Source organism: Physcomitrium patens, chromosome 2 (assembly GCF_059467195.1).
Source record: "Physcomitrium patens ecotype Gransden chromosome 2, ASM5946719v1, whole genome shotgun sequence".
NCBI classification, from domain to species: Eukaryota; Viridiplantae; Streptophyta; class Bryopsida; order Funariales; family Funariaceae; genus Physcomitrium; species Physcomitrium patens.
The window spans coordinates 13,442,107-13,514,195 of NC_143411.1; the positions used below are offsets into that span (position 1 = coordinate 13,442,107).

Here is a 72,089-nt window from a genome sequence, read left to right on the forward strand (position 1 = left end):
ATTTTGCCACGTCATTATTGATGATGCAGCGTTTCTAGCATATCAGAAGATCATTAGCTTGTCACATGCTCTGCGGTTTGTGGTTGCCAAACTAACACAAGAGTAGGTTTAATGATTAGCACTGCTATCTATTGTATATTTCTTGAGTTTTTTAAAAAAAAAAAAAAATGAATTTATGTAGCTCGAGTTTAACTACAATTGAAATCACTGAAGACTTGCTGAAAGTTTTTATCTTGATTTAGGCTTAGTATAGCAAACTTGCTTTGTATACGTGTTTATCTCATACCTCGTCATCTTTTGGTGTTTTTCTTGATTCAGTCATATTTATGTAGAAGAAAGAAGCAAAATTACCAAGTTCAAAAAAAATTGTTAAAAGATAAAATGTTAAGGTTATACATGTGAAATTAGCATTAGAAATAAAATTTTCAAGTTTTTTCAATCAATCAACTTTTCATTTTTGATTTGATATTGTATTTCAATAAAGTATTCATGATTATATTTTGAACAAGTATGCATTTTGTACAAAGAATACTATAGTTAAATTACATAATATTAGAAGATATTTTTTAGGGAGATTAAGTAGATAATGAAGGTTACATGATTTATTTTGTTACATTGTATAACTTTTCTAGTAGTTAACACACTAACAATGTCATAATTAAATCCTAGTGAATCTAAGATAATATAAAGGTCTTTCTAGCAATTTTCTAGTCCTAATTAATTTAATCAATTTCTATTGGCATTTAGTACAATCAAAAGACATTTCTACAACAATGAGATAGTTGGAGTTGGTCTCTTATAAATATACATTCAATTAATATCTAAGACAAAAGATACAAGTAGAAAAAATATAATAAACAACCTATTCTAAATATGTAATTAGAGACTAAGCAAAAAAATTCATTAACATACAAAATTCTAGTCATTGAGTTAGTAAACTTATATTCTTATTGCAACTAGCTTCATATTTTTTTTATGACATTTAGTAAGTTTTTGATAGTATTAATTTGGTTCAAGAGCATTTAATGCACATATCAAATGTTCACAATTTTAGATGTTTTTTTTTTTCTTCATCTTATTTATTAGTTATATTATCTCTATTTTTTCTGAGATTCTAATGAATCTACTATCTACAACTTAGATTGATATGTTTGCAATGTAAAGATTTTGAATCAAGCTTTTCTTTATTATGATATGATATTTAAAAAATTATTGATAGTATTGATGTGACTTAGGAGAACTTTTTCTTATCTCCAACATTTGAGGATATTCAATAAATTATTAATAATATTAATTTTATTTAGAAGAATTAAATGTAAGGATTAAATAAATTTAATTTTAAATTATTTTTTCTTTATCTTATACATGTATAATATTTTCTTTGTCATTTTATTGGCTTTTAATAAACCCATTATCCACAACCTTATACAATAAAGATTTTGTAGCCAACTTTGTCTTATTGTGTTATAACATTTGATGGATTATTAAAAATATTAATTTTATTTAATAATATTAGATACTTCTACTTATCTTTAACATTCAAGAACATTTGACATATTACTGTTAGTATTGATTTTGTTTAGAACCATTAAGTGCAAGTAACAAATAATCATAATTTCATACTATTTTTTTCATCTTATTCACAAGTTGTGTCATCTTTGTTATTCTTTCAACTTTTAATAAGCATGTTACTTACAATCTAAATTTTTCATAATTGCACTATAGAACCTTTGTAACTAGATTCTCATTTAATTCTTTTTAATAAAGGCTTGTAGTTTACAATCCTTACTACAATTTTATATATCTATTTTTAATAAATTTTATAACTTTAAACAAAGTCTTATCTATCAACTTTTATTCATCAACCTTTACAATAATATCTCTTCCTAAGTCTATTCAATGAACATATGGAAAATATATATTTTTATCTAACTTCAATGTTTTTTTGCCAGAATTTCCAAAGCATTTAATAAGTATTTAAGTTTTTTTTTTTTTTTTTTTTTTTTTTTTTGACATTATCACAATTACTTTTAAGCTCTTAAGGACTAATTTTAATTAAAATTTCAATAAATGATAACAAAAAATGATTATTGCTTTAAAAAGATAACTAAAATATTAAAATTAATGCATTATCATTAATTGTAAGTAATATTAAAGATAGAAGGTGTGATTAGAATGGATCAATTTATTGCAAATATTACAATATATATATATATATATATATATATATATAAGATACAAATTACTTCAAATTTTTATATTCATATTCTTAAGTGTCATATTGGCCAATATCAATTGTGTTTCTTATGTCAGATAGAATTCTAATATCATAAACTTGATTTTATCAATATTAATATTAATTTGGTGTAGATTTCTAATCTTTCACTTCACAAGAATCTCTCCATCTCTTCAATTTGTAATGTAGCAAGTTAGAATGAAGTAGATTTTAAAATATAAATAAATAAATAAATAAATTGCAATTTGAATATTGTTTTTGTTGCTAGGTTCTGGGCAGTACTGTGCTGGGCGCCGGAACCAGCTGGGCTACAGTTGCAGTACAAGAGTGGGATATAATATTGGGCGGTAGTGGAGCTGTAAGGCGGTAGAGGGGCATAGAATTGGAGCATGGGGCCGCGGTGATGGGTGATTAGAGGTTGCGGTCAGGGAGTGCAAAATGGAGAGGCAAGGCTGAGCTGCAGGGGTGCGGCGACGAGTTACTGGCTTGGCTTACAAGGCGACGTTGGAGGATCGTGGCAGGAAGCTTAGCTGCGACAACGAAGGCACTAGAGTGTAGATTGCAGGAGCTCTTGCAGCGCAGAGGCACGAAGTGGGTGCGACATTGGGCAACACAGATGTACGAGACATCACAAGGTGAGATTGAGCTGCAGGTCAATTACGAAACATCGTGACGTGAGATTGAGCTGTAGGTCAATCACAGATTGTGGCTTGGAATTTCAGTGTATGGTGACTATGCAAGTAGGCCGCTAAATAAGGCGGGATAATACAAGGGCTTTTGTAAAAGGTGGTGCGACGCGCTATTGCACACCAAAATTTTGTGCAAAATAATTTGGATCTGCTACGGTGAGCAATGGCTAGCGATATTTTTGTGCCGCTAAAAGCGTTAATCCATGGTCTTAGGTGAGTCACGGTGACCGGGTTGCATGGTTACAGGACTCCGTGATCAAAAGTTTTACGATCACAGGACATTTTGCAGTGACATGGCACTACGGTGACAGGGCTCATTGGTGGTAATAGGACCATGGTCATAGGGTCTTCGGTCAAAGATCTAGTGCGCGATTATAGGACATTAGTTATAAAAATTAAAAAATTAAAAAAAAATTAAAAATTAAAAAAATTAAAAAATTAAAAAAACATTGTCCAGAATTCTTAAGTGTCAAGTTTGGAAACTCACTCTAAGTGCATATGGAGTCCAAATTTGATTATTTTTGAGTCAATTTTATGTATAAGAGGCTCAAGGAATCCATTCACATGCCTAATTTTTGGAGTGGAGGTCATTTGGAGCATTGAAGTGGCATTTATTAAATGTTAATTGCTTTTTAAGTGAGTTTTGATTTTCTCTCACTTCTCCACATTTTATTTTACTGCAATTGTCTTTTATTGTCACATGTTCTATAATTTGTGACCATCAATTGCAAGCAGGCGCCAATTGCTTTGTTTCACTTTTGATTTTTGTTTATGTGTTATTAGAGATGAAGATCTAGTGGGGATTTTTGGATTTCATTTTTAGTACCTTCTCCTAATTGTAAGTATTATTTCAAGAGGTTTTTTGTAGTTACTCCATTTTGAGTTTGTACTAGTTTGTATTGATAAGCATATTATAGGAATGAAATCAAGTTAATGGCTAGTGAAATCCTTTTGTTCGTAGACATGTTGGATTTGTAGTGATTTGGAGGTGATTGCTGATGAATTAGAAAACTCAGTCATTTTGCAAGCGCACGTTGCCCTTTTAGCCTTTAGGTAGTTGTGAGTATTCAAGTAGTTCCTTTTATAGTACATAGTAAAATTCAACATTATTGATTACCTTCACTAGTCTACTTCGATAATAACTGCATCAAGCAATTTGGATTAGGTATAGATATTAACAAGATTTTTTAGCTTATTTCAATATTCGATACCACTTGGAGGCCTTCGGTCTTGGAGATGGATAAATTTTATGAGATGGAAGATGATCCTTGCAATATGATGAAAGAAAGATTCTTAGGAAGAATTGAAGACATTTCTTTGTTAGATTGGAGACTTAGATTTCAAATATTGATGAAGGAGAAGTATCAAAGGTCTCCTACTTTCAATGAGTGGTATGTCTTTGAGCTCTTACTACAATACTTGGAGCATGAGAGCTCCAAATCTATGGAAAATGGAGTGGAGAACACTCACTTGAATTGCATCTAGTGGAATATTATTAAAAGGTATGCATGGAACTTATTTTAATTCTTATAGAGAATACTATCTCAAGTTTAATGTCTATAGTAAAGAAAGAAGATCCAATCCAAAGAAAAGTTGGTACATCTTTAGAAGATACTAAAGGAAAAGAAGTAATTACTTCTTTAATCAACACTCCAATTACTTTATATCACATGGCTCAAGCAATGAAAGCAACTTTATCTGCAATGGGAGAACCACAATCATTTGAACCTCTTCAAATATTTAGTAATTACTTATAGAACAAGTATGGAGGTTTTAGGCATAATCAAATACAACACATTCAAGACTTTTGCCATGAAAAAGGAGATATTCTACATACCATATATATTCATTTAGCTCAATTTGCAATAGAGTCGAGAGGTGTGTTTGCTGAGAGTCAACTTTTTAAGATTTTTTTTATCTAATATTGAGAAAAAAATCTTGAATTTAGCCATTCCAAGAATTGTTTTCAATTATGTTTGGAAGGCAACATTGGCACAAGCATTTGTATAAGTTGAAAAATATGATAAGGTACTTTGTCAATATGATACTACTAATATAGTAGCTTGGATGATGGATGTATCTAAGCCCAAGAAGGTTGCAACTGCCATAAGTAGCTTGACAAAAATTCAACTTGAAAAGACTATGCATTATTGGAGGTGTAATAAATTTGAACACATAAAGAATGATTCTAATTATCCAAACAAAAAGAAAGCCTTATACATAAAGAAGTCTACGCCAAAAATTAAGATGGCTAAATTAGGAGATAAATATAGGAAGAAGTAATTGAAGTGTATTCATTGTGATAAGCTTAATCACAATGAAGATAATTGCTTCATATTACATTTGCACAAATGACATGCTTTGAATAAAAAAAAAAGACTTAAGAAGCTAAAATTGATGAGCTAGAGAAGAGATTCAATAGTGTCGCCTTATTAGGGGAAGTCATTAGATCTCATATGACTTCTAGAAGTGGAACAAGTTCTTTTTTTTGAAAAATAATATGTTGAATGTATTAGAATAAATAGTGGTTGTACTTGCTAAACATACCCAAAAAAATTAAGAATATAGTACCTACAATAAGTGAGATATTAGAATCTTTATCTAGCCATTGAAGCAATTGTAGAGATTCTAATACTCATGTGTAATTACTTTTATCATTGGACCTTGCAGATATTAATTTTATAGCAAAGCCTTTTATTTTGACTTCAACACAAGATGAAGATATTAGTGTTAAAAATACAATACATACTTTGATTTACAAAGTATTGAATATGCCTTTGTTTTTTACTATTGACTTCTTGGCTTCAAAAGTTAAACCAACAAGGATTTTTTAATTGGCCAGTAAAATGTTGGAAGACAAAGTACCCATGTCATTATTATAGAGAGCTCAAGCAATAACAAAGCCTTCAACATAAAAGAATTTAGTTAAATTACAAGCAAAACTTGTAACTAAAGCTATTTTTATATTTGATAAAAATCACTTGAAGGCCACAAATTGTCACAGACACAGAATACAGACTTGATATCTACCAAGAAGTTCAAGAAGAACTGGTAAGAACTAGATTAATCAGATGAATACAAGAACAACACTAGAGAGGTGAGTTAGAGCTCCAAGAGATGTGTTGTCGAGACTGAAGAACTCTTCAGCCTCGATCCCAATATATACTCCTATTTAGGAAGCTTCTTAAGCAACTTCTACCAACTAAGAAGCTTCTAGAAGGTTCCAGAGACTTGCTTCTAAAAGGTTCTAGAAACTTATCTCTAGAAGGTTCTAAGGACTATGTCCCTAACATCTTCTACTAACTAAGAAGCTTCTAAAAGGTTCCAGAGACTTGCTTCTAGAAGGTTCTAGAAGCTTGTCTCTAGAAGGTTTTAGAAACTTGTCTCTAGAAGGTTCTAAGGACTATGTCTCTAACATCACCCCCTCCTTTAGCTTCGAGGTCTCTGAGAAGCAATGTTGTTGTCAATCAGTACCAACGCAAGAAAATGAAGATCTGTCGCATAACGTCTGCTATGAACTTCAACTGTTGTTCACGAGGTAAGTGGTTCATCGGTCGTTGAAGCCAACGGTAGTGGCCCAGTCCTTCAACTTCTGACCAAGCATAAACTTCCGTATCTTCATTGTGAAATTGTCCTGCAAATATGCCTTCTGGCTGACCATTGTAAGCAGACTTGGACTCAAATACAATCACCAGTGATCGGTTACTTGGTATCTTCCGTCCTCGTCGTGGTGCAGGTGGTTCTTCATCTCGGGGTTGCCTTCGTGAACTAATTGGTTGAGATAATCTGACTGGCATAGTATCTATCTCTTGGCTATCCATATCAGAAGACCAAACTATGGTTACTGAAAAAATTCTATTTTATCTTGGAAAAAATAACTACATCAACTACAAATTTTGGTAGTGCTCTCCCCCTTTCTTATATTCTTGGGTGAGCAAGCTTCAGAAAGAAGCTATTGTCGAACCGGCTTAGGTTTATGAGGATGTTGTTGATGAAACTCTTATATCTTTTGCGACGCATTGGCGAGATTTTCAGTTGGCTCCCACGTTCGCTCATTAATGTCGTAGCCGCACCAATGAACAAGATACTCCAACTTGCCCCACCTTCGCCGTGAATCCAGTATCTTTTCAACCTCGTATTCCTCGTGGTTCTTGATCTTAATACTAGGTGGCGGACATTGCACTCTTCCAGGAAAAGATGACTCTCGATAAGGCTCCAACAAAGAAACATAAAAGACTGGATGTACCTTTATAGAAGCCGGTAATTCCAAACGGTACGCCATTGGATTGATTTGCTTTTGGATGATAAATGGTCCCAATCTTCGATAGTCCAACTTATCACATGGTCGCTTGGTCTTGATATTCCGTCGAAGAAGCCATGCTTTATCTCTAATTTTGAAAATAGGTGCTTGATTCCGAAATCTATCTATAGACTCCTTGTAGGATTCTTGAGCGGATTGTAATTGAAGCTTCAACGTATTTTGAAGCTCTGATAGTTGTTTCGCAAATCCTTCAACTGCTGGATTGTTATTTGTTGATGGACTCAATAAATCAAACTTTGGATGATACCCATAGTTGGAAAAGAATGGTGTGTATTGAGTCGACGCATGGAGGGTGTTGTTATATGCAAACTCAGCTAGCGGCAGATATGTGGTTCAATCGTCTTGCTGATAGTTGATGCTGCATCGTAAGTATTGTTCCAAGACTTGGTTCACCCGTTCCGTTTGACCGTCAATTTGAGGATGAAAAGCCAAAGAAAGCTTGATATCCACCTTCAGTATCTCAAAGAGAGATCTCCAAAACTTTGATACGAACTGGGTTCCTCGATCTGATACGATATCATCTGGTAGTCCATGATATCGATACACATTATCGAGAAAGAGTCTTGCTGTGACTTCACTAGATGATGCCTTCTTGCAAGGGACAAAGTGTGCCATTTTTGTAAGCTGATCTATCATGACAAAGATGCTGTCAAATGAGTTCGATGATGGCAGGTCCATGATGAAGTCCATGGAAATTGAAGACCATGGTCAACGTGGAATTGGCAATGGCTGTAGGAGTCCATAAGGGCGATGCCGAGGATTCTTGGATCTTGAACAGATGTCGCAGGAGATGACAAAATCTTTCACATCCTTCCACATTTGGGGCCACCAAAAATCTCAAGAAATAAGCTCCAAGGTCTTGTTGAATCCAAAATGTCCTGCAGTTGGAAAATCGTGGCGAGATTGAAGAGCTCGGAGTCGTGCTGGTCCTTTTGGGATATATAACCGCTCTTCAAAGTATAAAAGATCTCCCTCCACCTTGAACTTGTCGTCATTGGCACGCTACTTAATATCAATGGCTATTGAATCTTCAATGGTTAAGGCATGAACCTGATTTAGGACGTCAGCATCAATTGGCATAATAGTAACGCAAAGCTGAAATTGCTCTAGCTTCAACAATGTCGTACATTGTTGATCAAACGCTACTTTTCCAGCCTTTGGTATAAGATACGATGTCCTCGATAAGGCATCAGATAGTCCTTGCTGCTTTCCAGGTCGATAAGTGATAATAAAATCGAACCTAAATAGCAATATACTCCATCGAGCTTGACGTCGATTTAGAACTCGAGCCGACATGAAATACTCCAAATTCTTGTAATCTGTGTATACGGTCACTGGATGTGCAGCTCCTTCAAGAAAGTGATGCCATTCTTGGAAAGAATCCACTATAGCAAGAAATTCCTTATCGTGGATCTCATAATTGATTTCAGCAGCAGAGAACTTTCGAGAATAGAATGCAACTGGATAGAGCTTCTTGTCTTCTCCCATTTGTGAAAGTACAGCTCTCAAAGCAAAATCCAAAGCATCAGTTTCTAAATAGAAGGCCTTTGTAAAGTCTGGATGTATCAAGATTGGAGCCGTAGTAAATGCAGTCTTCAGGTTTTGAAACGCCTTCTCAGCTAGAGGTCCCCATTCCAGCTTATCCTTGCATGTCAACCGAGTGAGAGGAGTAGCAACTTGAGAGTAATTCTTGATAAAGATCCGATAGAAGTTGGCAAAACCAAGAAAGCATTGTACGTCTTTAACCGTCTTTGGAACCTCCCAGGACATGATTGCTTCCACCTTCTTGGGGTCCATCTTCAAGCCTTCCGTAGTCGCAACGAAACCTAGAAACTCCATCTCTATTTGGTGAGATAAACACTTCTCCAACTTGGCATATAGTCTTCGCTCGCGTACTTTCTCCAATACCAAACGAAAGTGTTTTTCATGTTCTTCCTCATTTTTGGAGAATATCAAAATATCATCCAAATAGATGACAACAAAATCGTCAAGGTACTCTCGAAAAATGTCATTCATCATATGTTGAAAGACCGCTGGAGCATTGGTAAGACCAAAGGGTATGACATTATATTCAAAATGGCCATACCTTGTACGAAACGCTGTCTTCCACTCATCTGCTTCCTTGATTCGTACGAGGTTGTAAGCTCTCCTTAGATCAATTTTTGTAAAGATCCTTGCACGTCTAAGTTGTTCTAAGAGACCTCAAATTAAGGGTAACGGGTAACGATTCTTCTTTGTTACCTTCTTGAGGCCTCGATAGTCCATGCACATCCGCAACGAGCCATCTTTCTTTTTCACAAATAAGATGGATGCTCTAGCTGACGATTTTGAATGATGGATGAAGTTCTTAGCTAGATTCTTGTCGATGTACTTTTGCAACTCCGCCAATTCCGTTTGCGATAGATTGTAGATTGGGCCAAAAGGTGATTGTGCTCGTTCTTGTAAGTCTATGGCGCAATCATATGGTGGGTGTTCTGATAGCATGTCGGCATTCTTCTTTTGAAACATATCTTTAAAATCTTTATATTGCTCCGGTATACTTGTTGTCGAGATCTTCTCCCCGGTAGTTAGAGCCGCATAAATGACAAACGGTGTGCCTTCCTTGGACGATCTTATAAATGTTCTTGCTCCAATAAATAAAGATTTTTCTATTCGGGGTTTTCTACTAGGTTTGCTCTTGGGTGGTTTTGTGGGAAAGGTTATCTTCCACAATCTCCAATCTATGGATGGGTTATGCTTTTCCAACCAGGAAAGACCAAGAATAACAAGATTTGATGGGGTTCTAATAATATTGAAAATAATATGACTACTATGGCCCTTAAACGTCATTTCTATAGGTTTTGATTCATAGGTGACACTACCAGACAATAAAGGTCGCCCATCTATGACCTCAATGTGAACAGGTTTGGATTTTTGTACTAAAGGGATCTTATGATACTTCACAAATTCTTTGTCTAAGAAAGAAGCAGATGCTCCTGAATTTAATAATGCTAAGGTTCTTAGTTTTTGAGGGCCAATAAGCAAAGGGATTGTAAAGCAAAGGATAGGTTGAGCGGAAAGATAGGAACCTGGTTGTTGTTGCGATATTTCAGTGTCCAGCCGCATGGTTCCTATTGTAACTGGGCATCCTCGTTTTCCTGAATAAATGCACACCTAGTCTTGATAATACGTTGATTTTACTTCTTGAGGCAGTTTCCAACTTTGTGGCCTTCTTCACCGCAATACAAGCATAGACCTTCCTTCATACGCCGCTTTTTTTCTTCTAGAGTAAGAGATTTGACACGTACCGCATCAATTTGCATGTCTTCTACCTCTGAATGTGAATTCACGCTGCTTGCCGACATAGTTGGGGTGTGGCAAACCGTATGTTGTCTTGAACGTTGGTCTTGGCGACGTTGGAATAGGCGGTTATCGCACTTCACAACTTGGCTAATAGCTTCGTTGAGCGTTTACGGATCAGGAAGAGTTAATAGCAAATCCTTCACATCGTCCCTTAAACCCCAATAGAATTGACTCATCAACGCTTCTTCATCCCAATTGATGTCGCATGCTAATGGCCTGAAGTCCGATCCATAGACTGATGTAAAACACATCCCTTGTCGTAGTGACCGGATCTTTGTTGTAGTCCATCGAACCTTGTCGTGTTCACCAAATGCTTCCGCAAATGCCTCCAAAAAGGTTTCAAAGTTGTTTAGTATGGACGATCATTTCTCAAACAAAGAAGCAAACCATGATAGAGCTTGCCCTGTAAGTAAGGTTCCAACAAGCCCAACACGTGACTCCTCCGTTGGATAGCGTTCACATTATAAAACTGTTAACAACCTGATTTGATTGACGAATCCTCGAAACTTGGAACGCGTACCATCGAACTTGTCCGGAAGGCTAACTCGGAGCTCCTTATGTTGTAGAACCAGTGGTGCTTGTCGAACCTGAGGCAAAGTTTCTTCTCCAAGTGTAGAAGTTTGAGGCTGATGCAACCTAGATTGTGCCATCCCAGATGCTCCATCATTATGAAGCCTTGCCACGACTCCTTCAATCTCTGTAGTTCTTTGCGATAATATAGCGAGGGTATTCATGATAGCATCCAACTTGGACTCCGAACTTTCCGTCATACTAATGTCTTGGCCCTCAACCATTTTAAGAGAAGGACAGAAATGACTCTACAAGAAGACAATATTGGTTTAGAGGAGGGTACTTCGCAACCTCTAAAATGCCTTAAGAGCTTCAAGAAAAGGGGTAATCCACTCTCTCCAAGAAGAATAAGATTCCAATATTGTAACAAAAGAAGTATCAGTTTAGAGGAGGGTAATCCGCAACCTCTAAAGTGCTAGTACACTTCCAAGTAGAGGGGTAATCCACACTCTAACAATGAAGAAACTAGCTCTGATATCTGAGGTGAGTGTAGTCTCGACAAACTGTCACGGACACAGAATACAGACTTGATATCTACCAAGAAGTTCAAGTAGAACTGGCAAGAACTAGATTAATCAGATGAATACAAGAACAATACCAGAGAGGTGAGCTAGAGCTCCAAGAGATGTGTTGTTGAGACTGAAGAACTCTTCAGCCTCCATCCCAATATATACTTCTATTTAGGAAGCTTCTCAAGCAACTTCTACCAACTAAGAAGCTTCTAGAAGGTTCCAGAGACTTGCTTCTAGAAAGTTCTAGAAACTTGTCTCTAGAAGGTTCTAAGGACTATGTCCCTAACACAAATATAAATCCTTCTAGTAAGGTTCCATTGCCTACAAAGATAATATTTTTATTTGATGATGCAACTAAACCTATTCAAGAATGTCAAAATTTGTGCTCAAGAGTTGTAAAATTATTTAACATCAACAACAACAACAACAACAACATGTTTGTTATTAGCTGTAGTAGTTGTAATATCACTTGAGCTATACCTTTGTACATTATGCTAGATTTGGAGCTAAGCTAGTTATAATTGATAATTGGCTTGCTTAAGAACTAGGACTAATTCTTACAAACTTAGAACCTTGTCTTTTTATCATTATTACTTTAGTAAAAGACTTAGAGCGAGCTATCAGCTATAATAAGCAATCTTTGAAATTAATATTTTACATTAGATTTGGCCCTCTTTATTCACTTGTATTTAAACTATGCATTGATTAATTCCATCAACTATGATATTTTAGTGGATCAACAAGCCCTTTATCTATTTGATTTTGGCCTAAATAATTGGATTGAAGAAGCATGGATTTGATGAAGATGGTCTATTGGTGATGGAAGGAAAGAACTCATTCTAGTCATATTAGCAGCAATTATTATGAATATGTTAGAAAAAACCTCATTTGATTTTAGTGCATTAGTATCTAATTTGCTTTATGGAATAGTTCTATTAGAAGAGACCTTAGCATTCATGTCTCATTCTATGAGACCTTTTAATCCACCATCTTCAAAAGTTCATGTAAAACACTAGAAGAATCCATCTCTTCCTTGGAAAACACATGCAAAACTTTTCGGCCAATATGAAGAGATTGTATCTTCATTGAATATATTAAAGATATCAAAATCTTATTATTCAAATTTTAATAAAACTTTAGGATTTTTCTTATTTTTACACTTACATTCTTGGATTCGTCCTTTGTGGTATGAAAGATAACTTAACTTAGTTTGGTATAGATTTCTAATCTTTCTTGGAAAGTGTATTAGGTGTGCATTTGTATTTGGTCTAAATTACATACTTTATAATTGATTTGTAGTACTTCATGTGTTATGTATAATGATCTTTATTTACACAACACATTGAAAAAATTCTTGCATTAAATTTGGCATTGCTATAAAGGCTATACTTCTTTTAATATTGCTCTTCATGATGACCTATATTTTAAAATTATATTAAAAAAATGATTGACAATTAAGGATTTTTGTAGTTTCTTTTTATTATTGAAAGATCCCACAATATTGATTTTTGACTTGAAATCTCTTTTATTAGATACAATTATTTTATTTTTTGTCTTATTAGCACACATATCAAAAACAACATTCGCTACAACTGATGAGTTTTAGTCAATATATATAATGAGATTTGCTATAATTTTTTAATATAAACATATTGAATATAAAGAATTTTTTGCCATTGCAAAGTTCACATAGTTTTTGCTCTTGATTCAAGTGTTAAGCCATTTTGGTAAGAATTTGGTATTGAGCCAAATACCAATAAGCATCTAATTTCAATTAAGTTTATTAGAGTATATGAGACTACTTATCAAGCCAATCAAGCATTGTCTCAAACTAATATTGATGTGAATCTCAAAAAACAAGACAACTTCCTCCAATCCTTCTTTAATGATAATCTATCTCCAAACAACAATCAATCTAATGTTGGCACATTTGATGAGTCTTTTTTTATCAAATTAAAATAATAAATTTTACACACATTAATGTAATTACAATAAAATAGTTGTGATGTTTATTTATGATTTAAGGTGAATATGTCAATGTATATAAGAATCCAACTAATGGCTCATGATTTTTTAAGATAATATAGCTACATCAATACCTAGTGAGTGTGTATTTTTACAAGCAAGATTGGTCATAAGATTATCAAGCTTGACTTTGTAATAATGCAATTTAAGCCTTTTGTAAGCTCAAATATTTTTATAAATTTATTACAAAATTTAACTAGCATTTATTGATATTAAATTATAATATATATATATATATATATATATATATATAATTACATTCAATCAAGTCTATGTCTTAAGTTCACTTATATTAAATCATAATCCTCTATTTTTCTATACTATATTATTATAATAAACTAAGATACTTTCAAAAAAAAATCTATGTATTTTATATAACTTTATTACTATTGGATTATGAGTCTATAAATGAGGATGAGAACATAGAGTTGTCACTTCCACTACACCAACAGTTATCTTTTTAAACCAAGCTTCATGTCTTCTTAAGCTACACAACAATGAGCTTTTGTCATGAAGAATTTAGTACATTGAAGCCAAATAATTGTTGCTAGAATTGAAGAAGATACTAGCTTCTAAGAGACCTATGTCATTGAACTAGACCTAATCAAAGTAAGAAGAAAAACTCAGTTTATTCAATACTCTCTATTTGTCTTTTCATTGTTTTTAAGAACATAGCTTCTACATATAACTTTATCCATCATAGCCAATAGTTGGCAATTCTAAAATGTGGCATACTTGCAAGTTAGTTTATACTTATAGTAATTATCACAAAACTAAAATAATTTGTGTTATAATATTCAAGATAAGAGATTGAATAATATGCAATTATGTATTTGCACAATTTTGCATTATATATGATGGTAGATACTTATTTGAGCAATTTAAGAAATAGCCAAAGAAAAGAATTCTCTATTAATTTAGAAACTAACATATTAAAAAGTAACAAATTGGTTTCTCAAATAAATTTCCTTATCAAAGAAACAACAATCAAATAATAAATGTTGTTGAAGGTGCTAAATCTTTGTTTCTTACCATAGTTCAATGATTATACAATCTTTAGTTATTTGTGACAATTTCTCTACTTACACAACTCAATTCAACACCATATTAATAGCATCAAACTGATTTTAAACATCAACAAATTATCATATAAAATCATCAAATAAGATTTAATAGAAGCAAAGAATGTGAAATTTTATCATATTCTAACTCCCACTTGAAATGCAACCTCACGTTTCTCAAGATATAGGGCTAGGAAAAAAAAAAAATTATTAATGAATCCAGTATAAGTTTATATGTTACTCGTCCAACTTGATGATAAAAGGAATTAATGAAGAAAGTTGAGGTCCGAAAAATTGTGCTTATCAATGAATTTTTCACGGAAACAGCAAGCATACGACCAATTACACTGGTCATCTTAACTTTAAATATATCAACAGTCCACATAATGGAATAAAAATGATAGTGGGATAAAAATAGTTGTTGTCACAACTTCGTGTTGTCTAAAATAGAACTCCCCTATCACTTGAAAGAAGTGCTATTGCACTCCTTGAACAAGAACTTCCTAGCCTCTAGAACCAACCTTAGGTTACAAAACCTGACTGCAAGCTGGATTTATGAACACAAGCCTGGGGGGTCTTGTCAAGTGGTTCCTTAAGGCAACCCTAAATGTGGTTTAGAATCACCATCCACTGGGTGGTTTGAAAGTGTGCATGCAGTTGAAAAACCTTAAAGCTCTAAAGTTGCTGTCTTCATCTTTCAGCTTGGGAAGAGGTCGAGCTAATGGATTAGTAGTGACTATAGGACAGTGCGAGAAACATCCCTTGTCAAGATTTATGCACTTAACTATATACCAGAAAAGTTCTAAAAATCCAGCCACAATCAGCGTCCAGATTTGCTATAATCAATTGTCTACCAGTGTTATTGGCTCAATATAACTCAGTAGAATTGAATCTTGCAAATGCCTCTTTTAGAAGATCAAAAACTTTCTCCGCAATATACTTCTGTTGCACATTAGCACCCTTCTGCTGCACCTTGTCAGGATGGACGCAAAGAATTGCTCTCTGATAGGACTTTTTCACCGAAATACCTGTAATTAAGTCTGTCAAAGACACAGGTTTCCAGTTGGTCTCTGGCCATAGTATCAAATGCAAGGACGAGAGAAGTGCTCGCAAATTGCCTTCTTTGCCAGTTGCCCAGCGCCGTATTTCAGCGTCCAAATTTCCTGCAGCCATACTTCTTTCAGCCTGTTCTTTAAGCTGAGCCTGATCACGATCGTTCTTTTCCTTCAAAGCCTGCTGCGCACGCTCATGTGTTTTCTGATGCCTCTCAAGCCTCAGTTTCCTCCTCTCGGCAGTCTCCCCTGGTATTTCCTGAAACTGATCACCGGCCGGTGCAGTCTGTGTCAATAACGTTGTCCAATCATCCACAATCTTCACTGGTGGTTGGGGTTTCCTGGTGGTTGGATGGGGCGCTGGAGAGCTCCCTGTAGAGGAATAGACAGGATTTGTAGGCGAGGGCCGTCGAGCGTCGCCACCAAAAGAAGCAGAGGGTTGATTAGTAGGTGGTCGTTGTCGAGGTTCACTTGTTGCCCGACTACTTGCACCAGCAGGCCAGGTTGGTTCAGCCCCACCTCTTTCTCTATCCCTCCTCCGGTCTCGCTCCCTTTCTTTCTCTCTCTCCTCCTTCTCACGCCTTTCTTTCTCCCTCTCTCTTTCTTCTTTTGCCCTTTCTCTCCTCGCCCTCTCATCCCGTTCCCTCTTCTCTCTCTCATCCCGTTCCCTTTTTTCTCGCTCTTCCCTCTCCTTCTGTTCCTTCTCCCGTTGCTCCTTCTCCCGAGCTGCTGCAGCTCTCTGCAACGCAGCCCTCTCTGCTCGCTCACGAGCTTCGGCAATCGCCCTCTCGGCAGCAGCTTTTTCTGCTGCCCTTCTAGCCTTTTCTGCATTCTCATCAGTCTGTCGAGCTGTTGATGCCCTCTCTGCTCGCTCACGCGCTTCAGCAATCGCCCTCTCCGCAGCAGCTTTCTCCATCCTATATTGAGCTTCGCGAGCAGCTTTTTCTGCAGCTTTCTTGGCCCTGTCCAAAGCTTCACTATTCTCTTGTTCTCTCAGACGTTCAATTTCTCTCTCGCTTTCTCTCCGTTTCTCCTGCTCTCTCTGACGTTCAATCTCTCTTTCTCTTTCTCTCTGTTTCTCCTGCTCTCTCTGACGTGCAATCTCTCTTTCTCTTTCTCTCTCTCTCTGCTTCTCCCGTTCTCTTTGTCTCTCACGCTCTTTCTGCCTCAGAGCTCTTTCCCTCTCTGCAGCTTCTCGTTCCTTTTGCACCAAGGCCGCTTCTCTTTCTCTGGAAGCAGCTCGTTCTCTCTCCAATTCAGATTCGTTGGAAACATCTGATCCAGTTGATCTGTTCCCATATACTGGCAGTTCATTAGATCTTCCCCTATTTTCATCCACACTGTCCCTGTAATTTGCATAACTCCTTGAGCTCGTCTTCCTGTCCAAACCAGGTCTTGGAGGAGCACGTGAAGGAGGCGGTGCTATGGTAGGCGATGTTACAAGTTTCATATCGTCGACGGAGAGCCAATTCTCTTCAAAAACGTCCACAGGCACTTTGTCAACATTGTACTTGTTGTTGCTTTCACCTGCTGCCATAAAGGGTTCATCATACTTAAACCCATTACCAAACCTTGAAGTAAAGCCATTTAAATCCGATTTCGTCCCGACTTCGTTCCTCCCTGACATGAAAGAGGGAGATGCAACTTCAGGAGTTTCGCTTATGTCCACGTTAAATGGAACACTGCCGAAGCCCCGCCTTGAGGGCCTATCATCCAAAGTCCCCGGGCCTGGAGAACCTTCTCGGCCATTTGAACCAGATCTAGAGAGATTCGGGGTTGAATCCTCTTCTACCTGAGACGTAGCTACAGGTGGTGGATTAGAGAATCCATCGAGAGGATCATACGATCCACTTCCATTGTTATCCTGGTTCTTTGATCCCTCTGTAGCATTACTACTGAAGGACCCGGAAGCAGGGGGCATATTGAAGGGTTCTAATGGATCCGTGTAAGAAGCAGAAGGAGGAATTGAATCTGAAATTATACTAGCAAAAGGATCTACCTTTGCAGCAGAAACGAACGGATCATCATCAAATATTGGGGAGGAACTCATGAGCGGAATTCCACGCATTTCATCTGCATCTAAGGGAACGATAGCGGGAGTTCCTTGAGAAGCATCAGTGGTGGACTTGGTAGCAGGTATATCTCTGAAAGGATCTGGTGTTGCAGCTGATGTAGAGCTAGGGACGTTACTAAATACATCATCATCATCATCTGTGGTTATGATTGGAATACCCCGCATCGCATCTGCCTCAGCAACAGATTCCTTTTTCCTTCGGTCCCCACCGCCAAACCCTGGTAGAATGTCATCATACACAGGTTCAGAATGCTTGGCTCGAGGAGGGCTAGATGGTGGAGATCGAGATGGCGTCGCCTGCTTTGAACGACCTGCGGATGTTGAAAATCCTCCCAAAAGATCACCATCAATAGAAGAGTGCAATGTTCCTCCTCTTGATGCAGACTTAGATGCACTAAAGTTCCATTCATTACTAAACATTGTTTGAGACTGGGCTAACTTTGGCTTGGGCACGTCGAACGCACTGAATGGATCGTCTATATTGTGGCTCGCGGAACTAGTATGTGAGGAAGTTCTAGTATGACCAAAATCTTCAGAGAAAATGCCATCCAAAGACCTGGCTGAGGTATAAGCCTTCGGTTGTGGTGGCTTGACCGCACTAAATCCCCCCAATAAATCATCGGCAAAGGGGTCCTGAATAGACTGTGACCTTGATCCTGAGGAGTTGAATCCGTCTAAGAGATCTCCAAATGTATCATTGGACGCCCTGGATGCCATTGGGGGTCCTCCAAGAAGGTCATCGTAAATAGATCTGGAACTGCTGCTTCTGATCAGTGCCATATTACATTTCACATTTAGAAGTGTGCTCCTGGTTAAATGTACGAAGCTCAACATTGCAGATGACTTATGAAACTTGTTCACTACATAGACCAAATTTCAGAAACAGCTTACCATCGGACTATCGACCTAAACACCTATAAATGTAGAATAAAGAAAGCAGGCAATTATTCCGGATCTACGATTATTCAGGTCCGAGGAACCTGAATAACAAAGACTTTTAAGTAATGTCTTTTGAGTAATGAAAAAGGAGGTCTGTCAAGGAATACCAACTTAGTTCTGAACATTCTTTGATTGAATTTGAATCATGCCTAGATGTGCTCATTGACATATCAAGTATGAATTCTGAGAAAATTAGTAACAATAATAGATGGAAACTACTTTACGCGCAGTTGGGAAATGATACCGTGCACATAGAAACAGAAAAAAAATGAATCCTTCCCCACGTTTCAATAGTTCTAGACGAAGCGCTACCAATTTTACAAGCATAGCACGGAATGGACTGTGCAATGTCCTCAACAGAACAAATTGTATCATTTCAGACAAGATACCGGCCCGCATGGAGGAACTTAATCAGGCACACATCAGTCCTGTGCTCTCACCTAATTACAAGAGAAGGATCTCCTTTCGAAGCTAAACATGTAGTTAACGCAGCATAGCATGGGCCTTAAAGAAGCTGCTGAAAATGTTACAGGCGTTTAGAACCAATATTGAGACCTGTGGCACGCCTTCGAAAATAACACACACACACACACACACATATATATATATATATATATATATATGTGTGTGTGTGTGTGTGTATCTGCTTCTATCCTTAACTCTATCTGGCAACCAACTTTAAAAATTCTCTCTAGTCTCAACAAAATGCACAGGAACCCTGAGCATGAAGTGGTTTAAAGAGAGTGACCTCAACGTCTTTGTGTGGGTAGAGTCCAAGTATATGTAGCTCATCAGGTGATATGAAAAGATTCCGTACCAAAATGCGCGCAAAACTCTCTTACGAGAACAAATCTCATCGGCGAACTGAATATGAGTGGGCAGCGATTGTCTCAAGACTGGCAGGTCCGCTGAGAAGGTCAAATTTAGGGCTCTTTCACGACAAGACACAATTTGCGCTTGAATATGAAAAGTAAACCCTACACGGTGCACACAAGGGTGGATTCAACTGCTATAGAAACTGGATCGATTGCCTACACAACAGCATGACAGAGCCACTTACAGCCAGATCCCATACCGACCGCCAATTTTCAAGTCGAGTTTCACCAACCCTGATCTAACCTCCAGTGATCATACCACATCCAACCTCCCCATTCCCACCTCCGTCTCGAATCCCGAGTATTGAATTCCTCCAAGATCGACGACACCAACGACATTGCACTGCTCTAAACTGCGTCCGACTCATATCCGAGCCCGCCACGGCGGAAGAACGTGGCGGCATCCCGCTCGAACGCACTCACTCACTCACTCACTCATCACAAAAAAAACAAAAAAATGAAAAAATGAAAAAATGAAAAAAAAAAAAAAAAAAAATGAAAATGAAAATGAAAATGTCGAAACCTTCATCTCCCGAGGTTCCAGGACACAAGAGAACCACGCAAGCACGCACGCACGCACCTGGCATCACCGCCGCTAGAGAGCGGAGGGTTAAAGATAGAGTCGAAGACGTCCTCGTTGCTGGCCATTCGAGAAGCAGATCCCGACCTGCCCATGCCCCCTGCACCCGATCCAGCTCCTCCGCTGTGGCTTCCTACTCCACCAGCCATGGGCATGCTCTTCCCGCTCGGCTTCAACCCATAGTCCTGATGCAGCAAGTTGGCGAAATCGTCCATGGAGGCAAACACACACAGCTCTCCCTTCGTCGAGATCCAGCACTCACAAACCCTCCCTTCTCTTCTCTTCCCTCACCGCGCTCCCCTGCGTGTGTGCGTGCTTGCGCTATGCGTGCACTCTGGACATCGCGAGACACCAAATGCGCGGCGCATGATTTGGCTGCGCAGATGGTGGGTTGGCATTCAACTCGGATCTATGACTTGGGTTTAGTAGAATTTTGTGGACCCTTTTGGCGCCCGAGGGTGTTGGATCAACGCGGGCTTTTACACGGAACCTCGGAAGAATCCTCCTCCTCTTCGACGTGTTCGGGGTTTAGATCGCGGGGAGTGAGTGCCCTCCCGCATCACCCACTCTCACTCGGTGGCCAATTCAATATTCCAACTTCCCATTTCTGCACTTCCTTCCTTTCAATTTAGTACATTTTTATGTGTGTGTGGATGTATTCCATGTCAAGCCCTAATCTTGTTACTAATTTGTGAAATGTGGGCTGGATCTAAATGGTTCTTAAGAAAAAACTTATTTGCTTGCTTGTTTGTTTTCATGTGAGTTTCCAGCATTCGTTAAGACTCCATCTGAGGCCTGTGCATTATTGAACTTTAAGGTATTGAAGCATCAAACCTGCTTATTTTTTAATTTTCTGGGACGTTTCCTCAGACTTCTGTAATGCACTAATATTATTTTCTTTGCATCGAGAAGAAAAAATTAGCATGACTGGAGATACTTTCTTTGGAATATTGAGTACTTTCTACAATTAAAATTTGAAATACGTGGTTTAATTCATTTTTCAAAACTTTTGGGTTATAAATGTTTCTTCGGTAAGATTTTTAACTTCAAGCCCTACGCTTTAACAGAAGATCCAACACAATGTTTCTGTCTTAAAATTTATCCCAGTTACATTCATAATTTATACATACACAAATATACTAAACAAATAAATACAAATTATTGATTGTTCTGTCAGTAGGATCAGATTTCATTTACTTTTCTAGTGAAATTTTTTTTATAGATCAAATATGATTATAAATTGTATATCGCAATTTTCATCCATCCTTCTCTGATTCAATAAAGTTCGTTCTTCCACTGATGACCAATCAACATCCTGGTAAATGGCTTCATCTTGGTAAACTTTTGAATGCACACACAAAAAGTTCAAACCTCCTTTTCTATGGTTGCATCTGTTGATATATAAAATAAAAAAATAAAAATATGGACTGGGTCACCTTGATTTTGCAAATAATATATATATTGAATCTACTTTGTTAGTTAGTAAAATTATTTTTTGATGAATATAGATATCTGGTAATCTATTTCAGCAAATTATATTGTATATTTTTGGACATAATATTTTTCTTTGGTAGCCTTTACGACACAAAAAAATAAAATAAAATAAAATAAAAATAAAAAAGCTTACACCATCCATGTTATTAAAGATGCTTGATTTTGATTCCACACTTTTAAAATATAAATTCCAACTTTTCTAAACTATAACTAAAAATATATAATGTGAGTATTTTAAAATCACCATCATGTTTCATATGAGACAAAAATTATCAATCAATACAATTTGTTATTACTATATCTTATACAGTAAAGGCAATAGTATTTGTTTGTGTTGAGATTATAAAATGTAGCCGGCGCTCTCCATAATATTTACTGTAGACTACAATAAATACCATAGCTATAGTATTTAGAGTCTAGTGGAGAAGTATTGTTTATCATCTCCCCTTTCTCTTCTTGTATTTGAGACACAACTAGGTCAATAGATTTTTATGTGTGAAACTCTCTCTTCGTAGAAACCCTCTTGTGTGTATGACTTACTACTACTCTTGTGTGTGTGTATTACTTACTATTATTCTTGTGTCTTTCTAAATATTCTCAACACATTGTCGTGATGTAACTCGATTAATAGGTGAAAGAGTGTGGAGATTATTATAATTTAAGAGATCTTAGTTCAAAGTATTAGAACAAATTATCTTAGAAATATAGTTAATAGCCAAAGGGGTAGAAAAATTAAAAGGTATCAATGTTGCCTTTTAGAAAGGTGACTTCTACTTACTTTGTAGTACCATAAGTAAGGCAAATCAAAGTAGATTGGGAAAATAAATGATATAGAAATCTTTAGAAGAAAGTCAAGAGTAAATTCTAAAAAAAATTACCTAGAAAAACTAGATATTGATACCCGGAGAGGGCCAGTTATGAACTAGGGTCGAAATCAAACCCTGAGGCACAAAACCAAATCTCGACGACTATTCCGGGACTCTTTGGCAGATCGGAGAGTGGGGTTGGAGAGAAAGTTGGATAGGGTTTCTATGGGCGTTGATTTTGGGTGATTTGGAGTTGATATGAATTTGTAAGAGCTTTGCAAAGTTGAGTTTTTTTCGGATGACTTGGGTTTTATGAAATAAAATAGGGTTTATGTTTTGAGTGATTTCGAGAGTTTTGTTGCAGATCTACGGGTGAATTTTTTCGAGTTCATGGTTATAGTTGTATTGAATACATGTTGTGAATTTGAGCTTGATCTAACCGTTGAACTAAGAGATATTGAGGTTTAAGTGAGTCAAGGTCTTAGAAAGTAGAATTTTAGGTCTAGTCAGGGTTTTTAAGATTTCATGCAATCTACTAGTTGGATTGTAGTAAAACTTATGTGAGAGGATATTAGACTTGTTTTCCTATGTCCATGAGAAATTTGAAACCAATCGAACGGCGCAAAGAAGAGAAATTGGCTCTGGAAGGTTGGCAACAAGATTGGAGAAAGAGGCGGGCTAACACCCGAACACATTTTTGAGGTTTTCGTCAATTTGGTAACTCCGATCCTTTTCAAAATTTTTTTACTTGTTTTGAACTTGATTTTTAAGAAGTGTGAAAATTTTGAATTGAGATCAACGGTTTATTCATTAGATTTTGAGGTTTAAATCTGTCTTAAGAATTATTAGGATTTGGATTAGGGTTTGGCTAGGGTTCGGTTTAGGGTTTGGATTAGGGTTTGGTTAGGGTTTGATTTTAGGTTTGATTTAGGGTTTAGGATTTGGATTAGAGTTTAGGGTTGGATTAGGGTTTGGCTAGGGTTCGGTTTAGGATTTGGATTAGGATTTGGATTAGGGTTTGGATTAGGGTTTGGCTAAGGTTCGGTTTAGGGTTTGGATTAGAATTTGATTAGGGTTTGGATTAGGGTTTAGGATTTGGTTAGGGTTTGGATTAGGGTTTGGATTAGGATTTGGTTAGGATTTGATTTAAGATTTGATTTAGGGTTTAGGATTTGGATTAAGGTTTGGATTAGGGTTTAGAATTTGGATTAAGGTTTGGATTAGGGTTTCGGATTTGGATTAGAGTTTAGGGTTGGATTAGGGTTTGGATTAGGGTTTAGGATTTGGTTAGGGTTTGATTTAGGGTTTGAATTAGGGTTTGGTTAGGATTTAGGATTTAGGATTTAGAGTTTGATTTAGAGTTGATTTAGGATTTAGGGTTTGGAATAGGGTTTAATTTAAGACTTGTTTAGGATTTGACTTAGGGTTTAGGAATTATTAGGGTTTAAGATTTAATTAGATTTGGTCTAAAGTTGAGTGAAATTCAATAGGGTTTTAACTAGAATTAAATTAAGGTTGAATTGACATATATTTGAGTAAAATTTGTGATCATTCTAATATTTCTTTAAGAATTTTATTGTTTGTTTGAAATTTCTTTGAGTTGTTTTGAATTTGATTACGTTTGTTTACCATTATTATAGTCTAATTAGAGCATTGTTAGTATTCTATTTAGGATTTTGTTATCACAATTTCTATTCTTCCTTCTACAACTAGGTGCCCGGAGCATTCTCAAGCAAGACTTCACACATTACGACAACGTTATCAGTATGACTCTCTTTTAAACACTATCACAATCGTTTTTTGCTCTATACTTGACTCTTCAAACTTGTTGCTACTCTTGATCAGTGTTTGCTTCATGATCTTGCTACTCTTCTTGTTAGCCCCTCACACATTAGTTGCTTGCTTAAAGCACTTGTTCTACTCTCTGCCTTGCTTGCTTAAAATACTTGATCTAGTCCAACTCTACTCCAGCTTACTCCTTGCTGTCTTAATCCACAACTTTATTAAAAATAATAATACTAATATTTTTTTTTTCAAATTTAAATTTATCATTTTATTTGACTTTATATTTTAAGGTACGTTTTACTCAACTTTTCTACTTGATCTTGTATTTTCTTTACAGATTTATTTATAATGAGTGCTTCAATATCTTCAACTTTTTCTACTATGGTTTCAACTATTACTAGTGCATCCCAATATTCTCAAGCTCTTTTATTTCCACCATTCACTGTAGATGGAAACAATTATCTATTATGGGTAAAAATGGCAAAAGCAAATTTATTTGTAGAACAACTCTCGGATGCCATTATGTTTGAAGAATCTCCTACAATAAGTATTTCTATTCCACATGCTATTTGTTGGAAAACACTTCTTTTCCTTCGTTGTCATCTTGTACCTGCATTACAACATCAATATCTGAAAATGGAAGATCCTATAGAACTTTGGAAGAATCTTAAATCCAGGTTTGATCATCAAAAGACCATTTTCCTTCTACATACACATCATAATTGGACACATGTACGTGTCTTAGATTTTCCAAATTTAAATGCTTTCAATAGTGAAATGTATAATATTGTCTCACAATTAAAATTATGTGGACAAAGCATTTTTGAAGAAGAAATGATTGAAAAAACTCTCTCTACATTTCCTCATGTATTTGCTATGCTTGCAAAACAATATAGGAATATGAAATTTCAGAGTCATTCTCATCTCATGTCCTATTTATTTCTTACGAAGAAGTAAAATGAACTACTCTTGTGTAATACAGAAGCTCATCCTATTGGCACTATAGTTCCAGAATCTCATGCACTTAATATTTCAAAGTCTAAGAAAAAATTATATAAACATGGAAAATGTGCTCATAAGTATCACGGTAGTCATAGTCATGACGATTTCTACCCATATGGAAAGAATAAACTTTCTACTATTAATTATAATAGAAAATAAAAATCAGAGATGCATTCTTGTCATAAGTGCGGAATGATTGGATATTTAGCACATACATGCCATTCTTTAGAATATTTTATTAAAATATTCCAAGAAAATAAAAAACTAAGGCTCGTAAAGTTCATATCATGGATGCGTCGATGGATTCAATTGGTGTTGATGACTTAGAGGCTTATATGAATGACAAAACCTCTAATGATGAATCAAATGATGCGCTCATTGATTTTGCAATAACACATACTATCTTGTAAGATAGATGATTTTTTATTGAAAAATCTTTAACTTGGCAAACTAAAAATATGACGACCATCACTAGAGTAAAATGCATTTTGTTTCCAAGAGGGCACAACAATGGTAAAATTAACTGCAGATTCCATCATAAAATGTAAACATGCAATGTTTGCACCCTCAGTGCTTTGAAGTCTGATCAGCTACCGAGATGTGTGTATTAATGGTTATCACCTCTCGATCGCCATTTTAAATAGAAAAGAGATTTTGGTTCTTCTGAAGAACCATAAAGTTGTTGAAAAAGCTTTTGCTATAGAAAATGGTTTATACCAAATTATGATTTAGCCTCCCATTATATTTAATTTTGCATCATCTATCTCAAAGAGTCGTATTTTTCTTTGGCATGAATGATTGGAATATCTAGGATCTACATTATTTAGAAAGATCATTCTATGTATAATTGAGCACAATTTAAAGCCTGCGGATGTAGACTCTATGGAATTATGTTGTGCATGCATGCAAGGTAAAATGATTATTCGGCCTTCAATTTGGAAACTCCCACAAGAATTACCACCAATACTTGGAAGATTGCATGGTGATATTTGTGATTCTATTAATCCAATATTGAGACCATTTCATTATTTTTTTATTCTTGTTGATGCATCAAGTAAACAATCACATGTTTCATTATTATCAACTCAAAATATGGTGTTTGCCAATCTTATATCTATGCTTATTCATTTTTGGGCACATTTTTTTAATTATCCTATAAAAACATTGAGTATGGATAATGTAAAAGAATTCGCATCAAAGTCTTTTGAAGACTATTGTATTGCAACAAGAATTGAGTTGATATATTGTGTTCCATATGAACATGCTCAAAATGGACTTGCAAAGTCATTTATAAAGCATATAAAACTCATTACCTGGCCACTCTTCCTTCACGCAAATTTACCTGCATCTATGTAGGGTTATGCAATTTTAGATGCTACAGCATTAATACGTCTCCATCCTTCTTCTCTTGAAATTGTTTCACTACATGAGCTCATTTTGTTAAAATAAATAGAGGATAAGTTAGAAGGTAAAAGATATTATCTTAGATAAGTTGCTAATGATCAAAGGAGAGCAAAAGGACAAAAAAAAGTTATCAAGGTGGTAGCTAGGATTATAGGTGGCAGCTAGGTTAAAAAGAATCTAGGATTTAGTTGGATGAAAGTAAGATGAATATTAGTCAAAATGGATGTAACTTCTACCTATAAGTAAAGGATGTTGGAAGTGAGAGGCATCTCATTCCACACTTCTCTTATATCTAACCTTGCTAATTTCTACTTACTTGTGTCTTACTTATAGTGTTTTTTTAATAGGTTATGGATCCACACACACTTTGTTGTGTTATTCAAGTAAGTTGAAGTCATTTATTTTTTGTTGTTCTTGTGTGAAATAGATCTTATGGTATTTGCTCATATTAGAGATTGTAAAATCTAATCTTGTGTTTTGACTTGTGGAGGTTCTGATTTGGGCATTATAGATCTCTAACATCTGTTTGAAGGTTCTTAATTCCTAGGATTGAGTGATTAAGACCTTATACAAAGACCTTGATAGTGTCTTTGGTGTTGGTGAGAAAGTGAGTTTTATGAGTGGAAGAACTTGATAGTGAGGTTGATTGGAATTCACATACTTGTTAGAAGCTTCAAAAGTTGATTTGGGAGTGTTTGTAGTGAAGAAACATTCATTTGTTCATAAGAAGGCATTTTGAGACTTTGCTAGTGCAAAATTATTTTGGTGATTTTAAGCACATAGAGACTCATTTTCTTGATATTTTTTGATAGACCTCTTCTAAGACATGACTTCAAGTGAGGGTGAAGGTTTGAGAGTGATTGAGAAGTTTAGAGGTGACAATTTCTACCATTGGAAGTTTAAAATGGAGCTTTTGTTGGCATCTTTGGACCTTTGGAACATTGTAGATGAAAGTGAAGAGCCTCTAAGCATGCATGCTGATGTTAAAGAGAGGAAGGACTTTACAAGACGTGAAAAGAAGGCTTTTGGCATGATTGCCACCAATTTGAATGAATCTAGCTTTTTTCACATCATCTCTTAAAAAGGACCAAAAGAAACATGGAAGACTCTTTGTAACATATATGAGAGTAAGAACTTATTCAATATCATCTTCACAAGGAGGAAATTCTTCACTTGCAAGATGGAAGAAGGTGAAGACCTCATGGCTCATGTCAATAAAGTAAAGGCCCTTGCTAATCAACTTGCAATTATTGACAAGCCTTTAAAAGAGAGTGATATTGTCATGACCTTGCTTATGAGCCTTCTCGAGTCCTATAACTATCTCATTATGGCATTGGAGTCCATCAAGCTAAAAGAATTGACAATGAATTATGTGACGGCAAGACTTGCCCATGAAGTGACCAAGAGGAAAGAAAAAGAGTCCCAAAGTGAGGATTCGGCTCTCTTTTGAAGACAAGGCAAGGAGAGTCATTCTAACCAACGTGGCAATGTGAGAACTTACTTCATTTGTAGAAAACTATGTCACTTTGCTCGAAATTGCTACAAGGCTAAGAAAAGAGATAGAGAAAGTGTAAACAATGCTCGTGATGAATATAGAGGTGATGATTATACATTTATGGTAAGTGAAGGCACTTCCATGGCTGCCATGTCCAAGTGGATCATTGATTCTGGTGCCACCAAGCACATGACTCCATACAAGTGTTCATTTGATACTTATGAAGAGATTTCAATAGTAAATATCCTCATGGAAGACAATGGCATAGTACAAGCTATTGGAATGGATTCTATTATTATAGAGATTGTTGTAAAAGGCCAATCCAAGAAGATCAAATTGAAGGACGTCTTACATGTACCAAAGATGAAGAAAAACCTCTTCTTGGTGAATAAACTTGTTTTACATCGTTGTAAAGTACAATTTGATAAGAATGGGTGTTTTGTGAAGACATTGGAAAGAGATCATATTGTAAAGGGCTTTAGAAATGGAAACCTTTACTTTATGAAGTATAAAAAGGTCAATGGAGTTAAAATAGCGGTATTTCTTCAAGATCAAGACAAGTTTGGAATTTGGCATCGATACTTTGGTCATTTAAATGCCAAGAGCATGAAGGAGCTCCAATCCATGGTAAGTGGCTTAGATCTTGGTCATATAAGCCACAATGCTATGACACTTGTTTGTGAAGGTTGTATTCATGGCAAACAACAAAGGGCCTCATTTCCAAGTGGAGTTGCAAGACGTACAACCAAGTTATTGGAGATTGTCCATTTTGATATTTGTGGACCTATGAGGATGCCATCAATAGAAGGTGCAAGATATTTTGTCACATTCATTGATGATTTTTCAAGGAAGGTTTGGATTTTCATCCTTAAAGCAAAGAGTGAGTGTTTCACAAGATTTAAAGAGTTTAAGGCACTTGCAAAAAAGTAATGTAAATAAAAAATTAAGGTATTACGTATGGACAATGAAAGTGAATATATGTCAAGATAATTCAATGATTTTTTGAAGAAGCATGGTATTGCAAGACAAACCTCCACTCCTTACACTCCACAACAAAATGGAGTTGCTGAAAGAGCAAATCGGACTATTGTGGAGATGGCAAGGAGTATGCTTCATGTACAACACCTTCGACATGAATTTTGGGCAGAAGTAGTGGTGAATGTAGTATATACAAAAAATAGGTGTCTTATAAGTGTACTTACATCAATGACGTCGGAAGAAGCTTGGAATGGGAGAAAACCTTATATTTTTCACATGAGGATCTTTGGATGCATAGCATATGCAAAGATATCTGATTGTATGAGATCAAAATTTTATGCAAAAGATACAAAATGTGTGTTTGTTGGATATTGTGAAGGTACAAAAGCTTATAGGCTCATGTGTTTAGAGACTAAAAAGATCATCAAAAGTGGTGATGTTGAGTTTTTGGAGCACAAGAGTGCTTGTGAGCACTTAGAGATGTGTTCAAGTGGGAGTAATAGTGTGTTTGTGGACACATCTTCAAATTCAGCAAAGAATGAAGAAGACAAAGACAATGATGGTTGTAAAGGTAGAAATGAAGATGAAGAGGCAAAGAAGGTGGACAAGAAGGCCTCTACAACTGCTAAGACTAGCAATGAAGAGCATGAAGATGTTGATGATGATGATGATGATGATGAGGATTATGAACCTTTAAGTGAGAAAAGACTATCTTCAAAAGAAAAGAAGGTTGGAGGTGACCATGGAATGCAACAAGTTGAGTCTTCTTCAAATGTAAGGAGATATCCTTTGAGAGATAAAAAACAATGTGGTCAATAGTGAAAGGACTATATTTTTCCTCAAGTAAAGAACATGCCAATGTTGCACTTCTTGCTGATCCGTTGAGTTTATGTGATGCAATAAAGTCCATGGATGCTATGAAGTGGAAGAATGATATGGAAAAAGAATACAAATTACTCATGGACAATGGAACATGGGAATTGACTCAACTTCTACCAAATCGAGCTCCAATTGGTTGTAAGTGGGTGTTTAGAATAAAGAGGGATGCAATGGACAATGTTGTGAGGTATAAGGTAAGATTAATTGTCAAAGTCTATTCACAAGTTGTTGGTGTTGATTTCAATGAAATATTTGCTCCCATGGCCAAATTCACCACCATTAAAACCATTGTGGCAATTGGGGCAGCAATGGACTTGGAGATGCACCAAATGGATATGAAGACGACTTTCTTGAATGGAGAATTGGAAGAAGACATCTATAGGGATTAACCTCAAGGATTTGTTGAAGATGGTAAAGAACACCTTGTGTGTAAGTTGAAGAAATCCTTGTATGGGCTTAAGCAATCATCAAGGGTATGGTATCAATGCATCAACACCTTCTTTGTAAATGAAGGATTTGTGGGGAGTGAGGCTGATCATTCCATGTATGTGATGCAATCAAAAGCCTTCTTATTGATTGTTATTCTTTATGTTGATGATTTGATCATCTTGACCAATACTTTGAAAAAGATGGATTGGTTGAAGGTAAAGCTAGCTATAGAATTTGAAATGAGTGATTTAAGAGAGCTCCACTATTGCTTTGGAGTGGAGTTTGTGAGAGATCGAGCTAAGAAGATTATTATATTGAGCCAAAAGAAGTACATTAAAGAAGTGTTGAAATGGTTCAATATGGAAGAGTGCAAGTCCATTGGAACACCTTTGGAGGCAAATTTGAAGTTGATAAAGCTCACGGATGAGGAATTTGCTGAAATTGAAGAAGAAATGAAAGATATTCCATACAAGGCAGCAGTAGGCTCATTTATGTATACAATAGGTTGTACAAGGGTGGATCTTACATATGCGGTGAGTGTTGTGAGTTTACACATGTCAAAGGCTAGACCAATTCATTGGACAACCATTAAGAAGATCTTGAGGTACTTAAATGCACTTTGAACTTCAAATTATGCCTTAGAGATGATAGTATTATATTGCATGGATATTGTGATGTGGATTGGGCTGGAGATGCAAATGATAGAAGATTAATAATAGGATATGTATTCTATATTAGAGTCGGAGCAATTTCATGGAATTACAAGAGGCAACCAACAATTGCAAGGTCTACAATGGAGGTGGAATACATGGCAATAAGTTATGGTGCAATGGAGGCAATATAGCTAAGACAAGTTTTAGAAGATATTGGATTTGTGCAATTGGAAGCAACTCCAATGAAGTGTGACAATCAAAGATGCCTTGCTTTTGCCAAGAATCCAAAGCATCATTCAAGGACAAAACACATTGACATTCAACATCACTTCATATGGGAGAAGATTGAGATGGGAGTAATTGACATGAAGTATTATGCAACGGAAGACATGCTTGTTGATTTGCTCACAAAAGCATTGGTGAAAGACAGACATTATAAATTGACAAAGGGATTAGGTTTATTAGCCTTTGATCAATAGCAAAGTGGGAGTGTTAAAATAAATGGAGGATAAGTTAGAAGGTAAAAGATATTATCTTAGATAAGTTACTAATGATCAAAGGGCAGCAAAGATCAAGGTAGCGGCTAGGATTTTAAGTGGCGGCTAGGATTATAGGTGGTGGCTAGGTTAAAAAGAATTTTGGATTTAGTTGGATGAAAGTATAAAATTGACTAATCTTGATATTATTTCTCAAGAAATTACCAGTCATCATGCAGAACTAGTAATTCATGATGATATATCCATGCATAATGTACCTTCAATTCCTATGAAAAACAATCTTGGAATTGTAAGGAATAAGAACAAGTTGAGTAAAAAATTATCTATTTTGTATTGTGCTACAGATGATATTTGGAACACACCATCTATAATGGTTGATGAATCATTTGCATATATGATTATAGACGCCCTGTCTTACGAGGAAGACGATCTTGGACCTCAAACCATCGAGGAGACAATACATCGCTTTTATTGATCAAAATGGAAAAGTGCTATTGAGGAAGAGTATGCCTTTTTGCGTAAGAGGAAGGTCTTTGGTCCAATTTTAGACACTCTTACATTTGGCTTTGTGGGATATAAGATGGTATTAATATGCAAGCAAGATGCTCAAGGTCAAATAATCTGCTATAAAGCTTGTCTTGTTGCTGAAGGATTTATTCAATGATTTGGCATTGATTATGAATCCACATATTTTCTAGTCATGGATTCAATTACATTTTGATATATTATTGGAATGATAGTTCATGCCACCCTTAAGATGCATTTGATGGATGTAGTAATTATATATCTATATGGTTCTCTTGATGCAAATATTTATATGAAAGTTCCACCTGACTTAGAAACAGGAACTCCAAATGGACCTACTCTAAGACAATATCATGGTATTAAATTATATAAAGCCTTGTATGGTTTAAAATAATCCAGATACATGTAGTATCAACATCTTTGAGATTATTTAATTACAAATAAATTTGTAAGTGATCCACTAATCCCTTGTTTGTTTATCAAACGAGATAAAATTGGTTTTGTAATCATGGCTGTATATGTTGATGATCTTAATCTAGTGGACACTACATCTGCATGTGTTACAGCTATTAACCTACTTATACGTGAATTTGAGATGAAAATACTAGAAAAAATAACATTTTGCATTGGTCTTCAGATTATGCATCTAACAGATGGTAGCATTTTTTTCTACCAATTAATGTATATTAGACAAATCTTGCAAAGTTTTAATATGATTGATGCTTATCCATTGTCCACACCAATGATTGGACATGGTCATGATGGTCATGATCCATACCATCCATGCGAGGAAGAAGAAGAAATATTAGGAGATCAATATCCATACCTCACAACGATTGGAGCACTTTTGTATTTAGCTACATCTACAAGACTAGATATTGCATTTGCAGTTAGAGTTTTTCTAAGACATAGTGCATGTCCAACACTACGACATTGGAATGGCATCAAATATTTATTACGTTATTTAAAAGGTACTAAAGGCTTGAGATTATACTACATATAATTTGCAAATCTAAAATTAGTTGGATATTATGATGCAGGATATAAATTTGATACTGCAACTACTAAATCTCAAATAGGATATGTATTTTTAAGACATAGAGTTGCAATATCATAGAAATCAGTATAACAAATAATAACTGCAACTTCATCCAACCATGCATAAATTATTGCCTTACATGAAGCATCTTGAGAATATATTTGGTTGCGATCAAATGATAAATTCATTCAAACAATCTGTGGATTTTCATATGATGATTCTCCAACTATCTTACGTGAAGATAATAGTACTTGTATTGCACAGATGCAAGTTGGTTTAATTAAAGGTGACAAGACAAAGCATATTGATTCAAAGTATTTTAGTTATATCCATGACTTGATTATTGATCAAACACTTATAATTAAGAAAATTGAATCTGAAAATAACCTTGCTGATCTCTTCACCAAAGCTCTTCCATTGTGCAATCATCGTCGACTTACTTATGGAATTGATATGTGGCAACTTGTTTTTCTTGAATAAGAAAGTTAATGAGCTCTTTAAATAATTAAAAAAAAATGATATTGTACTCTTTTTCCTTCATCTATGGTTTTATCCTTAAATATAATAAGGTTTTGATAGATAAGGTTTTAATGAGGCAACAATTGTTTATCTTCTAAGATCACAGAAAATTATAGATCATAATTCTATACAAATTTTATATTATGTAAATATTATGATGAACAAGGAGGAGTGTTGAAATCATTAAATATAGCTGCCACTCTCCATAATATTTACTATAGACTATAGTAAATACCATAACTATAGTATTTAGAGTCTAGTGGAGAAGTATTGTTTATCCTCTCTCCTTTCTCTTCTTGTATACGAGACACAACCAGATCAATAGATTTTTATGTGTGAAGCTCTTTCTTCTTAGAAACCCTCTTGTATGTATGACTTACTACTACTCTTGTGTGTAAGTATTACTTATTATTACGCTTGTGTCTTTCTAAACATTCTCAACTGTTTATATGTATTCATTAAGGTGCTACCTATTAATGTATTTTTTTAATCAAACTATCTTTCTTTCTGTTTAATAATTTTCAATCTTAACAATCATCTTTGGTACTACTATTGCAAATTATTGCTACATGTTGCAAACACTACTGCCTATCATTGGCTATTCTTGCCTACCAATAGTAATCAGTAAGTATTGTTATTTGCATACAAAATAATTACTGAAAATCAGTAAGTATTGTTATTTGCATACAAAATAAATAAATAAAATCTTAGTAAACATTGGAACATTTCACCAGCTATCTCAATAAATAAAATGTATTTCTATTACATGGATTTGAATCATTGAATTTTCCATGCCAGGCTTAATAATAAATTAATAGACATGCATGCAAAACGTGAAATGCAGAAAGTAAAATAACATTTTCCTTCAGCATAAATATTGATTAAGGAACTATATTATGTCTTTTCGATAAATAATATATGTTTATAAACCTGTCACACAAACTACGTTAAGTTGCCAATTACACTACTACTGCATTTTGCTAGTCAGTTTTTTTTATATAATAACTTCATGTCCCAACTTTAACACTTGTGCAATTTAATACTAAAATCACATTAGTGCGTGAGTTTTCATAATCTGTATAATTATTTTAATCAGTTTGAACATTGAGTACAGTATATACTGATGTGTTTTCTACATTACTTGATTTTTTGAACCTCAATACTATAGTACGTAATTTTATCTGTAATACACCATGGATTTCACATAAGATTTAATGTATAGTTGGAGAGTTACAAGATATATATTATACTATATTTAGAGTAACGAGTTTTCTTTAATTATTAAACAATAATTAATGAAATTAGATATAATTTTTTTAAAATTATTTTATTCTTGTATATATATATATATATATATATATATACATACATGTATTTACACACTTTCATTAAATTTGAAATATTAAAGACATGCAATTTAAAAGTTTTTGTAAATTTCATCATTAATGCCAACATTCAAATAAATTGCTACCTTAATCTGCAATTTATCATCTTTCCAAAGTATTATACCACCTGGACATGAATGCTTTTAAATATGATGTAACTTTTCAGGATTTAATATTTTTTTTTATTATTAACATTTTTTTGAGTAAATCTCCAATTCTAAGCATCGTTTTAAGGTTTTAGATACCCCCTCTCCCCCCCCCAAAAAAAAAAAAAAAAAAAAAAAAAAACTTGCATAGTTTTGTTAAACAACATCATAAAGTTAGTTGCATGATAAATCACACCAGGTAATGATAAGTTGAAATAATACATTTCACTCAAACAAGTCTTTCAAACCAGTTTGAACAAACTGAACATGGGATCATGTTTCATTCAAAATAGAAAGAGCAAAATAACAAGGACAAATGCCACATCGCACGATGGACCCCCAGACAGGGACCCAGCGAATCACCGGGTGGACCCGGCTCGGAAGCGAAACCCTAATCAGCAGCGTGTGCCGGGTAAAATATGGCGTCGGCTTCACCCTAGATCCTCTTTCGCTTCGTTGCCCTCGTTGCTTCGTTCGCGTACGCAGCAGCTCAAGCACCAGCGCGGTTGCTGGAGTTTGGTTCTTGGTCCCCACGCAGCAAGCATCATGGTGCTCTCCAACGATATTGATCTCTTGCATCCTCCAGCGGAGCTGGAAAAGCGAAAGCACAAGCTGAAACGTCTCGTGCAGTCGCCCAACTCTTTCTTCATGGTACACACGATCATGCATCCTTATACTCTTGTAACCTGTCTGTGGTATTATTCTAGCTTTCGTGCATTAACGCCGTTGTAAGAGGTTCAGGAAAAAAAAATGAACACTCCGTTTTTTATACACGGTTTTCTAATCATCTTCAGTTTTTTTAGGGTTTCCGTCTCATTTGGAAGTGTTCGGGTAGTGGGATTGATTCTGCAATAGGGATGATTCACTGTGATCGTGAGTGTATATGGGAGTATTAATGTCACAATTTTTTTACAGTTTCTGCATCACCTGATCTCGGTGTGTCTGCACGCAAAACATGTAGTGTGGTGTACATTGAATTTTATATCTGATGTGTATGTCACCTGTTGTGGTTTGTGATGGGCCCGCAGGATGTGAAGTGCCAAGGTTGTTTTAGCATGTAAGCGCTTTTCCGATTTTGTGTGTGGATTTATTTTAGATTTGACATTATCGAACTATCGGCTGCCGCGTTTGTATTTACGTGAGCATTGTTGCCATGTTTGTAAGTTGTTCTCTGCATTATTCTAAGCTGCCTTGTTTTAGCTTGTAAATCATGTACATCATTCTGACCACTTATCAATAATCATGATCTTTGTTACTTCGCGCAGCACAACCGTGTTCAGCCACTCCCAGACTGTGGTTCTCTGCGGGAGTTGCTCCACAGTGCTGTGCCAACCTACCGGAGGAAGGGCTCGCCTGACCGAAGGTTGCTCTTTCAGGAAGAAAGGCGACTAAATGTGTTATTGTAGGTGCTCCTCGGGATACCCGCTGTGTTATTAAAGAACAAGTATGAGGGCTGCACCATTGCGCAACAGAATCAGTCGTAATGAATGCCAATAAATGGTTCGTTGAGCTTGTTTCTCAATGATAGCCTTTGTTACTGGCACTCATTGAGTGGTTCCAGTGCTTCAGAACAACCTGGGTACGCTTGAATTTTATGTATGAACGCTTTGTGGGTGCAAATGAGTTTGTGAAAGATTTGAGGGAAAATTCCGGGATTATTCTAAATTACGAAGCGCTCTGTCTGTTTTCCTGGTGCGCATGGAGAATTGATGAAGACTATTCTTAATAAACAGAAAGATTACTTGTTTTTGTTCGCTGATGTTTCAAGATGGTGTCACTGAAGGTAGTTTTTATTCTTTGTTTGATCACCATCATTTATTTAAATCTCAGATTTCTGGAGTTAAGCGTATAGAATGGAATCGGACACTTTAGAATCAGTACTGAAGATTTTGATAAACATAATGAAATTAAAAATTCTTGCGAATTCATACTATAATAACATGATCCTCTGACTCACTTTTCAATGTCTTCGTAGAAGACGTGACCTTCATCCAGAGAAAAGACGAAAAATCTTACTCCAGTACAACATGAGTGTAAGCGCCCACTAATGTTTCCCTTTTAGGGTTATCAAAGCGTGAAGGTCCAAGTAGACACAGATGAATCGGAATGTATTCTTAATAATCCCAATCCCCCTCCTAAAATCTGTGACACAAAGACCTCATCTTGCTCCACTTTAGCTGGTGCCAACCTATTTAAAAGCACATAATAAAATAATTGGAAACGTAGCACTTCTATTTAAAAGACTGTAATCTAGATCCTACAAGTAACAATTTTGAAAGAATAAACATAAGCATATATAGCAAAAGGAGGCCTGAAGTTTTACCCCAAAAACCGTGTGTCTAATTAATATTCGTTAACTAATAGTTTTTGCTTATCTGATATCATTTGCTTGAACATTAACCACCAATCCCTCGTTTTGAATAATAAATTTAGAAAAGGTGAAATTTCTTAAAGTAAGTGAGAAATAAAACCCTAATTCTACAACTCAAGGATTGTGAGCTTGCACAACCAACCCCCAACTCATGACTGACACAATTTTAATTCAACATGTGCATCTCCATTCTTGAACCAATGCTAGATGTGGATGGCACCCAATTCCCATGTAATCTGTGTGTGTCATTGAAACTTGAAATTATCATGATCAATGTCCATTGATGCAAGTTCCTCTTCTACATCCTCTGCCAGTGATTGGACCCTTCATTGGGTGATTCAGTCAAAGCATTGTCGCTCCACTGTTGTTGGCTGCTCCTAGATGAAGGCAAAAATCCATAGGTGTTTATTGTGTTGGAAGAGAAACTAGTGAGAGTACCTTGTGTAATTTTTAAAATTTCTATCCACCAGATTATTAATTAGACTGAGTACTAATATTTTAAAGCCTTTTTAATACATCTGGTGTAGAAATAGAAAAATAAGGTAGTGTAATTACATCATATGGGATATAAACAAAATGTTGCATATTAATCATGATCAAGCAAACTGATGGTGTTGAAAAATTTATAGTTTCATTGCATGTTTTTGTAGAAATCAATAAAATTGAAGCATTAATATGGTGTTTTTATTTTATTTTATTTTATTTATACATAAAACATGCATGATTTTATCATGATGTTCATACTTCATTCAATATAAAATGTTTGCATAATAAGCAATAATCAAAAGTAAAAATCAACTAACACAACTTCATCAATTTTTTTTTTATTTATTTTTTAAGAGTCTTATTTAAATTTGATGAAAAAACCAAACTTAGAACTAAGTAGATTCTCATCGATTTTGTATTCAAAGTGTGTTATTGTAACCAAGCTTTCAATACAAACATGATGCTACTTTGATGTTATTTCAGTGTGATGGATTTTGATAAATGTTGTCCACAACTTTATAAATGTTTATTATATATATTTTTTAAAAATTACATTAAAAAAAATATTTACTCTGTATTGAGAAACACATAGCCTATGCTAAAAAACATTAAAGCAAGCTAAAAGATAATATTTTACAAGGTATCTACTTGTAGACTCATAAAAAAGAACTTTGTTTTAAATTTTGAATAAGTTCCAAAATGTGACATCAAAATAATACAAATCTATTTTTTCAAAACAAAAATCAGGTATTTTTTTAAAAAAAAATTAAACTTCCAAATTTATTTCGAATTAAATTTGGCATCAGTTATAAAATTTGCACTTTAGTTATAGAATGACTAGTTAGTTTAATAGTGTATGATTATTTCAAAACTACAACATCCTTCTAAGATATATACATATATACATATCTATATATATATATATATATATATATATAAGATTTTATTTAGATTAGTCAGTGTAATTTTTATAATTAAAAATGAAATAAATAAATATTTTTCATCATATGTAATAATCACCATGTGAATTACGTTGCCCAAATTGTGCGGGCAGGGTCAGGAGAAAGAAATTGTGACTGTACCGACCGGGTAACGCGAAGTGACCTGGGCAGGAAAGCCCGGACAGAAAAGCAGTAGGTTCGGAGGAGGCTGGGCGAAGCAGTAGGTTGGTGGTATTAGGGCTCGGGGACGAGGTGCGGGGGTTGAAGGGGCGGCTGGGGCGCCAGAGAGGGTCCTTTCGCTGCTCGGACGCCATCGCCGGAGCTCCATCGCTCTTGCAGCTGTTCGTCGCAGAGCCTTCCGTAACCATGGTGTCCGGTTCAGGTCTCTGCGCCAAGGTGGTCGTGGTCGATGCTCGCCACCACATGCTCGGCCGCTTGGCCTCCATCCTCTCCAAAGAGCTTCTCAATGGCCAGAAAGTCGTACGTACTCTGTACTTTTCTTGTAATATATATATATATATATATATATATATATACATACTTATATATATTTGAAGTATTTTTTTTTCTCTATGTGTGATTCTCTCGTAGGTTGCTTATTTGTTCGGGAGACATGGAAATTGAATGTTCTATCTGCTGGTTGGGGTCAGGTTGTTGTTCGTTCTGAGGAAATCTGCCTGTCCGGTGGCCTCGTGAGGCAGAAGATGAAGTACTTGAGGTTTTTGAGGAAGAGGATGAACACTAAGCCTAGCAAGGGCCCCATCCATTTCCGGTCCCCAGCACGTATCTTGTGGAGGACCATCCGCGGGTAGGCTTTCTGGGCATTCTTGTATCATGTAATGCAGTCTTTATTGCCGGGTCTTCGACTTCTAGTTTTAGTGACGTAACAGCAAGCTTCGGGAAGATTGTGCCGTATTAGAGTTACGAATTTACACAATGGTAATATACACTGTCCTCAAGTATTTGTCGAATTCAGCTTTAGTGTAGAGGGAGCGTTTAGGGCCTTGGAAAAGCATGAGTGAGTCGATGTATCCTTTCCGAACCATATTCTGATGAGCATTGATAGAGTTGTTCAAGCTGCCTGAAGCGTGGTAATATCCACTCCCGGTTCGCGCGAGTGAATCTGAGCACCGGAACCTACTCATCTTTTTTCTGAATTTGCAAAATACTACGAGGCACCTCTAAATAGGTCGTTCTGAGGGTATCTCAGTTGGACTTAAATCGATGGTCTAGGGTTTTACAGAGTGATCAAGTTAACCATGCTAGGTCAACCTCTAGTGAATCTGCTCTTGTTTCTATTCGTACCAACTCTCATCTGCTCACATGTTCACACGAACCTGTGTAAATGGTTAAGCTATCTTGGATTCCTTAATCCCTTGGTTGGCTATTTTCTGGTCAGAGACAATCCCCCGTTAGCGTTTTGAAAATAGCTTGAGAGTCAGTCTTTTCCATCCAACTTCTGATTCTTCCACCCAAATAGCTATTGAAGGGCTGAGACCCGACTGATTCTTATAAATCTGTTGTAGAATGATCCCTCACAAGACCAAGAGGGGTGCTGCTGCTCTTGAGCGCTTGAAGGCCTTTGAAGGAGTCCCTGCACCGTATGACAAGATGAAAAGAATGGTTATCCCCGATGCTCTCAAGTGAGTTATCAATCTCTCTCTAAAAATGATGCAATTTATGCTATTCTTGGATAATATGAAAAATGCAGATATCACGCGGGTTTTAGCTGCATTGGCAATGCTTACATGTCCACATTATGATGATTATTATTACTTTTATTATTACTTCCGCGTTGTGGTCACAATATCACAGCACGTGCTGATCCTGAATACTACGGCTCCACTTCAGGGTGTTGAGGCTGCAGCCTGGCCACAAATTCTGTTTGTTGGGACGCTTGTCAGAGGAGGTCGGATGGCATCATTACGACACCATCAAGGTACGCATAACTGCTATAATCCCTTTCTTGAATGAGTTCATTACTCTTATTAACTTGTTTTCACTAGTATGAACGACCATGATTGATGGATGTTAGTTATTTTCAACCTGTTTCTGTCGTTGATTAGGCTTAGGTGAGTAATTTTTTTCATTTTCTTCATTAATTTGCAGGAGTTGGAGGAGAAGAGGAAAGCCAAGTCTAAAGTGTTTTACGAGCGCAAGAAGCAGCTTATCCAGTTGCGCCTCAAGGCCACCAAGCGTGTGGAGGAGCAGCTCAGTTCCCTTCAAGAAACATTGGCACCCATCACTTACACCTCTTAAATTTCTGCATGATGAATCTTGTTCCTACCCCTGCCTCATTGTGGCTACTAAATCGCATGGTCGCAGCTTTGATGGGAATAAGATTGAGTTGATACATTCTTATTCAGAATATCTGTCAATGAATGGTACTTTTGGTTGAGATGTACACAAACTGTCAATTACGAAACTTTTGGTACATGAACTTCTCATGTGGCACCCCTAGTTCCTTACTGCAGCGCTTATATTCTATTTTAGTTTGTTTTTATCGAAGCATCGCATCGGTCATTACAATACTCGTGCGGTGCAACATTGATGTTGTACTGTGTATCGTACGATTCCCAAACCGTACATAATGAGCTACAACCATTCTGCAAGCTTGAACCCAATTTCGAGTTTTAGGCTTATCAAATGAATCGCTAGAATCTGAGTTTTCTTAAGGAGACTCCTGTGGAGGAAACGAATCTTTAAGACACCATTCTGAGTTGGAGATGTGTCCAAAACAAGGTGCTGCGTGCTGAGCACTGTAGACTAAGACTAGGTACGAGGTTATCAGTGGAATACTTTCGGCTAAAGACTGAATAGCACAAAAATTCCTGTGCAGCGAGATTGATGCTGCGAACCCCTGGAGACGGTTAGCGTCAACCACGGGATGGGATTTTTGGACTAATAGAGATCTATCAAAAATTCATGACCGAACCTATTTTCCTTGTACAGAAATAACTTTGAGTGTAGACTGAGCTCGAAAATATCGAACAAACCATTTCTGCATGTTTTCAAGTGCTATAATATTTTCTGTTGCAGAGGATATCTCAATTTAAGCGTCGAGCCTTCCGAAATGTCTCCTTACTTGACCACGCTAGGTCAAACGAGGGCCTCTTACCAATTTCTTGAGCTCTATGCTCCATGTTCACATTGGTTAACATATAGTCAAGGCCGCAACCAACAAGGTTCCCGGACGTTTAGGGTCCCCAAGGCATCTCCAGACCGGCTTTGGTTTCTCCACATAGCGATACTGGTAGTACAGCGGCGCTAGCTCACCCGTTTTTTGCACTGGTGGAATGGGCTCCGGAAGGCTCTCATTGAAGGTTAAGTTTTGAGTCATCTGGTTATTCATCTCCAAATCGTGTGGCTTCATTTGGATGCCGTTGTAAGGCACCTCCTCGTGTATACTATCTGAATGATCGCCATCTACACTCCTTCCCAATCTCACTTCAATGTCCACACTCCCAATGACCTTGTCGTCGAAGTTTTGCAACTTTCGCAAGACTCTCACCTCCAACGACATGCGCTTGGGCTCACTTAAACATCCAGGACTACACCCCCAAACCATGCCCGACTTCAGCTCGGAGAGCAGCACATGCGCATACCCCACACTTTTCTTCCGGTCGTGGTCGAAGATTTCCACCACCAGCTTCGCCTTCGCCAACGTCCCAAACAAATTTTCCCTACAGAGCATCCGAATCGTACAGTTCCACGATGGGTTCCTCCCACCTTTCTCCGCCACATGGGTCGCCGCCTTAGAGTTGGAATCGATCCAAACAACAGCGTATGGATTCATTCTCCCGAACCCATGCTTGGCATTCTTCAAGTTGTGCGCTGAAATCACAGTCACTGCAAGCTCTCGCCGCACTCCCATTTCCGTTGTTCCGAGTCGCTTCAGAATGGCGTCACCGTAGCGATGGCTTCAAAACTATCAACAGACAGCCAACTAACGTCACCTTGGAATGCGTGCACAATCAGATCAGATGAGGAAACTGACAACTGAAATGGGCAACATGGTGTAGTGCGTCGGCGTGCAGCAGATTTATAGTGGCAGGATGCGGAGGGTTGCGGGGCCGGGTAAGCGTGTGCACCCGCCGCGAGTCGTAGGGTGAAAGCGAGTTGACCGGGTGCCGTGCGGTCAAACCCGCGCGCCGACACTGTTGGACAAAGTGTGTTGACTTCCACGCCATCGTATAAGCAAGTCGATGAAGGGATGTGAAACTTTGTGCCCTCTTTTGTAGTATGTCATTGAAGAATGCATGGATTGTGTTGAAATGTAATGGGGTATTGGAAGGCATGTGAACCTAGAGATAATTGATTTTTAATGAAGAAGTTGACATAGAAAATTGACACTTTTTTAAAAACAAAATTAAAAGTTTAAATTTATTCATGTGCATTTGGATTATCTAAATTTGTTTTCATGGTGTTTAGGGTTTTGATTGTGATATGAACATCAAATTGAGAATAATGTTTTTGTTTAACTATTTATTATTATTATTTTTAAAATTTTGTTGTGATAGTTGTTTGTTATGGCTGATTTCATGGTTTTTTTATTTATTTTATTTTATTTTATTATTTTTATGGTTTGTTTTAAGATTTTGATCATTATGTTGAGCTTCAAAACATCTAATAGTTATAATTTGTATAAAATCATGGAAGATAGTAATAACTTCTATTAATACTACTAGGGGTTGAGCTAATCCTATTATATTGTGATATAATATTGAATATAATGATTCTTTATGGTATGATTTGAGTTCAATATTTATGACTAAACTTGGGTTGAAACTCATAACCACAATTTGTACAAATCATATATATTTTTGAACTTGATGCAATTATATTGTAAATTCAATGAAAAATAAACAAATGAATGAAATCAAAGGTAATGCCACAATTTTGTATACATTATTTTCCAACTCTTTTAAGGCCAAGATAAGAAATAAAAGCTTAAAATAACTTCATGAAGAAATTCAGCAATTGAAGCTAAACCATCAGCATGTTTATCTCCATGTCCTAAGCTTTACTCTAACTCTCTTTTATTGTACATTATATATGCATATAAACAAGTGAGATGTGTACGCATTGAAGTACATGGTGTATGTATGATTACCTTGTTTCTAAATTACACATAAAATTAGATTACTTTTTATAGTATCAATCAAATTTCAATTTTTTAAAAACTTACACTAGAACATGATAATTTTAGAAATTATATTAAAATAAATTTTATACAATGTTTTACAATGTTTTTATTTTTTTTCTTTTTATTTTTTTTTAAATTTAAAATTTATGTATAGAAAATTAAAATGAATACAAAAGTTATATAATAAATATTTATTGATCAATATTGATTAGTATATTTAGAATATTTACTAAAAAATATTGATTGATTCAACAATATATATATATATATATATATATATATATTTATAAGTTCAAATATAAGTAAAGAAAACTTCATATTTATTAAAGTTGTATATAAAAAATTATCAAAGTTATAAATAAGCTTCATATTTAAATATTCAAATATGAATCATATCCATTATTAGACATATGAATTGCATTCATTATTTCATATTCTAATAATCAAATATGAATCACATCCATTATTTATAATTAGGTTACAAAGCTAAAGAAGAATCCTTTGTTCAAACCAATTCAAAATGAATTAATTAGTGACTCTTAATAAATAGAATAGAATAAATAAACAAAGACATAGAATATATATATATATATATATATATATATATATATATAGTAGAAAAATAAAAAATTAGTAGAAAAAAAAAACAAACAAACAAACAAGAAGAAGAAAAGAAATGAAAAGGAAAGGAAAAAAAAAAGTTTCTTGGTGGCTAGTTCCTAAATTCCAGGACCTAGGAATTGATAGGGATCTAGGGCAGTCCTAGATTCTTTTTTTTCCCTCTCCATGTATGGAGTGGATCTTTCAAAAGTACAAAATTGGTTTTTTATTTTTATTTATTTGGTTTTTTTTTTTTTTTTTTTTATTATTATTTTTAGGCATATTTTTAGAAGGTCAGGCTATGAGGAATTGTAGCTAATCTTTGGTTCTTTTTAAGCATAGTAGCAATGGCAGTTTGTTAACTAGTGTCACGAGTTTTGCTTCTATTCAATACTCACTTGCTAGTGGCTGGACTTTGTTGGTGTCAAAGTCTTGAACTCAAGCAATTGAGAAGTCTATTTTTGGTGAACTGCTCATAGTTAGGTTCTCTTGTTGCAGTAGGATTGTGCTGTGGTTCTACAATGCGCGGCAACTCTGAGGTAGTTGTCTTGCAATTGGAGCTACGGAAGCCATTCAACATCAATTCTTCAACTTTAAGTTCTTATCGAAGTTCTTCTCTAGAACATACGATTGAATGGTGGCTTAATCCTTTGCTCTAGTCTTATGGTATTGTTGTCAGACGGTGCAATATTGTATCAAGGTATATGGTAGTAGTTGGCTTGCCTTCATAGAAAACTATTAAGTAATTGTTCTTTTTATTGTGTCATCTTAGTAGGAAATTTCTTAAAATAAAAATAAGATACAACTATCTTAATTAAGTTGTTAATGGTCAAAGAATAATAAAAAAATGAAGATAACTTACTAATGTGGTAGCTAGGTTAAGAAAAATTTAGAGTTAAGTTGAATGGATGAAGATGATTAAAGATGAAGTTCAACTACAATAGATGTAAATTCTTTCTATAAATAAAAGGTGTTGGAAGAGAGAGGCATCTCATTTCACCCTTCTCTTGAGTGCAATAATTCTAATTTTTACTTACTTTTGTCTTGCTTGTTATATTTTTTCAATATGTCATAGGTCCATTTACACTTTTTTGTGCCATTTAAATAAGTTGATGTCATTTTTTAGTGATTGTACTTTTGTAGAATAGATCTTATGGTGTTTGTTGATGTTAGGATTTGTAAGATCTAAACTTATATTTTTGGCATGAGGAGGTACTAATTTTGACGTCATAGATCTCTAACATTATTTGGTAGGTTCTTAATTCCTAAGATTGTGAATTTAAGACCTTATAGAAAGACCTTGATAGTGTCTTTTTGTACTGTTGAAGTAATTTCACTTACTTTGTATATATTATGAAATAATTAGTTTAAAAGAGTAAGATGTCTTAATAGTAAGATTCTTTGGAGTATATATATTTGTTAAAAGCTTCAAAACTTGATTTGAGAGTGTTTTGAGTGAGAAAGCATTCTATTATTTACAAAAGAATATTTTGAGATTCTACTAGTATTAAATTGATTTGGTCATTTTGAATACATAAAGATTTTTTATTTTTTATTTTTATAGAATTCTTTTTAAATATGGATTTTGGTGAAGGTGAAGGTTTGAGAGTGATTGTAAAATTTAAAAGAGATAATTTCTACCATTGAAAGATCAAAATAGAACTTTTATTAGTATCTTTGGATCTTTGGGATGTTGTAGATGAAAGTGAAGAGCCTTTAAGTATATATATATATATATATATATATATATATATATATATATAGATGCTAAGGAGAAGAAGGTCTTTAAAAGATGTGAAAAGAAGGCTTTTGGCATAATTACTACTAATTTGGATGAAACCAACTTTTTTCACATTATCTCTTAAAAAGAATCAGAGAAAGCATAGAAGACTTTTTGCAACATATATGACAGTAAGAACTTATCCAACATCATCTTTACAAGAAATAAATTCTTTACTTGCAAGATAGAAGGAGGTGAAGACTTCATAACTCATATCAATAAGGTAAAGGCTCTTGCAAACCAAGTAGCAATTATTGATAAGCTTTTAAAAGAAAGTAATATTATCATGAACTTGCTTATGAGTATTTATGAGTCCTACAACTACCTCATTGTGGCATTGGAGTCTATCAAATTAAACGAACTTACAATGGACTATATGACAAGAAAACTTAACCATGCAATAAGCAAGAGGAAAAAAAAAGTACCTTAAAGTGAAGATTTGGCTCTCCTTTTAAGATAAGGTAAGAGAAGCTATTTTAATAAATGTAGTAATATAAGAACTCGCTTCATTTGTGAGAAATAAGATCTTTTTGTATAAAATTGCTTCAAGACAAAAAAAAAGAAAAGAAAAGAAAAAGTACCAATAATGTACATGAATAATTTAGCAGACATGGTTTTGCATTCATGGCAAGTGAAGGCACCTCGATGGCTATCATATCTAAGTAGATTGTTAATTTGGATGCCACCAAACACATGACTCTATACAAGTATTTATTTGACACTCATGAAGAAATTTCAGCAAAAAGTATTTTTATAGGAAATAATGGTATAGTACAAGCCATTGAAATAGGCTCCATTATAGTGGAGATTGTTATGAGATGAAAAGCCAAGAAGATCAAATTAAAGGATGTCTTACATGTATTCAAAAACAAAAAAAAAACCTCTTTTTTATGAGTAAACTAATTTCTTATGTTTGTAAGGTGCTATTTGATAAGAATGGATGCTTTGTAAAGACATTGGATAGAGATGATATTTCAAAGAGTTTTAGAGATGGCAACCTCTACTTTATTAAGTATAAAAAAGAAAATAGACTTGAAGTGGAGTCATTTGCTAAGTTTCTACATGATCAAGATAAATTTGATATTTGACATTAATGCCTTAGTCATTTAAATTTTAAGAGCATGAAAGAATTCCAATCTATAGTAAGTGACTTAGATCTTATTCAATTTAGCAAAAATGCCATGACACTTGCTTATGAAGGTTGTATTCAAAACAAATAACAAAAGGCCTCATTTCTAAGTAGAGTTGCAACATATACAAGTAAGTTGTTAGAGATTGTATATTTGGATGTTTGTTGATCAATGAAGATACCATCAATTAAAGGAATAAGGTATTTTGTGACATTTATTGATGATTTTTCAAAAAAGATGTAAATTTTCATCATCAAAGCTAAGAGTGAGTGCTTTTTAAGTTTTAAGGAGTTTAAGGCACTTGTGGATAAATAATGTGAATATAAGATCAAGGTGTTTTGCACGCATAATGGAAATAAGTACTTATCAAAGTATTTTAATTGAAGTTTTAAGATAATGCAAGACAAACCTCCATTGCTTACACTCGACAACAAAATGGAATTGCTAAAAGTACAAATCAAATCATTATAAAGATGGCAAGGAGTATGTTACATGCTCAATACCTTTGGCATGAATTTTAGGCATAAGTCATGGTAAATATAATATATATATATATATATATATATATATATATATATATATATATATAAAAGAAATAGATGCCTTACAAATGCTTTCATATCAATGATATGGAGTATCATTTTAAAAACATGGAATAGAAGAAAACCTTGTATTTTATATAAAAAGAATTTAGGATGCATTGTTTATGTATAAATAATAAAGTATATGAGGTCCAAAATTAATACAAAAGGTACAAAATGTATGTTTGTTGGATGTTGTAAAGGTACCAAGGTATATAAGCTAATGTATTTAGATACCAAGAAGATCATTAAAAATTATGATACAGAATTTTTGGAGCATGAAAGTGCTTATGAGCACTTGAAGATGTATCCAAATAGGAGTAATTGTATGTTTGTAGACATATCTTTAAATTCAATGAAGAAAGTAAAATAAGATAACAACAATAAAAATGATAGAGGTCTAATGTCATGGACACAGAAATACAGACTCGAGATCTAACAAGAAGTTCAAGAAGAACTGGCAAGAACTAGATTAATCAGATGAATACAAGAACAAAACCAAAGAGGTGAGCTAGAGCTCCAAGAGATGTATTATCGAGACTAAAGAACTCTTCAGCCTCGATTCTAATATATACTCCTATTTAAGAAGCTTCTCAAGCAACTTCTACTAACTAGGAAGCTTCTAGAAGGTTCCAGAGACTTACTTCTAGAAGGTTCTAGAAACTTATCTCTAGAAGGTTCTAAGGACTATGTGCCTAACATCTTCTATCAACTAAGAAGCTTCTAGAAGGTTCCAGAGACTTGTTTCTAGAAGATTCTAGAAGCTTGTCTCTAGAAGGTTCTAGAAACTTGTCTCTAGAAGGTTCTAGAAACTTGTCTCTAGAAGGTTCTAAGGACTATGTCCCTAATATCACCCCCTCCTTTAGCTTCGAGGTCTTTGAGAAGCAATGTTGTTGTCAATCAGTACCAATGCAAGAAAATGAAGATCTGTCGCATAAGGTATGCTATGAACTCCAACTGTTGTTCACGAGGCAAGTGGTTCATTGGTCCTTGAGGCCAATGGTAGTCGCCCGCTCCTTCAACTTCTGACCAAGCATAAACTTCCATGTCTTCATTGTGAAATTATCCTGCAAATATGCCTTCTGGCTGACCATCGTAAGCAGGCTCGGACTCAAATACAATCACTAGTGATCGGTTACTTGGTATCCTCCGTCATCGTCGTGGTACAGGTGGTTCTTCATCTCGGGGTTGCCTTCGTGAGCTAGTTGGTTGAGATAATCTGACTGGCATAGTATTTATCTCTTGGCTATCCATATCAGAAGACCAAACTATGGTTACTGAAAAAATTCTATTTTATCTTGGAAAAAATAACTACATCAACTACAAATTTTGGTAGTGCTCTCCCCCTTTCTTATATTCTTGGGTGAGCAAGCTTCAGAAAGAAGCTATTGTCGAACCGGCTTAGGTTTATGAGGATGTTGTTGATGAAACTCTTATATCTTTTGCGACGCATTGGCGAGATTTTCAGTTGGCTCCCACGTTCGCTCATTAATGTCGTAGCCGCACTAATGAACAAGATACTCCAACTTGCCCCACCTTCGCCGTGAATCCAGTATCTTTTCAACCTCGTATTCCTCGTGGTTCTTGATCTTAATACTAGGTGGCGGACATTGCACTCTTCCAAGAAAAGACGTCTCTTGATAAGGCTCCAATAGAGAAACATGAAAGACTGGATGTACCTTCATAGAAGCCGGTAATTCCAAACGGTACGCCATTGGATTGATTTGCTTCTGGATGATAAATGGTCCCAATCTTCGATAGTCCAACTTATCACATGATCGCTTGATCTTGATATTTTGTCGAGGAAGCCATGTTTAATCTCCAATTTTGAAAGTAGGTGCTTGATTTCGAAATCTATCTATAGACTCCTTGTAGGATTCTTGAGCGGATTGTAATTGAAGCTTCAACATATTTTGAAGCTCTGATAGTTGTTTCGTAAATCTTTCAGCTGTTGGATTGTTATTTGTTGATGGACTCAATAAATCAAGCTTCGGATGATACCCATAGTTGGAAAAGAATGGTGTGTATTGAGTCGACGCATGAAGGGTGTTGTTATATGCAAACTCGGCTAGCGACAGATATGTGGTCCAATCATCTTGTTGATAGTTGATGCTATATCGTAAGTATTGTTCCAAGACTTGGTTCACCCGTTCCGTTTGGCCGTCAATTTGAGGATGAAAAGCCGAAGAAAGCTTGATATCCACCTTCAGTATCTCAAAGAGAGATCTCCAAAACTTTGATGCGAACTGGGTTCCTCGATCTGATACGATATCATCTGGTAGTCCATGATATCGATACACATTATCGAAAAAGAGCCTTGCTGTGACTTCATTGAACGATGTCTTCTTACTAGGAACAGAGTGCGCCATCTTTATAAGCTGATCTACCACGACAAAGATGCTGTCAAATGATTTCGATGATGGCAGGTCCGTGATGAAGTCCATGGAAATTGAAGACCATGGTCGAAGTGGAATCGGCAATGGTTGTAGGAGTCCATAAGGGCGATGCCGAGGATTCTTGGATCTTGAACAGATGTTGCAGGAGAGGACAAAATCTTTCACATCCTTTCACATTTGGGGCCACCAAAAATCTCAAGAAATAAGCTCCAAGGTCTTGTTGAATCCAAAATGTCCTGCAGTTGGAAAATCGTGGCGAGATTGAAGAGCTCGGAGTCGTGCTGGTCCTTTTGGGATATATAATCGCTCTTCAAAGTATAAAAGATCTCCCTCCACCTTGAACTTGTCGTCATTGGCATGCTACTTAATATCAATGGCTACTGAATCTTCAATGGTCACGGCACATACCTGATTCAGGAAGTCAGCATCAATTGGCAAAATAGTAGCGCAAAGCTGAAATTGCTCTGGCTTCAACAATGTCATACATTGTTGATCAAACGCTACTTCTCTAGCCTTTGGTATAAGATACAATCTCCTTGATAAGACATCAGATAGGCCTTGCTGCTTTCCAGGTCGATAAGTGATAACAAAATCGAACCTAGATAGTAACATACTCCACCGAGCTTGACGTCGATTTAGAACTCGAGCCGACATGAAATACTCCAAATTCTTGTGATCTGTGTATACGGTCACTGGATGTGTAGCTCCTTCAAAAAAGTGATGCCATTCTTGGAAAGAATCCACTATAGCAAGAAGTTCCTTATCGTGGATCTCATAATTGATTTCAGCAGCAGAGAACTTTCGAGAATAGAATGCAACTGGATGGAGCTTCTTGTCTTCTCCTATTTGTGAAAGTACAGCTCCTAAAGCAAAATCCGAAGCATCAGTTTCTAAATAAAAGGCCTTTGTAAAGTCTGGATGTACCACGATTGGAGCTGTAGTAAATGCCATCTTCAGGTCTTGAAACGCCTTCTCTGCTAGAGGTCTCCATTCTAGCTTATCCTTGCATGTCAACTGAGTGAGAGGAGCAGCAACTTGAGAGTAATTCTTGATGAAGATCCGATAGAAGTTGACAAAACCAAGAAAGCATTGTATATCTCTAATCGTCTTTGGAACCTCTTAAGACACGATTGCTTCCACCTTCTTGGGATCCATCTTCAAGCCTTCCGTAGTCGCAACGAATCCCAGAAACTCCATCTCTATTTGATGAGATAAACACTTCTCCAACTTAGCATATAGTCTTCGCTCGCGTAGTTTCTCCAAGACCAAACGAACGTGCTTTTCATGCTCTTCCTCATTTTTGGAGAATATCAAAATATCATCCAAATAGATGACAACAAAATCATCAAGGTGCTCTCGAAAAATGTCATTCATCATATGTTAAAAGACCGCTGGAGCATTAGTAAGACCAAAAGGCATGACATTATATTCAAAGTGGCCATACCTTATACGGAACACTGTCTTCCACTCATCTCCTTCCTTGATTCGTACGAGATTGTAAGCTCTCCTTAGATCAATTTTCGTAAAGATCTTTGCACATCCAAGTTATTCTAAGAGACCAAAAATCAAAGGTAACGGATAACGATTCTTTTTTATTACCTTGTTGAGGCCTCGATAGTCCACGCACATCCGCAACGAGCCATCTTTCTTTTTCACAAATAAGATGGATGCTCTAGCTGACGATTTTGAATGATGGATGAAGTTCTTAGCTAGATTCTCGTTGATGTACTTTTGCAACTCCGCCAATTCCGTTTGCGATAGATTGTAGATTGGGCCAAAAGGTGATTGTGCTCCTTCTTATAAGTCTATGGCACAATCATATAGTCTATGTTCCGGTAGCATGTCGACATTTTTCTTTTGAAATACGTCTTTAAAATCTTTATATTGCTCCGGTATACTTGCTGTCGAGATCTTCTCCCCGGTAGTTGGAGTCGCATAAATGACAAACGATGTACCTTCCTTCGACGATCTTGTAAATGTTCTTGCTCCAATGAATAAAGATTTCTCTATTCGGGGTTTTCTACTAGGTTTGCTCTTGGGTGGTTTTGTAGGAAAGGTGATCTTCCGCAACTTCCAATCTATGGATGGGTTATGCTTTTTCAACTAAGAAAGACCAAGAATAACAGGATTTGATGGGGTTCTAATAATATTGAAAATAATATGACTACTATGGCCCTTAAACGTCATTTCTATAGGTTTTGATTCATGGGTGACACTACCAGACAATAAAGGTCGTCCATCTATGACCTCAACGTGAATAGGTTTGGATTTTTGTACTTAAGGGATCTTATGATGCTTCGTAACTTCTTTGTGTAAGAAACAAGTAGATGGTCTTGAATCTAATAATGCTAAGGTTTTCAGTTTTTGTGGGCCAATAAGCAAAGGGATTGTAAAATAGTGGACAGGTTGAGCGGAAAGAAAGGAATCTGGTTGTTGTTGCGATATTTCACTATTCAGCCGCATGGTTCCTATTGTGACTGGGCATCCTCGTTTTCCTGAATAAATGCACACCTAGTCTTGATAATACGTCGATTTTGCTTCTTGGGGCAGTTTCCAACTTTGTGGCCTTCTTCACCGCAATACAAGCATAGACCTTCCTTCATACACCGCTTTTTTTCTTCTAGAGTAAGAAATTTGACACGTATCGCATCAATTTGCATATCTTCTACCTCTGAATGTGAATTCACGCTGCTTGTCGACATAGCTGGGGTGTGGCGAACCATATGATGTCTTGAACGTTGGTCTTGGCAATGTTGGAATAGCCAGTTATCGCACTTCATAGCTTGGCTATTAGCTTCGTTGAGCGTTTGCGGATCAGGAAGAATTAACTCAAATCCTTCACATTGTTCCTTAAATTCCAATAGAATTGACTCATCAATGCTTCTTCGTTCCAATTGATGTCGCATGCTAATTGCCTAAAGTTCGATGCATAGATTGATGTAGAACGCATCCCTTGTCGTAGTGACCGGATCTTTGTTGTAGCCCATCAAACCTTGTCGTGTTCACCAAATGCTTCCGCAAACGCCTCCAAAAAGGTTTCAAAGTTGTTTAGTATGGACGATCGTTTCTCAAACAAAAGAGCAAACCATGATAGAGCTTGTACTGTAAGTAAGGTTCCAACAAGCCCAACACGTGACTCCTCCATTGGATAGCATTCACATTATAAAACTGTTAACAACCTGATTTGATTGACGAATCCTCGAAACTTGGAATGCGTACCATCGAACTTGTCCGGAAGGCTAACTCGGGGCTCCTTATGTTGTAGAACTAGTAGTGCTTGTCGAATCTGAGGCAAAGTTGCTTCTCGAAGTGTAGAAGTTTGAGGCTGGTGCAGCCTACATTGTGCCATCCCAGATGCTCCATCATTATGAAGCCTTGCTACGACTCTTTCAATCTCTGTAGTTCTTTGCGATAACGTAGCGAGGGTATTTATGATAGCATCCAATTTGGACTTTGAACTTTTTGTCATATTAATGTCTTGGCCCTCGGCCATTCTAAGAGAAGGTCAAAAATGACTCTACAATAAGACAATATTGGTTTAGAAGAGGGTACTCCACAACCTCTAAAATGCCTGAAGAGCTTCAAGAAAAGAGGTCATCCACTCTCTCCAAGAAGAATAAGACTCCAATATTGTAACAAAAGAAGTATCAGTTTAGAGGAGGGTAATCCGCAACCTCTAAAATGCTAGTAGACTTCCAAGCAGAGGGATAATCCCCACTCTAACAAAGAAGAAACTAGGTCTGATATCTAAGGTGAGTGAAGTCTCGACAAACTATCACGTACACAAAAATACAGACTTGAGATCTAACTAGAAGTTCAAGAAGAATTGGCAAGAACTAGATTAATTAGATGAATACAAGAATAACACCAAAGAGGTGAGCTAGAGCTTCAAGAGATGTGTTGTCGAGACTAAAGAACTCTTCAGCCTCGATTCCAATATATACTCCTATTTAGGAAGCTTCTTAAGCAACTTCTACCAACTAAGAAGCTTCTAGAAGGTTCCAGAGACTTGCTTCTAGAAGGTTCTAGAATTTTATCCCTAGAAGGTTCTAAGGACTATGTCCCTAACATCTTCTATCAACTAAGAAGCTTCTAGATGGTTCCAGAGACTTCCTTTTAGAAGGTTCTAGAAGCTTGTCTCTAGAAGGTTTTAGAAACTCGTCTCTAGAAGGTTCTAAGGACTATGTCCCTAACATCTAAATGAATGTCAAATAGCAATGAAGATAAATTAGAAGGCCTCTACAATTTCTAAGACCATCAATGAAGTTTTTAAAAATTATAATAACAATGATGAAGAGTACCAATCTTTGCATGAGAAAAAATAAGCTTTAAAAGAAAAAAAACTTGAAAGAGAATATGGAGTGCAATAAAATGAATATTCTTCAAATAAAAAGAGATATCTTTAAAAAAAGAAGTTCATGTGGTGAATAATAGAAGAATCACATCTTTCCTCAAGTAAGTAAAGGACATATTAATGTTGCATTTCTTACTAATCCATTGAATTTGTGTGATGCAATGAAGTCCATGGATGCTATGAAATAGAAAAATGCAATGAAAATAGAATATAAATCACTCATGGAAAATTGAATGTGGAAATTGACTCAACTTCTATCAAATCGGCCTTCAATTGATTGTAAGTGGATATTTAGAACCAAAAAAGATACAATGGATAATGTTGTAAGTTATAAGGCAAGATTAATTGCCAAAAGATATTCATAAGTTGTTAGTATTGATTTTAATGAAATATTTGTTCTTATGGCTAATTTATTATTATTAAAACTATTGTAGAAATTAGAGTACCAATAGATTTTGAAATACATCAAATGGATGTAAAGATGGATTTTTTGAATAGAAATTTGAAAGAAGATATATATATGGATCAATTTCAAAGATTTGTTGAAGAAGGCAAAGAATAACTTATTTGTAAGTTCAAGAAATCCTTATATGGACTAAAACAATTACCAAGGGCATAATACCAATGTATTGATATATTTTTTGTGAGTGAAAGATTTTTAAGGAGTAAAACTAATCATTTCTTATATGTAATGTAATCAAATGAATTCATATTGATTGTCATCATCTATGTTGATAATTTAATCATATTGAGTAACACCATAAAAAGTATGGATTGACTAGAGGCAAAATTAAAAAAATGAATATAAGATGAGTGATTTGAGAAAGCTCTACTATTGTTTAGGAATGGAGTTTGTAAGAGATTGTGATAATAAAACTATTATAATAAGCCAAAGCAAGTACATTGAAGAAGTGTTGAAATAATTCAACATTGAGGAGTGCAAGGTCATTGGAATACCTTAAGAGGCCAATTTGAAGTTCATAAAGCTCATAGATGAGAAATTTATTAAAATTAAAGATGAAATAAAAGATGCTCCATACAAAATAGTAATAGGTTCACTTATATATACAATAGTTGGCACAAAGACAGATCTTGTATATAGAATGAATGTTGTGAGTGAATACATACCAAAGATTGGACCAATTCATTGAGCAACCATCAAAGAAATTATGAAGTACATGAAAGGCATTTTGAATTTCAAATTGTATCTTGGAGGAGATGATATTGTATTGTATGGTTATTGTGATGCGAATAGGATTGAAGATGCAAATAATAGAAGGTCAACAATGGGCTATGTATTTTTTTATTGGAATGGGAGGAAACCCATGGAATTACAAAAAACAACCAATAATTGTAAGGTCCATAATAGAGGCAAAATATATGGCACTAAGTCAAGGTACAATGGAAGCAATTTGATTAAGATAAATTTTAGAAGACATTAGACCTGTACAACTGGAAGCAATTTCAATGAATTGTGATAATCAAAGATGTCTTATTTTTACAAATAATCCAAAGAATCACTCAAAAATCAGGCACATTGATATTCAACATCACTTTATAAGAAGAAAGATTAAAATGACAGTAATTGATATGGAATATTGTACAAAAAAAGACATGCTCATTGATTTGCCAAAAAAAATACTAATGAAGAATAGATATCAGAAGTTGACTAAGATACTAGGTTTAAAAGCCTTTAATCAATAGCAAAGTAGGAGTATTAAAATAAGAATAAAATATAATTACCTAAAATAAGTTGATAATGGTCAAAAGATAATAAAAAAATGAAGATAACTTATTAATGTGGCAGTTAGATTAAAAGGATTTTAGGATTAAGTTGAATGAATGAAGATAATTATAGATAAAGTTCAACTATAATAAATTTAAACTCTTCCTATAAATAAAGGATATTGGAAGAAAGAGACATTTCATTTTATACCTTTTTTATATTGAACAATTCTGATTTCTATTTATTTGTGTCTTGCTTGTTGTATTTCTTCAATAAGATCATGCTTCTAAATAGTCCATTCACTAGAGCTCATATATTGAGTTTGACACTCAACTTTTTTTTAGTGTTCTAGTTTAATAATGTGATCTTATTAAGTTCTTGGTTGCTTCTCCTTCAATCAAGTGTTGTTGCATTGCAATCATTCTTGGTTGTATACATAGACAATAAAGCATGTAGAGAAGCATCAAATTTTAAGTGAGATTTGATAATACTAGGTAGTATTTGATGCTGAATTCATGTTAGTCTTTTAAGAAGCTTAAGGTCATTAAAATCAAAGCGAAGATAATTTTGAGGCAACGATCTAACAATTCAAGTGACCAAGTTTCAATAAGTTAAAAGCAAGCCTTGAACTCCAATAGACTATAGATTGTCAAGGTTTGAATATAAAAGAGTTCAAAATAGTCTGTGGAATCTAGAGCCAAATATTAAGCATCTTGGATCAACTGTTGAAGTGAAGATAGTTTTAAAAATAAAGTTCTTGTAATTAAATTGATAATTTGGAATATATAAGTTGGAGGAGCGGTTTTCATAGTTGAACTATAGGATTGACGTAAAATTTCTATTATTTCCAAAGCCACGTGAATTCTAATCTCAGTAAATTTTGGAGTTACTGAGTAGATTAAAGCGGCTACTAAAGTGGAGAGAGGTTTTGAAGGTGGCCTTATAGATTGCATATTAATGTCTCTTAGAATTGTTGTAAATGAAGACCAACATGTTTTCTATTTAGAATTGGTGTAGCATTCAAGTACTTCTTTGACATATCTCTCTTCTTTAGGAATTTTGAAGGTAACAACCTCATATAGAATGAATATTTAAAATTGAATGAATTTATATTAGATGAAGTTTAGAAATTAGACAAAGCTAAATTTAAATTAAATGAAGTTAGATTAGGATTTAAAGAAAATCAAATTGAATAAATTTTTAATATCAAGGATGAATTTTAATTATAGATGAATTATTATAGATAAATTTTGTTATAAATGAAATATTATTTAGAGATGAATTCTTATTCTTAGATGAAATTTTATTAATAGATAAATTTTAATCAAAATAGTAATAATAATAATAAAAAAATAAGTTATCTATGCATAAATATTTTTTTAAGACTTTATATTGTAAGTACAAATCACAGTAAGGATATTTATTGACTAATGGAATTAATTTAGAGAAGTTAGAAATTTATTTAATAAAACTTAAGTAACAATTACATCTAATAGACTACATAAATAAGTTCAATTGTTATAAATTAGAACAAACTTCTAGCTAGTAGGGATTTATTTTAGTTTACAATAATTATAAAAAATTGAATATGAAATAAAATTTTTATTATTGTTGAATTGTAATGCTTAATGAGTTGGTGATAAGAAGATAAGATATTATCTATAAGTAAATGGAGAAGAATATAAGTGTAGATTGAACAAAACATTTATAGAATATATTATTAATTATAAGATGATGTAAAAAAGAATTTATAAGTTGAAATTTAATATAGTAATCTGTATAGTTTGTGAAGTTATAAGTATATACATGAAAAAAGATCTTAGTTTAGAAAATATAATAATGATAAATAGTAGGAAATTATCGTATATTTTTTAGTACAATTTATAAGATTAAACATACTTCTCACAAATACTTATAATATTTAAAGTTGTAAGTTTTGATATATTGGAAAAGTAAATTTTGAATATCATTGATTAAATATAGTACTTGACATATTTAAAGATGTAGGTTTGGATCTAACCAAAATATGTATTGATGTAAGATGTACAAATCTTAATTCTTTTATTTGTCATGTTTAGATGTCTTGATTGTGTAATTAAAGAATTAGACTTGAATATTCACAAAAAATCTACTATGATTAGTTGCATAATTGGTTTTTTGTAAAGCCTTGCATTTTCATTAAGAAAAGAATACAAAAGATACAAAATATTTATTTACAATACAAAATATTAATTAAAAGAATGGATGATTTATTAAAGATAACATACATGTTGAATAGAAATCAATATACAAATTTATATATTTAACTTGTCCAAGTGATAAAATTATTTGACAAGATATTGACTTATGATGATAATATTGAAAAGTTGTGGCTTATATTTATTGAATTACATGTTGTGGTAAGCAAAAACTTTTTATTGTTAGAAAATTATAGAGATGAAAAATGGTGCAAAGTAGCTATCTTTTAAATGAAGAATAAAGAAAGTTTTAGAAAAATCCTTTTAGATTTGGTTCTTTGTTGTAATGTGGCATGTAATGTCATGACAATGTACTATTTAAAAGAGTTTGAAGACATTGCATGTATTATGTGTAATATTGCTATGTTTGATGAAATTGAAGGAGATGATACAAATCTCTATAAAAAGTTGATCAACTGAAGCCAAGATTCTTCTTTTAAAGAATGTGGATAAGATAAATATTTATTGCAAAGTTATAAAGACCTAGGTTACATTGAAGGTGAAAAGTAAGATACTCTGGAACTTTCAAACAATATTGAAAGCTTAAAAATTGGTGATTGTATAGGCAAAAGTATAAATGGAAAGATATACAAGTCAAAAAGGTTTAGAATTTTGAGTGCCAAAAATATAATAGTTGATATCTTTAAAGAGCATGTTTTCATTGAAATAGGCATTTTGGCAGATTTGAGCTATTCCAACTTTGTAAAGTATTTTCTTGTTGTGAAAGTGGTTACAAATAAATTTGATAAAAGTTTCTTTAGAGAATGGAGAAATAAAATATTATATTTAGTAATAAAATTAATGGACATGAATTTAATTGATATGTTGAAAAAAATAAAATCAAAGGAATTTGCTTTCCTCATTGATATTATGTATCAAGTTGCAAAAAAAATAAGTTATTTATATGATATACAAATTTCACATTAGAATTTCAAGCCAAACAACATTCTTATAAATTTTAAAATAAAGAAAGTTAAGAAAAATGGTGAAGAATGGATACTTGTCAAGATAAGTGATTTAATTTTTTTTAAGAATAATATTGGAAGAATTCCAAAAAGTAAACATTGTGATACTATTTATTATACATTAGGATGTGTGGCTTTCAAAGTATTAGAAAATGAAGACAAGGCAATAAAAACATGTTCTTTTGAAGCACATGCATATTCATTTGTAATAACATGTTTATAGATTCTTTCAAGAAAAAAGCCATTTTCTAATATTTAAAAATAAAAAAGAGATATTAAAAAAGAATAAAAAAAAACTTGAATTTCCTTCATATTATGATGAGTTGATGTAAGTCCAAATTTCACAACTTGATGAAACTAATGCCACACAATAAGTTCAAGAGGTGAAATAGGAAAACTCCCAATTGTGTAATTGTTAAAATGATTTAAATCTTAGTATTAGCAATTCAATTAACTTTAAGCCTTTGAAGCAATGGTTACCAATATAAATAAAAAAAGAAGATTTAATGAGATTATTATGGTCTTCAAGATTATTTGCATGATTTCCACTTAAATTTCAATGAATTGTTCAATATCATTTGTATAATATTTAATTACTAATTTTTATATGATTACAAAAGTATAATTAATTAGAATAAATAAATAAATAAAGAATTAGTTGAAACTTATAAATTATTATGCCTTAAATAATTAATGGTGAAAGTAATTGATCAAATTGTTATCATTAATCCATGTAAAAGTAAAAAAATCTTGAAGGTTGAGTTAAAAGTAAAAATTAAAAGTAAAATAAAAATAAAAGTAAAAATAAAAGATAGATGTTTAAAAGTTAAAAGGTAAAAATTAAAATCTAAAAGTTGAAATATGAAAGAAATAAAAGTAAAAGTGGAACTAAAGAGAGATAAAAGTGAAGGTACCTTGATAATGTCTAAGAATTGAGTGCAGCAAATCCCCTTCTACTCTATTTTTTTTCAAAATTCGTGATTAACTCCAAATTGAATGATTTTTAGTTTATTACAATTTCAACATGAAGGCGCTCTTAATTTAATAAATTTAAATTCAATCCAGTACTTAAGCCCTAAGAAATGCTCCTTCAAAATTAAATGACTAAGTTTGCCACGGTAGGCAACCTCTCTCCACTTGAAAATTAACCATAGATTCAATTTGTCTTTGAATTCAATGAAATTTATGCCATTGAAAGCTCAGCTTAAAAATGAAATTAATTCCAAAATTTCACAATAATCCAATTAGGAGGCACTAAGAAATATCTTTTCAAAGGTGGTTATTCTCAACTATTACGGCAGCCAACTCTTGTGCATTCAAAATTCCACCAAAATTCTGTCTTTACTCCAAATCAAGCAATCCTTACCTTGTTGGAAAGATCACAACAAAAGTTAAAATTACAAAAAGAATTCTTATCAAAAATCAAAAAATTAAATGACTGATTGAGGGAAATCAAGGCTCTTGAATCCTTGGGATATTTGGAAGGCCAAGGGAGCTATCTACCGCAATGATCTATGTCTTAAAGTCCAATGACTATCATTCACTACTCAAGATCTATGCATACAAAACCACAAGTTTACAAAAATAAAATAAAAAACATAATTAAGATTAGGGTTTAGGGCCAAAATTTAACATGGCTTTACCCTTCACCAAAAGAGAGGAGAGAGAGAGGGCTTGGGAAACCAAGCCACTTTTATGCAATTGAGTGGTAGATTGTGGAAGGGCAGCCACATCTCTACCCTTGATCTCTAAGATCCCTAATGTAGATCTATAGCCTTTATTCATTTAAGAGCCAATTTCGTTATTAAGGCTGATGGCTCTTTTAAGTGGTCAAGAAAGAACTTTTTGGCAAGTCTAACTTCACCATTGTGTTCAAAACACCTTTTTATGCTAAAATCGACTACTCCTATGCCTCAATTCATGCTCAATTATAATTTTTATGAAAGTTTTTACCTACAAGGATCTTGATAATTCTTTTAAAATCCTTCAAAATGAGAATTTCATTGCTCTACTTGTATTTTGAAGGAGAGGGTGCTGATCTTATTTTTTTCACTCCACAGGGTGAATCTGGTACCACCATTGCAATAAAAAGGCTTCTATTAATTAGAAGAACCACCATATTTCTTGAATTTGTTGAACTTGGAGGAAATCTCAAAAGTGTCATTGCTAAACTTCACTAAATGTTTTAAAAAATTATAATTCTAACTCACTCTAAATCATGTGAAATGATTATAGGTGAACTCATAAGCTTTAGTCAACCCTCATAATAGTGACTAGCAACCTCTAAATTATTAAAAATAATTAAGTTGCTAATTTAATTTTCTAACTCTTATCACTTTGGTTCTAATTAATCTAATTGAAGGAATTACACTATAATTTATACCATCAAAGTTTTTAATCCTAAAAAATATATAAAACTACATTCTATTTATATAAATTATAATCTAATATTTTAGATTATCATAAAATAAGAAAATAACAAAAATTAAAATTTTGGAGCATAATTGAGAGCTCATAATTGACTGATTTGATATAAGAATGTTGGAGGTTCAATCCTTCAAAGTATCCAAAGTTTGGAGATATTTAAGAAAGACTTATAAGTTTGAAGACAAAACTTTTAGTTGGATTTTATGAAGATAATGGTTCTTCTTTTAGTGATTCAAAGAAGAAAAGTCATCAAATTACAAAACAAAAAGAAACATGTAGTAATGATGAAGTGATAAAGTTTGTGGTTATTTATGTTTTTTTTGATTGGTTGTTTTAGACATGAAATAGATTCAAGTAGTTAAATGGTGTATATAAAAGAAACATGTATGTATATATCAATATTATATTACAACATGTATAATGCCTATGTTTTGGCATAACAATTGTGGTTTTTTATATAAGAATGTTTGCAAGAAGATCAACTATTAAATAGACAAGAATACTCAAATAAGTTGCCAGAGCCATGTAAAAAATGTGTAAAAGTAATATATATTATTGGCATGGATAGAATGGACAAGACAACAATGAAAAAATTTATATATAATAATGTAAAGTATATGTATAAAATTATTAAGATGAATTTGATTATTATTATATTTCTATTGGATCTATATTTAGTTTAATTTAAAAATAAAATAAGATTTTATGTATTTTTTTTAAATTAGTAAATACAAAAAATATATGAGTAAAATTTATCAATCTTTTATTAATAAAATATTCAATCTATATTAATAAATCAAAATCAAATATTATAATTATAGAAATATGATATAATAGCTATAAATATATATATATTTAAAATTAAATATATTAAATATTTAAATAAAAAATCATATGATTTAAAGAAAAAAATAGAAATGAATATATTTTAAAATTATATATAAAGATTTAGGATAGATTTCAAAATACTTCATTATATGAATGTAAAGAGATCTAAAAGTCCTTTTAAGCTTAAATGCATGTATTATATATGAAAATATCAAATTATCACATGTTTATAAAATTAAGAAGAAATTTTAATGTATAAAGTAATCTTATTGGTGATAATGATGTTTATATAATTTATAAAATTATATAATTATTTTAATATATATATATATATATATATATCGAAGAACATAGGGCCTTGAGTAGAATAGTGGTAGATGTAAGTTATGATAGAATTTTTTAAATTTTAGTTGAAATTTTAAATTTATAATCAAAAGTTTTTAGCCTACCATACATGCTTCAAAAAGACACAAATGGAAGGAAGAAAAAAAGAATTGGAGATCAAATGATATAAATATTATAATTATAGAATATAAAATAGCTAAATATTTTAAATATAGATGATTAGATAGAAGTCAAGGATACTTGGAATCTAATTTTGTTTGCATTGCAAATATGACTAGAAGTAACATTATACCATATACGTAGATATAATACATGTCTAGATTTTCCAATAAAATCAAATATATATCACAAACATTTCAAATATATGTGGATATTTTGTGTTGGTCATTGAAGGATACTAAGAAAAATAAAAATAAAAATTTTGAAAGTATCCAAAACTTCTTATGTCACATTAAAAACACATCCATTGTTAATTCTTTGTTGGCCATTAATCTTAAATTCCTTTTTTTAAGTATAGTATCCTAAAATTTATAAGAAACTTATTAATAAAATAATTTTGTATATATATATATTTTTTTTTTGTTTATTTTTATTTTTTTTTGTTTATTTTATTTTATTTTATTTTATTTTTATAATTCATTTTAACAATCTTAATAGTTAAGATAGTAGAAATAAAGAATATTTTTAAAAATTTAGTATTTTCTAAAAATTTTATTTTTTCTTCTATATTTAATAAGTTACTAAAATTATAGAAGAAAAAATAAATTTTTTAGAAGTTATGGAAAAATATTTATTTATGCTATTTTTAATAGTATTTTTTTTTTTTTTTAAGAATTCTTTATATTTAAAAGAAAAATTTTAAAGACTATAGCTTAATAGCTTATAAAGGTTTTATTTAAAGAAAAAAGCCCTCATTTAGAAGCTTTAACTTTTAGATATAGTATAAAGTTTACAGAGACTATAAAATAAATTATATCATTTTCTTATTACAAGTTCAAATATGTTGATTCATGTCTTAATTTTAAAAATCATAATTAGTGTAAAAAGAATTAATTATTTTTATAATTTTTATTTTAAAAAATAATTATGGAGCTTTTTGAATTTTTCAAAAAAAAAAAACCTCTTGAAATAGAATAAATAGAAGTTCTAAGAGCCACAATATTTATGCTATGTAAGAAAAAAAATCCATTCCAACTCATCTTTTCTTTTATGGCACTTAGACTAATTCCTTTAGATATAAAGTATTCTTTTACTCAATGAGACTTTTCAATTTCAATCAGTGAAAGAATTTAAAAGTTGTAGCCTCTTATTGTGTTTCCTAAGTATAGAGTCTTTCTTATCAAAATATAGAATTTTTGAGAGCTTGTTAAAAAATTCACCAATTTATTTATTATATTATTCCAAAATAATTTAATTTAAATATAAAATTTAGTTCAATTTTATGTATATACTTCTCACAATTAAAGGATTACAAGTTGGATTTTGATAAATCAACAAATCAAGATTTAAATATAGAATATTTTTTTAATTGAGTGTAGCTTATAATTAAATTTTAAATTAAAATAATTTTAATTCATCAATTCAAATAATATTTATTGGAGCTTTAATCAAAGGATTTGTATTATTATTATTATTTTTTTAATAATTTTTGCAACAATAAGATTCTATTTGCATTTCAACTTCGGGAGGAAGGTAATGTATTTTAAAGTAATATTCGAATTACTTTTGAGAGTATTTCTAAAAGCACCAATACAAATCAAATTTGCAAGTAATCATTTTTTTTGGAATTAACTACTATTGTTAAATTTAAAGGTCTATAACCCACCTTTGAAATGATTGCTAGACATTATATTAAGAAAGGATTTTTAAACACATACATCTTTTTATAAATAAAAAATTCTTATCTATTATTTTTTAGAGGAAAATTATTATTTTGAATGTAGAATTTTAGTTTCTTATTATTTTTGTAGATAGTTTCTAGAATATTTTAGCATTTTAAAACTCATAATTTTTTATAATTTTTTTAAAATTTAAAGATAATATGTAAAAAAAAACTTAATAATTATATTAGTAAATCTTATTAATTTATAAAATAGATTTATAGATTATTTTGGAAAAAAATTATTTGTTGAAAAATTCTTATAGGAAGATTCTTCTTGTAGCTTAGATAATAAGGTACTAAAAGGTAAGATTATAAGTTCTAATTCTTGCAAGTGGTATAAATACAAACAAAACAAAGGCCTTGATAGTTTTTTTTTTTTTTTTTTTTTTTTTTTTTTTTTTTTTTTTTTTTTTTTTCTTACCTTACAAGTATTCTTGTATTTTAATACTGAATTTTTTTTTTTTTGGTAGTAATTTTGTCATTTTTTCTAAAATTTATAAATTTATAATTAAAATTTTAATTTATGGCCTTAATAATTAGATTATAAATATTTAATATTAACCATAAATTTTTAAAGATTATATTTACCAACTTCTTCTATATTACATATTTTTATTTTTAAAAATTCCATGTAGAATGTAGAAAAATCATAATAGAATGTACAAAAAATAATTATAAGGTTATTAGAATTTATTAGAATTTATATAGATATCCGTAGGGAAATGAATAATACATTGACTTTATATTTTTAATTGATTCAAAATAGAAATTTCTGAAAAGGCATATAATAAAAGATATAAAATAATTTTATTTTATGTAATGTTTTATTAAAATAGTTTTTTATAAATACCTTTATATATTTACTAATATTTAATAAATACTCATATTATTTATGTATTTTATTTTATTTTATTTTTAAATTTTTTAATATTAAATAACTATATTATCATATTTTTCAATAATTAAATTATTCTTAACAATTAATAATAGAAATTATAATTATTTATATAATTATTTTTTTTTGCTTTAAATTCAAAGTATGTAAAGATTTTTTTGAATTTCTATTTCTTGATTTTAATTTTCTTAATACAAAATGACTAATGAATAGGATGTGTGTTTTATTTTATTTTGATTTTAATTATAAAACTATAATTTGAACGTGTATATCAAAGAGAATTTTATTTAAAAACATGGATTTTATTTCTTGCTATACAAATTTTAATATATTTTGCAATATGGATTTAAAAATTTCTAAAAAAATCATCAATACTAGTAATATTAGAAAAGTTTCAACTTTAATGCAATATATTTAAAAAAAATAAAATAAAAGCTAATATTTTTTTTTTGTAATACTTGAAGTTGTTAATATAGTGGTTTGAAAGTTTTAAGATAGATTATATATATATATATATTTATATATAATTTTTATCATTAACTTTGTATTAACTATTTTATCTAAAATACTATTTCACCATTTATTGATTTTTGTTATAATATTTTTAATTTTAATTTTAACTCATACAAAAAAACAACTACTTAAATAAAATTTAACATCTCTATTTATAATACCATTATAATAATATGATAAATAAATTATATATATATATATATATATATATATATATATAGTAATCCATCCATTTACTTAATTGATCCACCTTATTGTAACTATCATTAGAAAAATGGATCATCTTTTGAAACTATCATTATAATCCTAGTTCTCATTCCCACCTCCCATGTTTCTAGCTCTTGCTTCTTTGATTCCTAGCTTTTTTCATTCCATCGTCGTATTCTCTTTCTTTTTTTCTTAATTCTTATTTCAATTGATGTTTTCTTCTAGACTGAGTAGAATACTTTAATACTATCCTACAATGAATTTTTTTTATTGTTGTTCTTTACTTTGTGAATTCATCAAACTCAAGAAGGACTATGTGTTGGTAATTCTATTACAATTTGTTAACTTTGGATGGAACAAAATTGAAAGCATAATATTGCTTACACAAAATAGAAAAGATGTGAAGTATTTAGAATTTATCCTGATTTTAAAATTGTCAATAGTTATAGAACTAATCATTGAATGGAGCTAGCTAGTTTTTATAAATTTGTATAATGCAAACACATCAAATATTTAATTTCACAAATCAAAGATGGGCAATAAAAGATACTTCTTGCTTTGCTTACTAATCTAAAGAATAATTATAGGAAAGAACCACCATATATGAGAGAGCATCATAGGAATATGATTAAAAAAAATTATTAAAATTGATTGCAGATAAAAAAATAACAAATTAAATATTATCTCAAGGCTTTAGAAGATAACTTGATGTTTGTATAGCTTAGTGATCACTGCTAAAAAATTTCTTTGAGATACAAAAAAGTGAATTAACTGCACAAAATATTTTATATGGAGTTTAGAAAAGAAAATTTGGACTTAGTATCAGAAGTCAATGAACCTTCTATGACGTATGTTGTAACGACTCATAAAACCACAAGATTATAGGTATATGGTGAATACAGGTCGATCCCACGAGAAAAATGGTCAAAGATCTCAAATAGCTTACAAATATGCCACATCTTCTTCATTCAGTCACTTCACTCTTAGTTTAGACTCCTGGGTGATAGACATAACCCAACGAGTTGAAGGCCATTTCTAAACAGGTCTTCAGATACACAATCTTCTAGTTTCTCTACTCAAATCCTCTCTTATCTGGAATGAAACAAAGTCTCTTGAGATGGATGATCACTTTATTCCGAGCTCAGAAACTCAATCTGAAGGCAGGTCCTCTCGATTTGGCAGTCTACTGCAAGAGAATAACACCTTCCTCGAAGTGTGCTACCTTCAATGCTACTATGGATGCCACACAACTACTCTTGCCTCCCAGACAAGGATCTTCACTATGTACAGGGACTTACTCCCACAGAGCTTCAACTACCAAAAGAGATGAGCACCAAGCTACTTGAGTCTCAAAGTATCGACGAGGGAATCTGAATTCAACCTTCAATAGCTACAGCCACCGGAACAAAGGATTCTGATTTCCTCAGATCCCTCTCTATTTATACTACTCCAGTTCGAAAAGGTCTAACTACCTACCTCTAACTAACTAACTGAAATCTGTTATAACTGTGGATACACTAATCTCGAAGGTCGAAGGTCTGTTTTACTAAGTATGTGAAGGTCCAGTACCTTCTGTCTTAGTAGAAAATGTATCAACTGAGACTCTTAAAAGATTCTCAAGAGCCTTCTGTGCCGCTACTAGTGACGCCTTCCGTTCTTCATCAATCTTCTTAGCCCGTTCCAGAGTTCCTTCAACTCGCTGGTTGAAGGCCTTCAAATCTTCGATCTCCCTATGGGGTTCCTTCCGAAGTTGCTTCCGAATGTCTTGTTCTTTGTGGCTCTTCCGAAGGCCCTTCGAAAGGCACCTCCGCTCTTCTCACCTTCAGTTTCCTGCACATGCGGGTGAGAAACGACCTCATCTTCAAGTTGGTCCTGCCCGTCCATCCGAATTGTTTGATCCGAGGGCACATCTTCGGGTTGCTGCCTTCGTTTCTTGCGTGTCATGGTTACAGCTCCGCTCTTACGTTTCCCTTTCGATGACTGCACGAAATCCACATCCTCTAAGTCTGTGATTCCTGTCACTATGAATCTGCGATCCTTCGCTTGAAGAGCTTGCCAATAATTCCTAACTTCTGGTCTTCGGACTAGCTCATCTTCCTTTAAGAAATGGGTTGAAGGTCCTTCGCCTTCGGAAAATGTACAAAAAGGTTTTCTCCAATAAACTCTAACTCTATCCTACTAAGTGTAAAATCTAGAAGATAGCTAATCTCGAAGGTCGAAGGTCTGTTTGAAGGTCATCTTCCAAATGTAAATTTTCGAAGATCTTCAAGATAACCATCTTCGGAATTTTGACCTTCTCTTCAGTCTTCTAACACTATATTCCTAATTCACTGTTTATCTCCTATCTTCTTACTTAAGAGCTTCTTCTTCAGATCTTTCCTAATCTATTTCTACAAAATTTAAAATAAATGATTTTCCTAGGCACCACATATGTTAAAAAAAAGAATGGAGGTGTGAAATTTGAAAGGAAGCAAAATAAGCACAAGATTATGAATGATAAAAAAGATCCTCTAAGATATTTTAAAAGTCAAGTAGAAACACTTGGACAACTCAAGTGAGTCTTGATATCCAACAAGACTGAATATAATTTTTTTTTATTTTTTTCTTGTAAACACTTCCAATTCTACATTAAAATCCAATGGAATTTAAAACAATATTAATTTTATTGCTCAAAGATAAAATTTATTTGACTTAAAAAATTTATTTATTGTTGATCAAAATTTGCATCTTTTTTCTTTGATATAAGATAACTATGTCTAAAAATGACATCTAATAAATCTTGTTATTTTCATGGATAATAAATAACATTAAATTCAAAACTTAATAAAGATATGCTCTGATGGGCTTATTAAAGATTTACAATACTTATTGATATAAAATACTTGATATTCTTGTGATTTATATATATGGTGATTGGATTTAAAGTACCATTAAATTAATGGTGTTATTTTTGACATGAGACCACAATTAAAAGAAGTTCTTTTTCATAGATCTTGTAATTAATTTCAACTATTGAAAATCATCTTAAATGATAAGCTACAAGATGAATTTTTTTATCTACTCTTATTTGTATTAATACTACATCCAAAGCAAAATTTAATGTATTTATTTCTATAACAAATGCTTTAAAAAAATTGACATAGTAAAAGATTGATTTAGAAGTAAAAACTATCTTTAAAGCTTCAAATTATGCTTTTATTTTTTTATTCTATTCATATTTAATTTTAAAAGTCAATTGTATAAATGAAATTATAATTTAGGAAAAATACTTTATAAATTTTTGATAATAATTGAAAAATCTTAAAAAATATTGAATATTTTTTAATTTTCTTGATATCTTCTAATTTATGATGGTTTGAACTTTTTAAGAATCTATTATAAGACCATCATTTGAAATAATGTATCATAAGAAATCAACTTTAATTGTACAAATATATATATATATATATATATATATATATTTTTTATTTTGGTATATAATCTTGCATCTCTAAGTTTTTATAGTATACAATGAACATGAAGTTCATATTTTACTATACTCTTAGAATAGATTAAAATGTCATATAGATAACAAAGAATAAAATCATCTAAAAATTCTTGAAAAACAACATTCATTAGATTATATACCAAAATACTGTAAGTTTATATACCAAATTAAAAAAATAACCAAAATTTTGGTTATATTTTAGTTAGATTATATACCAAAATATTATAATTTATATACCAAATTAAAAAAATAACCAAAATTTTGGTTATAATTTAGTTAGATTATATACCAAAATTACTGGTGCATTTGTAAGTCAAAATGGTATGTCATAATATTTGAAATATCTATACCTAGTATAAAATATAGTCTTACATTCATCTCTTTTTATGATGCATACTTGTCACGGCCATAATCATGTAAGCTAATAATTACATATAGGAATAGGTAGAAGTAAGTAAAAGTAGATAAAAGTAAATTAATTCTATAATATTTAATATAGAAGCTTCCTAGAAACTTCCTAGACGCTACTTTGACTTCATAGGTGTCTTTAATTGACTTTTTGGATTAGAAACGTGGTCAACAAGTTGGCCATGTGCCACATATGTTGTTAGCTTGAAGATCAAGCTAACTATATGGCCCACACGTAGAAAAACTTGCCTTGTAAGTCAAGGCATGTGTCCTACAAAGTCAACACATATTGGAGGTCCTATAGAACATCGCCACGTAGCCCCTAGTTAGATAGTATATATAGAGACAAGAGTGAAGGCTTCTTCACTCTTGTCAACTCCTTTCTTGCTTCTAGTCCAGGTTCAAGAGTCTTTAGTTTCTTGTCTTGTGGCAATAGCCATTTCAGTTTCCTTTTAATATACCTACTTGTTTATATTTAGACTTATTATATCGAGATAGCCTTTTGGTGTATATTTTCCCTCATCGAGTCTTTGTCCTTGACAGATTGACAAGAGTGCACTTACAATATCAGAGCTTTGTTTTTTCTTGAGTAAGAGTGGATTACCCCTTTCTTTTGACAAGACATAAGCGTATTAGAAGTTTGCGGATTACCCACTTCTAAACTGATATTGTTCTTAGTATCTTCTTTGTTATCAAGTCTTTCTTTTCTTTTGTCTTGAGCAATATCAAACAAATTTTTCTTCTTAGTGTCATTATGGCAGAGCTTGTTGAAATGAAGAGTGCAATGGCACAAATGCAAGAGCAAATGAGGGAGTTAATGCTTGCGATGCATCAACTCAATTCAACAACACAGGAAAGAACAAGAATAGCAGAAAGTGGAGATATAGAGATGATCGGAGCTGCTTCAACATCTACAACAAATCACGTTTCTTCTCCAATTGTACAACACCCTATAAGCACTAGAGAACCAAGAATTGCCTTACTTGAGAAATTTGATGGTACGAGATCAAAGTTTCGAGGGTTCATCAATCAAGTACAATTGACAATTGAACTTCAACCGCAAAGCTATCCA

The 72,089-nt window shown here is 33.4% G+C and overlaps 4 protein-coding genes across 10 annotated transcripts in view; 3 read left to right on the forward strand and 1 right to left on the reverse strand.

The window, feature by feature from the left end:
* The window catches only part of LOC112278701 (peroxisomal fatty acid beta-oxidation multifunctional protein MFP2), a 6,843-nt gene extending 6,803 nt beyond the window's left edge, over positions 1-40 (forward strand). The window contains exon 18 of the mRNA XM_024512345.3: positions 1-40. This exon is cut by the window's left edge and continues 155 nt beyond it. The gene's annotated coding sequence lies outside the window, so the exon portion shown is untranslated.
* Positions 41-15,143: 15,103 nt separating this feature from the next.
* Positions 15,144-21,419, reverse strand: LOC112277943 (uncharacterized). Of its 6 annotated transcripts, none has more exons than XM_090247206.1 (3): positions 20,277-21,419; positions 19,639-19,798; positions 15,144-18,642 (listed from the first exon to the last, which is right to left on the reverse strand). In XM_090247206.1, the coding sequence occupies exons 1-3, from the start codon at positions 20,281-20,283 to the stop codon at positions 15,624-15,626; spliced, it is 3,186 nt and encodes a 1,061-aa protein (XP_090103332.1). In that variant the 5' UTR covers positions 20,284-21,419; the 3' UTR covers positions 15,144-15,623. The 6 variants fall into 6 exon arrangements, with proteins under 6 accessions (XP_090103332.1, XP_090103334.1, XP_024366600.1 ...); XM_090247208.1 differs by lacking the exon at positions 20,277-21,419 and adding an exon at positions 19,882-20,184 and having other exon boundaries at positions 19,639-19,717; XM_024510832.3 differs by lacking the exon at positions 19,639-19,798 and having other exon boundaries at positions 20,277-21,418.
* Positions 21,420-35,767: 14,348 nt separating this feature from the next.
* On the forward strand, positions 35,768-36,886 carry LOC112279216 (small ribosomal subunit protein eS27y). 2 transcript variants are annotated; one of them, XM_024513440.3, is made up of 3 exons: positions 35,768-35,963; positions 36,341-36,369; positions 36,578-36,886. In XM_024513440.3, the coding sequence occupies exons 1-3, from the start codon at positions 35,859-35,861 to the stop codon at positions 36,702-36,704; spliced, it is 261 nt and encodes an 86-aa protein (XP_024369208.1). In that variant the 5' UTR covers positions 35,768-35,858; the 3' UTR covers positions 36,705-36,886. The 2 variants fall into 2 exon arrangements, with proteins under 2 accessions (XP_024369208.1, XP_024369209.1); XM_024513441.3 differs by lacking the exon at positions 36,341-36,369.
* Positions 36,887-39,414: 2,528 nt separating this feature from the next.
* Positions 39,415-41,478, forward strand: LOC112278858 (large ribosomal subunit protein uL13). The gene is made up of 5 exons (XM_024512714.3): positions 39,415-39,590; positions 39,761-39,918; positions 40,637-40,753; positions 40,962-41,049; positions 41,220-41,478. Exons 1-5 carry the CDS (start codon positions 39,477-39,479, stop codon positions 41,367-41,369), a joined length of 627 nt encoding a protein of 208 aa, XP_024368482.1. The 5' UTR covers positions 39,415-39,476; the 3' UTR covers positions 41,370-41,478.
* Positions 41,479-72,089: the final 30,611 nt, after the last annotated feature.

Bases quoted from the DNA above. Each gene is read 5' to 3' on its own strand.
- LOC112278858 (XM_024512714.3), top strand. From the start codon at position 39,477: ATGGTGTCCGGTTCAGGTCTCTGCGCCAAGGTGGTCGTGGTCGATGCT. The intron at 39,919-40,636 runs GTAGGCTTTCTG...AATCTGTTGTAG, and splicing joins TTGTGGAGGACCATCCGCGG to AATGATCCCTCACAAGACCA. The intron at 40,754-40,961 runs GTGAGTTATCAA...GCTCCACTTCAG, and splicing joins GTTATCCCCGATGCTCTCAA to GGTGTTGAGGCTGCAGCCTG.
- LOC112279216 (XM_024513440.3), top strand. From the start codon at position 35,859: ATGGTGCTCTCCAACGATATTGATCTCTTGCATCCTCCAGCGGAGCTG. The intron at 35,964-36,340 runs GTACACACGATC...ATGGGCCCGCAG, and splicing joins CGCCCAACTCTTTCTTCATG to GATGTGAAGTGCCAAGGTTG. The intron at 36,370-36,577 runs GTAAGCGCTTTT...TACTTCGCGCAG, and splicing joins TGCCAAGGTTGTTTTAGCAT to CACAACCGTGTTCAGCCACT.
- LOC112277943 (XM_024510823.3), bottom strand. From the start codon at position 20,491: ATGGACGATTTCGCCAACTTGCTGCATCAGGACTATGGGTTGAAGCCG. The intron at 18,649-20,276 runs GTGCGTGCGTGC...GGCACTGATCAG, and splicing joins TCTAGCGGCGGTGATGCCAG to AAGCAGCAGTTCCAGATCTA.